General features: G+C 35.3%; 9 protein-coding genes and 1 non-coding gene across 14 annotated transcripts; 4 read left to right on the top strand and 6 right to left on the bottom strand.

Moving 5' to 3' along the window:
* Window positions 1–2097: 2097 nt before the first annotated feature.
* On the top strand, window positions 2098–4245 carry LOC21411755 (chalcone synthase). Its single transcript, XM_024162058.1, has 2 exons — window positions 2098–2398; window positions 2991–4245. Exons 1-2 carry the CDS (start codon window positions 2212–2214, stop codon window positions 3983–3985), a joined length of 1182 nt encoding a protein of 393 aa, XP_024017826.1. The 5' UTR covers window positions 2098–2211; the 3' UTR covers window positions 3986–4245.
* Window positions 4246–8082: 3837 nt separating this feature from the next.
* Window positions 8083–11105, top strand: LOC21390960 (putative serine/threonine-protein kinase). The gene is made up of 8 exons (XM_024162059.1): window positions 8083–8276; window positions 8556–8790; window positions 8917–9125; window positions 9318–9444; window positions 9669–9740; window positions 9959–10145; window positions 10226–10358; window positions 10608–11105. Exons 2-8 carry the CDS (start codon window positions 8640–8642, stop codon window positions 10869–10871), a joined length of 1143 nt encoding a protein of 380 aa, XP_024017827.1. The 5' UTR covers window positions 8083–8276; window positions 8556–8639; the 3' UTR covers window positions 10872–11105.
* An 821-nt stretch (window positions 11106–11926) lies between these two features.
* On the bottom strand, window positions 11927–15216 carry LOC21390959 (UPF0496 protein At3g19330). Of its 3 annotated transcripts, none has more exons than XM_010092627.2 (5): window positions 14965–15216; window positions 14154–14750; window positions 13639–14058; window positions 12872–13066; window positions 11927–12317 (listed from the first exon to the last, which is right to left on the bottom strand). In XM_010092627.2, exons 1-4 carry the CDS (start codon window positions 15062–15064, stop codon window positions 12984–12986), a joined length of 1200 nt encoding a protein of 399 aa, XP_010090929.2. In that variant the 5' UTR covers window positions 15065–15216; the 3' UTR covers window positions 11927–12317; window positions 12872–12983. The 3 variants fall into 3 exon arrangements, with proteins under 3 accessions (XP_010090929.2, XP_024017819.1, XP_024017820.1); XM_024162051.1 differs by having other exon boundaries at window positions 11927–12276; XM_024162052.1 differs by having other exon boundaries at window positions 12872–13063.
* A 4381-nt stretch (window positions 15217–19597) lies between these two features.
* LOC21390958 (LRR receptor-like serine/threonine-protein kinase RPK2) lies at window positions 19598–23327 on the top strand. Its single transcript, XM_010092626.2, has 3 exons — window positions 19598–22807; window positions 22939–22999; window positions 23089–23327. The coding sequence occupies exon 1, from the start codon at window positions 19736–19738 to the stop codon at window positions 22757–22759; it is 3024 nt and encodes a 1007-aa protein (XP_010090928.1). The 5' UTR covers window positions 19598–19735; the 3' UTR covers window positions 22760–22807; window positions 22939–22999; window positions 23089–23327.
* A 201-nt stretch (window positions 23328–23528) lies between these two features.
* LOC21390957 lies at window positions 23529–27315 on the bottom strand. Its single transcript, XM_024162050.1, has 15 exons — window positions 27216–27315; window positions 26901–26995; window positions 26690–26803; window positions 26493–26597; window positions 26274–26345; window positions 26050–26162; window positions 25752–25892; window positions 25580–25648; window positions 25172–25259; window positions 24968–25039; window positions 24733–24833; window positions 24241–24358; window positions 23966–24025; window positions 23790–23900; window positions 23529–23667 (listed from the first exon to the last, which is right to left on the bottom strand). The coding sequence occupies exons 1-15, from the start codon at window positions 27313–27315 to the stop codon at window positions 23530–23532; spliced, it is 1497 nt and encodes a 498-aa protein (XP_024017818.1). The 3' UTR covers window position 23529.
* Window positions 27316–28638: 1323 nt separating this feature from the next.
* LOC21390956 lies at window positions 28639–34960 on the bottom strand. 2 transcript variants are annotated; one of them, XM_010092624.2, is made up of 15 exons: window positions 34599–34960; window positions 34413–34507; window positions 34186–34299; window positions 33522–33626; window positions 33311–33382; window positions 32984–33096; window positions 32590–32721; window positions 32224–32292; window positions 31737–31824; window positions 31522–31593; window positions 31304–31404; window positions 30482–30599; window positions 30022–30081; window positions 29798–29908; window positions 28639–29010 (listed from the first exon to the last, which is right to left on the bottom strand). In XM_010092624.2, exons 1-15 carry the CDS (start codon window positions 34738–34740, stop codon window positions 28903–28905), a joined length of 1500 nt encoding a protein of 499 aa, XP_010090926.1. In that variant the 5' UTR covers window positions 34741–34960; the 3' UTR covers window positions 28639–28902. The 2 variants fall into 2 exon arrangements, with proteins under 2 accessions (XP_010090926.1, XP_024017822.1); XM_024162054.1 differs by lacking the exon at window positions 32224–32292.
* Window positions 34961–35902: 942 nt separating this feature from the next.
* Window positions 35903–41638, bottom strand: LOC21390955. Its single transcript, XM_024162041.1, has 9 exons — window positions 41098–41638; window positions 40884–41020; window positions 40330–40443; window positions 40139–40222; window positions 39552–39728; window positions 38423–38579; window positions 38179–38333; window positions 37959–38085; window positions 35903–37754 (listed from the first exon to the last, which is right to left on the bottom strand). The coding sequence occupies exons 1-9, from the start codon at window positions 41413–41415 to the stop codon at window positions 36447–36449; spliced, it is 2577 nt and encodes an 858-aa protein (XP_024017809.1). The 5' UTR covers window positions 41416–41638; the 3' UTR covers window positions 35903–36446.
* A 10937-nt stretch (window positions 41639–52575) lies between these two features.
* On the bottom strand, window positions 52576–52648 carry TRNAK-UUU. Its single transcript has one exon. It is a non-coding gene; the product is annotated as a tRNA-Lys (tRNA).
* A 2320-nt stretch (window positions 52649–54968) lies between these two features.
* Window positions 54969–57045, top strand: LOC21390954 (cytochrome b-c1 complex subunit Rieske-4, mitochondrial). The gene is made up of 2 exons (XM_010092622.2): window positions 54969–55312; window positions 56190–57045. Exons 1-2 carry the CDS (start codon window positions 55111–55113, stop codon window positions 56831–56833), a joined length of 846 nt encoding a protein of 281 aa, XP_010090924.1. The 5' UTR covers window positions 54969–55110; the 3' UTR covers window positions 56834–57045.
* Window positions 57046–57287: 242 nt separating this feature from the next.
* LOC21390953 (protein COFACTOR ASSEMBLY OF COMPLEX C SUBUNIT B CCB1, chloroplastic) lies at window positions 57288–60698 on the bottom strand. Of its 2 annotated transcripts, XM_024162043.1 has the most exons (5): window positions 60355–60698; window positions 60131–60273; window positions 59883–60007; window positions 57851–58003; window positions 57288–57755 (listed from the first exon to the last, which is right to left on the bottom strand). In XM_024162043.1, the coding sequence occupies exons 1-5, from the start codon at window positions 60560–60562 to the stop codon at window positions 57569–57571; spliced, it is 816 nt and encodes a 271-aa protein (XP_024017811.1). In that variant the 5' UTR covers window positions 60563–60698; the 3' UTR covers window positions 57288–57568. The 2 variants fall into 2 exon arrangements, with proteins under 2 accessions (XP_024017811.1, XP_010090923.1); XM_010092621.2 differs by having other exon boundaries at window positions 60131–60698.
* Window positions 60699–61979: the final 1281 nt, after the last annotated feature.

Here is a 61979-nt window from a genome sequence, read left to right as displayed (position 1 = left end):
TTGAAATAAAATTGGACTACAGGATAAAGGATGATTTTCTCTTCCTTCCCTATCCAGTATTGGCGCCACACACAGGGATGGGAATCCCTAGCATGGCCGGCCACAAGGGATAAGGGATAGAGGAGAATTTTGGTTCGAAATTCAAATTGGAGATAGAGATTGGATTCCTTCTAGAAGTTTGACTTCTACTCTATAAATACTATTTTTGAGACAATTTTCGGAATGGTTTTTTGCCCTAATTTTAGAGGTAGCCAAAATTTCTCTATAGAAATTTTGGAAACAATTTTTCAGCCCTAAGAGTTAAGGTTGGCCGAAATTCTCAAGAGAAAGAGGAAGGAAAAAAAATTTTCTCTAAAAATTCCACATCGTGCATGCATTGGTGTTTGTGAAAATTCGAGTGTTTATTGTAACCCGTTTTGTCTCATGTGTGCCCACACACACGTCTTCGTGGATTCTAGGAATTGATGTGGAAGACATTGGTTTTCTAAACACAAAGATTGGAGCAAGGACTATTCGTGGTCAAAGAACTCAAGTTATCATCCGAGTCGGCTTCCAGGTATTTTTCCTGATTGAGTTCTTCATATATATAAGTTAATGAGATTAATTTATTCGTGTATAAATTAATATAATCTATAGAGTATCTCAAAAGTTTTATGAAAATTTTTGTTATACACGATCCGCCTCTTCCCCGCACCACCACGCTTCCGCATCCGGATTCGATCCGGAGACCAACAGTTGCTACCACCCGATCAAGTGAGGATTGTGTCCATCATCCTTGTGTACAAATGTAGGGATTGTAAATTCTAAGACTCTAAACTTTAAGGTTCTAGACTGTGGTTGATGTCTGTAATGTTATTTACATGTTCATGTATGTACAATATTGTATATCCTATGGGTGAACCCTGAATGATGTCAGATGCTCAGTTTTTAAACCTCTTTTATTAGAAAGTGTGAAAGTCCCCATCACTTTCTTGTAATTTAATTTCAATAAAATGTGAGGCTTGTTTAGAAATTTTTTTAATATTTTACTTTTGTTTTTTATTATTATATTTCTAAATGTTTAATTACTTTCTTAATTATGTTTAACTCCTAAACGAGCCTCCACGTCACTAACCCCTGTTTTGGGCCATGACACAGTGACTTCTGATGACTGAGATTTTGGCTAGTTTGCCTGATTTTCCCAACCGACTTCACCAATAACTCTGCATGCATTGAATGCCTATCAAATCTATGAGCAACTATCACATCTTGGCTGACGTGGATGGGATCGGCTACGTCTTCAAATGATGATGCGGTCGACTTCGTATTGGGATATACTCCTCAATACGGTCGTCCTTAGGGCTTTATTTTCATATTATGATCGTTGCCTACGGTCGGCGTCTATTGAATAGTCGGATTCTTTGTTCGCAGCTGGCGCGGTCATCAATCATCCAATTATACTACGTGGCGATTATCTAGTGGTTCACGTGGATCGTGGGATTTTTCCCTATAACAATTATTATTATTTCTTTTTTGGCTTGGCAACGTCACACGATAGTTCAAATTGGGATCAAAATTTCTACATCCAAAAAATGACTAGAATGGACTCATTGTTTAAATTATGTCAACTCGTGAGCCAAAACAACACTTATATATATATATTGTTTTTTTGAAAATAACACCTATATGTTTTTTATAGTATTATAGTAATTATACTATTGTTTTGAAACTCCAAATTCGAATTTTTTACACCCTTTTAATTTCCTTTTTCTAGTATGCTAATTCTGTTTTTTTTTTTTTTTCAAGTTTATGTTTTGACTACGTATTATGTATTTTTTTTTTTTTTTATCATCACAAAATACCGATCATAAATTTAAAATTAATTAACACTTTGGTTAAAAGGTGTGGATGGTATAACATCAAATAGACAAAGGCCGTGTGGCCATATCTACCACCGGTTGAACTGCCTAACCCTAAACACTAACGTGGCAAACTCAGTTGCCGTTTATCCAACCTAACCAGTACTAGACGTACCTCCCCCAAAAGCATTGATACAGTACCATCTGTGCTTGTCTATATAACTATCTTCTGTTTCTTTCAATGCAAAGTGCACTCGTTATATCTAAGGCTCAAAGCTATATACATATATATATAAGTATCATTTTTATATATAATCCCTGAATTACGCATCTAGCAAAGTCCAATTACATAAATTATTAATTATAATAATTAATGAGCATGACGCCCTCCGTCCATGAAATCCGAAAGGCGCAGCGGTCTGAGGGTCCGGCCACTGTGCTCTCCATCGGCACCGCCACTCCGACCAACTTCGTCTCACAGGCTGATTATCCTGACTACTACTTCCGCATCACCAACAGCGATCACATGACTGACCTCAAGGACAAGTTCAAACGCATGTGTATGTATGCACTTATTATTCATCTCATTATGTGCATTCATCTAATTCGTAGCATGTTGTTTATGATAATTCATGCTTTTTCGATCGTAATATATATATATATATACATACACACATATGTAGAGTAGCAATATCACTACCCAATCAATTTCCATATATATCATGTAGGTTTAAAAATAAATTAAGGGTACGAGGTACGTAGTGCACAATATCCATCAATATATGTATCCTCTCTCATCATGATCAATCATCCATGCATGAAGATTATACACCTATGTACACACGGCCATATAATGATAGAAAGAATATGACAAAATTAAAACTGATTGTAAATCATCAATTAATTTCCATATCATGAAATGATCCATATATATGTGTTGGATAAATCATACATATACACATAGCCATATGTGCTAATTAAGATTATCAAGTAATTAATTTCGTTTTTTTTTTTTTGCTGGGAATTAATTTCGTATTTACATGTGTACTAATTTGTTTTAATTTTTAATAGAGGTTTAACATATATATATATATATGTGCGTATATATATTTATATATACACACACATGTGAATTGAATTAATATTTTACAGGTGAGAAATCAATGATAACGAAGCGTCATATGTACTTGACGGAAGAAATCCTAAAGGAAAATCCAAAAATGTGCGAGTACATGGCTCCGTCGTTAGACGCACGTCAAGACATAGTGGTGGTGGAAGTTCCAAAGCTAGGGAAGGAGGCGGCGGCAAAAGCCATAAAGGAGTGGGGGCAGCCTAAGTCAAAGATCACCCACCTCATCTTCTGCACAACCTCCGGCGTCGACATGCCCGGCGCCGACTACCAGCTAACCAAGCTCCTCGGCCTCCGTCCCTCCGTCAAGCGCTTCATGATGTACCAGCAGGGCTGCTTCGCCGGCGGCACGGTCCTCCGCCTCGCCAAGGACCTGGCCGAGAACAACAAGGGCGCACGCGTTCTTGTCGTCTGCTCTGAGATCACCGCTGTCACATTCCGCGGGCCCTCCCACACCCACCTGGACTCCTTGGTAGGGCAGGCTCTGTTTGGTGACGGCGCCGCCGCAGTGATCGTAGGCGCAGACCCCGACACGTCGGTGGAAAGGCCGATCTTCGAGCTGGTGTCGGCGGCACAGACGATTCTTCCAGACTCGGAGGGCGCTATAGACGGGCATTTGAGGGAAGTGGGGCTGACGTTTCATCTCCTTAAAGACGTACCTGGGCTGATATCAAAGAACATAGAGAAGAGTCTGGTGGAGGCATTCACTCCGATCGGCATCAGCGACTGGAATTCGATATTCTGGATAGCGCACCCGGGAGGGCCAGCGATTCTTGATCAGGTGGAGACAAAGCTGGGGCTGAAGCAGGAGAAGCTGAGTGCGACACGCCATGTTCTGAGTGAGTACGGGAACATGTCCAGCGCCTGCGTCCTCTTCATATTAGATGAGATGAGGAAGAAATCGGTGGAGGAAGGAAAGGCCACCACCGGCGAAGGCCTCGAGTGGGGCGTCCTTTTCGGCTTCGGTCCCGGCTTGACCGTCGAGACGGTCGTGCTGCACAGCCTTCCCGCTGTCTAAATCAAAATTAATATATATGTATGTATGTGACATGAGATGTCGCGCGCTTTAATTAAGAGGATGTGGGATCGGCCGGACCATTCGTTGCTGTTGTTTTTTCCTTTTTTTTTTTTTGTTTGAACCATGGGTGCTGTCGTTTTCTGTCTCCCAAAGAATACCCCAAGAAATCTAGTATATACTAAAATATGTGATCACCTCTCTCAGCTGTTTGTTTAAATATGATCAATTTATTATGCTATATATGTGTAATGCATTTGTCTTGATCGTGTTTGATATTAAGTATAGTGCACATTTCACTGATTTAATTTCTCGATCGCCCGATCATGCCAAATCTAATTCACATGTGATGATCTGCATTCTGCTTCTCAAACTCAGTACATGCCATAAAGCAATATTAATGATACATATTATTGTGAACCGAAAGAGCAGTTACTTTAGTGTTGATCCCGAAAGAAAAAATGATCATGTGAGATAGGGGGAGTGGTTTCGTGATCAATAATGACCCACGCAACGCATTCAATTAACACTTAATTCAAAAAACGACTCTCTGTACCTGTCAAAGCTTCTGTATACATAGACAAATTCGGTCACCATTAGGGACTAGGGAGGATTGGTAGACCAATAGGGACGGAAGTGCACAAATATTATAATTACGTGCAGAAGAAGAAATTATAAACAATAAATATAGAGAGAGAGACTTGTGTACTTGGAGATGAAAAAAGGGGTATATCTACTTAGTTGGATCCATTAGTTTTTCCACGGTTGTATACTTGAATTTGCAGTATCCGCAGTTATATGTGTTGCTAGCTGTATGTTTTTAATGTCCCTTTAAAATTCAACGGTTAAATTAACAGTTTCTATTAGTGGATCAAAATAGTCTTTTCGACCGTAACAATTTCCCATTGAGTTTCTTATCTTGAATCATTTATTTATTTTCCTTTGCGTAAATACCTCTTTCAATTCATTATCCACTGGGGAAACTCTCTTGAGAAAGACATTAAGTACGAAATCCAACACTAGGGATTTGTTTTAGGGAGAAAGAGGGAAATAGGCTAAAACTTGAGATGAATTAAAATTAATAAGCCAATAGTTTACGTAAGTTAATAAATAGGTCAAATTACTATTTTCGTCCATAACTTGGTTACGAACCATAACTTGACAAGTTATTGTCCATAACTTATCTGGTTATGAACCATAACTTGACAAATTTATCTATAACTTATTTAATTATAAATCATAACTTGACAAATTATAACTTATTAATTTTTATAACTAAAAATTGACACGTATACTTTTCTTAAGCCTATTTCCTACTATTTCCGTTTGTTTTATTCCCTTTATAGATTCCTTTTTTGGTGGATCCAGTCGTGTACATGATTGAGCTGTGTGGGCAGGCCCACTATGAACGGGGTGGGTTGGGTTGATTGGATTTTGCCTTCTAAATTGGGCTTCAAGTTGTGCTCTATTATAACATAACCTCTCAACATTGACATTTGACAGCAGAATGAAATTTAAGGGCAAAAAAAAAAAAAATGAAAAGAGTGAATACATCAAGCACAATAAATAGCAATTAAATGCTAAAATTAGTATACGCTATACTTGTTATTAATTTAACATCAAACATAGCATATGACAAAATTTGATATCAAAAATAGCATTGCTTTTGAAGGGTAATTTTCCCACTCAAATGCTCAAATTTACATTGACATACTAACTCGGCAGTGCATTAAAGGTGTTCTAATACAAAAATTTTATTCTTTTGTTTTTTTCTTAAAAGAAAAAAAGAAAAAGAAAAAGAAAAGGCAAATGAAAAAGAAAAAGGACACCTCAAACTGTGACAAACTGCGGCAACTTCTTAAATCATGCTAATGATGATTGGTGATAATCATGATCCTAAGATAATAGGCTAAAAGTTAAGGAGAATCCTAAGAATTCATGTGAAAATTGGAAGTGGGGAATTAAAAATGAAAAGAAGAAGAGAGGGGGGAGAGAGAATGAGAAAGTAGCCGTTACATATGATATACTCCATGCTTTGGAGTATAATTAAATTAAATTTATATGTATATGGTGTTTGATTGAGTTGTGGTCAATAGTTGTATAAATAGGACACCTTAACTGTTAAAATTATTTATAAATAAATAAACAAACTAAGAAATGTATTTTTTTTTATAAAAAAAAATTAAATATATAGAGGCAGCCCAGATGAGTAGGAGGAATGTCAACATAGCTGGCTGGTGGGGGATGGCAACCCCACAAAAAGCCCACACCTTTCACCTTTGAATCTCTCTCTCTCTCATCTCATCTCATCTCCTTCCTTTGTCCATTTCTAGTTTATTTTATTTTATAATTACTCTCTTCTTTCTTTTCACATGATTACCTACATTTTATATTATATATTTTACAGTGTAGTGTATAAAAACACACATATATAATATATATGTATGTGTGTATATATATATAATAAGCGGCCAAGCTGGCTGTGTGCGGGTGTTGTTGGAGTTGGAGGTGGATTGGGACTGCTGCTCTCCGCACAACTCTTTGAATCTCTTACAGCGAAGATGCCCTGTACACCACACACACCCCCTCACCTAGTTAATTTACTTACTTATAATAATTATATTTGTTGACGGTTGGATTTCGTCAACAATAAACCTGCTGAATTATCTTGGAGTTACCCTTTGAATTACCGGCTTGTAGGTTTAATAAAAGTGTGGATTCTAGTTTGATTTAAGTATTTTTGTGTTTGAATGAACTGTATGTAAATGAACAAGAAGAATTTTATAGTGGTTCACTCTATAAAATTAGAGCTACATCCACTGTGTATATTGTATTTCTTTTGTGGAGATTATAATTTACAATAAATGCTATCTCTCTCTCTTGTTCTTTCTCCTCTGGAATCTCTGGACCTCTTCCATATTGGGGGTCCTTCTTCTTTTATACTCGGGCTTCCTTCACTGGATGGGTTTCCTTCGTAGGTAGGAACACTCAAGTGCTCTCCCTCTCTAGGCCCAGACATAGCCCACTAATTAGTATTGTTCACTCAACCAATTAGTCTTCTATTACGGCTCTGTGACTCTCCGTAATACTTTTCTGTCCTCTGGGGGGGCGGTTTGTAAACTTGCAATTAATACTGTCAGACTTCTCTTACTTTTGCATGTAACCCATCGTGTCTTAAAGGGACGTTCCCCTCGTCGTCAGCGCTGTTTAGTCTTTCTCGCCCTTTTTAGCGATCTTTTCTGCAGTCGAGGGATCTTGTCGTGTCAACCCCGGCAGAGTCAACCGTCGACGCCTCATGGGGTCGTCGCCCTAATCATGGACTTCATCTTCGGGCTCTACGGCTGATCTTGAGGGAAACGAAGCGTCGAGGGTTGAGTGCTTGGCGGAAAGCAAATATAGCCACGTGTCGTAATACCGTTGATCCAGGTGTCCATCATATTTTCCCACACAATAATATTGTTATTAATAAAAGTAATAATAATATTTTCCCTTTTGTTTTTCCGCTCTAATTCCCCCCTCAACTAGCGGTACTAATTCTAATTCTACTGCTTTACGCCCCCACGAAAAACAATACTCTACTGATTATTTTACTTGTTTTTTATTTAAAAATGTATATATTTAAATATCAAAATAACAACTCACACTCTACGCTTTTTATCTTCCCCTTCTTCAATTCCTCTTCTGCTTCTCCCTCAATTCAACTTTTTTTTTTTTTCCTTTTATGGGCTTGCTTGTTTTTTATTATACATAACTAAATTTCGAAGCAAGCAAAGAGAGGAAAAAAAAAAAAAACAAGAGGAGATAAAAAGTTTGATAAGTTTATTTATAGGGATGAATTTGAAAAGGAAGAATCAAATTGAAATTGAAATTCAATAGAAGATAGTTGTAATAAACCCCTGATTCTGAAGAAGGGCTGAAACAAAGTGTTTTTGTCGGCGTAAGGTCACTTTTCTTGTCGGCATTCTCCTCACTCCTCTCTCTCTCTCTCTCTCTCTATTGCATTTGTATTTGTATTTGTATATATCCACTTCTTCTTCTTCTTCTTCTTTCTTAGCTATTATCTATCAAATCAAATTATCAATCAACATTTTCAATCCTAATCCAATTCCCAAATATTGCTTCATTTCTCTTTACCCATTTTTTATTCTTTCTTCGGTAATTGCTTCAATGTGGGAATGTGGGTGACAACATTAAATATAGATATAGAAAGTCGAATCTTTTGATCAAATTCTTGAGTGGCAAATGAAGCTTACTTTTCTAGTGATCTGGCTGCGTTTCTTCTCCGGTAATACAGGTCTGCTTTCTATCTCTGTTTTTTTTTTTTTTTTTTGTCCATTTATTTTCCTTTTCTATTTGATATTCCTAATGAGCTGTAAAGTTTCCTAATAAGGGAAGCTTTGAGTTTCAATCAAAATTTTTTTATTTATGTAAACTGATGATTCTAAAATTAGCCCAATTCAGTCAGTTTACTTGGAAGAAAAATTAACTTGTTCTGCCATTTATTCATGAATAAATGAAGATGTCATTATTTTTTTTTTAATTTTTAATTTTTAATTTTTTTTTGTATTGGCAGGGTCAATGTATGGTAATTGGTGTTACAATAACAATAACAAAAACAGAAACAAAAAATAATAGGTGAAAGGCATCCCAATACCAAATGTCAGCGACTCTTGCAGCAATACTAGGAGGTGCTGCAGGAGCCGTGGTATTGGTGGTTATAATTGTTCTCCTCATATGCTTCTGCCTTTCTCACCATAGGAGTCTTTCTAGAACTTCCGAGACCGGTTCTTCTGATCCTTCCATTCAAGGTAATCGTTCGCTTTCCCTAAATGATTTTCGTCGTCATCATTAGAGCCACTAGCTAATGCAAGAGCATACTATATGAGTCTATTATAACTATTCACGCTTGTTGTTACTCTGATCATAACTTGCAGCTGGAAGACATGCTGGGGTTGAGTTGTTGATACGAGAAACAAGGCGTTTTCAGATGGAAGAACTGTCTCACGCTACGAAAAATTTCAGCGACAAGAATTTGATCGGCCAAGGAAAGTTTGGGGAGGTATACAAGGGTTTGCTTCATGATGGGATGCTAGTTGCCATCAAGAAGAGATCTGGAGCGCCTACTCAAGAATTCATCGACGAGGTAATCATCATGTTCTGCACGACTCCACAGTTTTTACGTGATTCTAACTACACACACACGTGTGAAATTCGATTTCTTCCTTGGCTTGCTGTATCTTCCATGGAATAAATAGTTTACATTTCCGGAGCATTTGTATCTGTACCTTCTGATCACTACCAATCCTTGTGTTGTTTTGACCTATTGAATAATCAGGTACACTATCTCTCACCTATACAGCATCGGAATCTCGTTACTCTTTTGGGATACTGCCAGGAAAATAACCTACAGTTTCTTGTGTACGAATATATTCCTAATGGAAGTGTTTCCAGTCACTTGTACGGTAACTCTCTACCCAGTCAACGGTTTTGCTTTATCAGCTCATGAACATACTAATATCTTGCTTAAAACTTTCCTACTTCTCTAGTTCTTTAACTTGATTCGTGCAATATCAAGCCAGCTTATTTGTGCTGCTTCAATGTTCTTCTTATTTTACAATTTAGTTAAAGCCCATCTTCATAGTATCACTTCCAGCCCTTTTAAGATCCTCTAAATTTGTTTCCACAGGCGCAGGTCAACATTCACGCGAGAGGCTAGAATTCAAGCATAGACTTTCAATAGCTCTAGGGGCAGCTAAAGGTGATGCTCTGCAAAATCAGTGAGCATTTGTGGCTTTCCTGGTATCAGTTTTTCTTCTCTTTAGTTAAAAACACCCAAAATACCAGAATTGGTCCCACCAAATTCTTTTGTAAGCTTCCGCAAGAGTTTCAGTTGTTTTGTTTTGTAGACTTGTCTCCGTGTTATATGAAGGCTGCCCTCCTCATTTGTCTCAGATCATTCCTATTGTCGTCGCGCAGGTTTGGCCTTTCTTCATTCTCAGAGTCCCCGCTTGCTACATAAGGATTTCAAAACAGCCAACGTTCTTGTAGACGAAAATTTCATCGCCAAGGTTGCAGATGCTGGACTCAGGAATTTCCTAGGAAGAGTCAGTATTGCTGGTCCTTCTTCTCAAGTGACAGCCGATGAAATCTTTCTTGCCCCAGAGTATTATTCTTTCTTATTGTAGTCTCTGTCTTTCCAATAACCATGTGGTCTATTTACAGTTCTGAATTTCCCTCATGCAGGGTGAAAGAGTTCAGACGATTTTCCGAGAAAAGTGATGTCTATAGTTTTGGAGTATTCCTTCTTGAGCTAGTGAGCGGGCAAGAAGCAACAGAAGCTGCATTGTCCAATTCGAGTCAGAACCTGGTTGAGTGGGTATGTGATATGCACGGTATTAATAAATTTGACCCTGCAGGTGCAATATGCAGCTGCATATCGTTTTGAGCATGGCTATTTATCACCACTAGTAATGCGTCACCGAAGAGACTCACATAGAAAAAAGTAAAAGAATTGAGTTCAACTTTGTTACGTGACAATTATATGTGGTGATTGCTTCACAAATATGTTTAGGCTAACATACGTTGATTGTTCAATGAAAACGTTTGTTGAAACTTGTTTTGAAAGGTGCAAAATGTGGAAGATAATAGCAACATGTCAAGCATAATAGATGAGAGAATGGGGAATAGCTTCACAGCAGAAGGGATGGAAGAGGTGATAGAGTTGATAATCCAATGCGTTCAACCTTCAAGCGAGAGGCTTCCAGTGATGAGTTATGTGGTGATGCAAATTGACAAGATTCTTGAGAAAGAGATGAGCTTGACCACTGTCATGGGTGAAGCCACCCCAACTGTCATCCTTGGAAGTCAGTTATTTAAAGCCTCCAAATAAAATCTTTATATATATATATATATATACACGCGCACACACACATATATATATATATAAAAGAAATCATCATTGTTTGCGTTCCAAGAGTTAAATAAAACTGTTAAGAGTGCCATATTTGTGAAATACTCGTGTTATTATTCTTTTTTTTCCTAATTACCTTTTACACCAGATTTGAAGAGATCCAGCTGTAAGATAAGTGTATAAAGAACAGCTGCATTTTTTTTTTCTTTTTTTTCCCCCACAGTTTTGATAAATCTTATTGTAAAAATAAAACCATTATTTGCTAATATTAAAGTGGAAGCCGGTGTGATTTTTGCCTATTATGGTCTGTTTCTCCTTTCAATGACCGTCTCTATGGGTCACCTTTTTTTTTTTCTGGCTGAATATTTCTGCAAGAGGAACCATTTTATAGACTACCATTACCATAAAAATTAAATCAAGGCCCTTCTTTGTTCATGATAATAATCTAGGTGAGAAGAATAATGAAGGGAAAGAACCTTTGCTTCGTGATGATTCCTATGAGAGAAAAAATGAATTAAGTAAATATCACTTTTCTTGTTTCGTATAGAGATGCAAGGAAAGAGAAAGGAATGATTTTGATTTTATTTGTAGTTTGTACAGTTAGTTCGTTACTTTCATTCAATATTAAGTGGATTACGAACTATTTATTTTGATTCTTGAGCCAATTAAGTGGAAGCTATCAATTGTTAACATATTTATGAAGAATTTCAGTCCCTCATTCAATCCACCGTCTTATCTGATGTAATATCCATCCTTTTTTTTTTTAAATAAAAAAAAAAATCCTTCCACTTCCACTGATCTACTCATCCCTATCCTTGCTTTCACTTTTTATCTCCTACCAAACAAGTCCTAACAAAATGGTGTCTCTCCTCCCTTTCGTGTGCACAAGAAGTTTAAGGAAAGACTTGTCGCCCCAAAGCAAAGCTGAATTAAATGCGATTCTGGTGGTTGGTTCATCCATCCAAAAGGCTTTTTTATTCTGAGAACTCTCGAGTCCTGAGGCTGAGCCGTGTTCATACCTCACGTTAGAATCCCTATCCCCTCAATCTGGTGGCACTTCACTTTTATACTTGACAAAAACAAAACTATGAACATCATCTCTTCGTACGTTATTAAAATCTACCCAAATTATAATAATAATATTGTTCTTTATACCCTTGCCAAATAGTGAAACTATAACCAAAAGAAAAATTTACATTTCATTTCTTCTTTTGCTTAATAAGGAAACAAAAAACTTTAAAAATAATTATGAAATTCACATATTGGTGTAAAACATCTTCAGGGATAATCACAAGAGTGTTTCCTCCAAAAAGTGACGTTGTGAACCCTGTCGTCAGGACATCTCTTTCTACTCCACAAGGTGAGCTCTGAATTCCTTTCCTCCCTGATCCATAATCATCCCAGAATCAATGACAGTTTTCCTACCTTCATTGAAACAACGAAACGCATTAATTGGTCCAATTCAAAAACTTAAAAAAGAGAAAAAGAAGACAATGCCACTTCCTCTTAGCCTCCACATACCACAAATCAAAGCGACAGAAGAATGGTTTATTACTTAACACGACATGGTTACTAGGATGGCAACACAAATTTTTACCGTATGTGGTTACAAACTTCTCATGTTGACATAATTATCAACCTAGTTTAACGCCTTGTTTGGTAGGAGGGAAAAGTTAAGGGAGTGAGAGGGTGGGAGGATTAGTAAATGGATTGGAGAATGGAAACCATACTAAACACAAAATGAAAAAAGTCCTCACCTTTCTCTATATTTCTTCTAGGTTATTAGTTATATACCTGTTCTTCCTTCCTATTTTTTCCCTCTTACCAAACACTGCATCATGGACCATTCTAAGAAAGTGAAATAATGGTACCACAAAGGAATGCAGTTTTGAACATTGCCGTGCAACTGGAAAATTGTTAGACTAAACCTTTACGCAAATACTGCACCAAAAGAATTCAGGAAATCTACTTACACATACCATAACCAACAAGTCATCAATGCCTTCCCTTCATATCTTGAAAATCTTTTGGAATCTGATGGATTGTGAGGACTTTTGTGTTGAAGAAAACCTTTCCCCGTGGGTTAAAGCTTCATCCTGGACTGTTAATGAAATTTTGGTGAGAATCAGCAGCTATCTCATCTCTCTGCCTCTGTCTGTGGTCTACTAGCACTACTGCCAACAGAATACGTAAGAAATAAACACAGGGTTATTGACGGATCAATAAGCAGTAAACGCGTCATTCCCATCATCTCAAGTAAATGTGAAATAAAAAATTGGAAGAAATTATCCACAAGCACCTCTATAAGCGCAGCAGAGAAGTTACCGTTTATAGTAAGACTACTATCAAGTTAATGGGGAGATAAAGATAAATTAAATGAGCCATTCTGGTTAATTTGATGCGTCCAGGTTTTAGCCAAATTTTATGACTTGTACAAATTGAAATATCTAATAACAAAAAGTGATAATAATTAAAAGGTTGGCACGACAACTGGGGACGATGTTCCAAGAACAACAGAGGAATTTGGATAAATCGGTTCCTCAAAAGTCAATAGTAACATTTTTTATGACTTTCAGATATCTACGGGAAGTTGGTAATATTAACGTTTCTCTTCCTTGTGCTGAGAAAAGCACATGCCGACACGTTAAATCTCATCATAAGAAGAGAGGCAAAAAAAGCTTTAAAAAAATATATGTATATCACGCAATTTGATTTGAACCAGTGAAACAAGTGGTGAAGAAATTACAAGTTTGACGGAGGAGCGTAGCTCTGGCCCTGTTGACGGTGTTAAAGCAAAGGCATATGTATTCCTCAAGATCCTTGAGCTGATGGAGAAAACTTTGATGGTTCTTGCGCAGCTGTTTGAGCACCTCCTGGATGGGATGCCTATCTTTGCCACTCTCCAAAACTAGGCGAACAAGAAGCTTGTCTCCGTCGACGGCTGCATGCAGGCGGGCCACGAGGCGTTCGATTGTGTGGAGGTCACTGTTGAGGACGTAAGTGCCCTTGGCAGCTGCATCCAGCTGCGCCATTTGGGCAACCTCTTTGTGAACCAACCTGGGAGGAGGAGGCGGCAATGCGGCGCAGGAGGGACCAGCAACAAGAGCAGCGAGAGTACGGACAGAGACGGTAATCGCAGTTATGGCAATTGAACAAACATAAGAGCCTGCAGATAGCAGTGTTGGAAAGATCAAGCAAACTGCAAAAACCGTACAAACTAAACCAATGGGCTTTTATTTTTAATTGGTTTGATATTCGAACCTGCAGAGGCACGGCAAAAGAGGCGGACTGCAGAGCGTGAATTGCGAAGGCGGTGATCGAGCTGTTGCTTGAGTTGAGAAAAGCATCCGTGTATGTGGTCGAAGTTTTGGGAGTCGGGGGAAGGGAAGGGGTTTTCAGCAGTGTCGAATTGGAGGAAGACGTTGAAGGCCCGATCACATTGGGATTGGCTGAGGCTGGGGGAATCGTCAGATGGTAGAAGGCCGAGGAGGGCGTGTAAGGGGGCGTAGAGGGCGCGGGCTTGGAAGAGGCAGCGGTGGAGGAGGAGGTAAAGATGGGTGGTGTTCTCACTGTGGTCGAAGTAGGCGGAGACGAGGCGCGTGAGGGCGTTGGGCTTGGCGTGACGGAGGGCCGCTTCCACACATTCCCTGTTGGGTTGAAGCACCCGTTCCAACAGCAATACTTGACCCTCCTGCTGCTGCTGGTGATGGTGGTGGTCATCAACGTGGTGCTCCCGAATGGTAGTCCAAATCTCATTGTATGAGTTTGATTGCAGAGCGAGGCTGTACTCTCGACGAGCGAGATTCACAGCCGGTGAGGAGTGTGCACTTGATGCGGGTGTGTTGTCGGTGGAATCACCTGATTCAAAGAACCAACTTAGTTTAGGCATTTTCGCAAACAGGTCGTGGGCATATCATATATAGAAGCTAGAAAGAATAATTTTCAACACCAAGTTCACCGAGGCATTTATTTTTCACAAGAGGTCGTGGGCATAGATAGAAGCAATAGCAATACTATAGGAAAAGAAGCATTGTTTGGAAAGAAAGAAGGAAAGAAGGAAGAAGAATCGTACCTTGGGGTTGGGGTTGGGAGGAGGGAAGAGAATAAGAATGGAAATCGGAAAGTGACGGAGAGGCGGCGGATGATGAGTTGAGGGTGAGACACTTGAGCATCTGATCTTGGATCTGGTGATCGTCAAGTCAATCAATAATTAATAATTACTAAATAATTGTTTGATTGACCCCTCTCTTAGTCACTGCTCTGCACCCCACACCATGACCAAGCAACTCACCACTCAACGGTTCAACTGTCAATCCACCCAAATTATTCCCTCAAAAAAAAAAAAAAAAAAACAATAAGTTAAGTTTTTTATTTATTAAATTTACATAAAATTACGTAAAAATTAAAAAATATATAAATTTATTAATTAAAAAAATTTGACATACTTGTATTCCAGACATATTAAAAAATTTCCTAAAAAATTATATTATTTTGATGTGGTATAAGCATGGACAAAAATTTCGTCGAAATTTCTGAAACTTCAGCGGAAATTTCATATTTTTTTGGGTCTCGAAATTTTTTTCCATTATAATATCGATATCGACAAAATATCAATAAATATCAATCAAAATGTTAATATCAGTTTGCATGTAGAGTAATTGGAGCAGAATATCAAGAAATTTGAGAAAATTTCAGTGATTTTGGAAACGGAAATTTTAGGTTTTTTTTTAAATTTGCTTTATAATATCTATTTTTTTATATTATTTCTTTTGTTATCTAATAAGGAGAGCGAAAAATATCAACAATACAATCATCTGATGAAACAATTGATGAATTTATGTTCTAATTATTACAGCTCTTCTAAAAGACTCCTAACATTCATTATCCATATAATCATAATTTTAGAAACTATGATAGATATGGAATTTTCAACTATCCTCAGCCGAACATACCACCATCATCTTAAGCAAACGATTGGGCCCGTTTAGTTCGCTGATTCGAGTTTTTAATTCGAGTTGAGATGTGATTTTATGTGAGAGCTTTTTACTGTAGCAAAAAAGTTAGATGTGATTGTTTGTGAGAGCTTTTTACTGTAGCAAAACTCGAATTCTAAACTCGAATCAGCGAAATGAACAGGGCTTGGTGGGAATGGCTTAACAAACCTTCATGTGGCACGTTCATAACTTTGTTCGACGTTATTCAAATAACATGTCATAATACTAATATTATTTGAATCAAGATGGGATCCTGATCACATTGAGTCTCATGGAACTTCCTCTTGGTATTAAGAAATGTAATATGTATGAGATTTTTTATATAAAACTTGTTTATTTATGTATCTTTTTAATGTTGATGCTATCAGAAAGTATTAAAAATATGTTATAATGTAAATTTTCGTCATTTCTATAAATTTTTTTGATATTTTCACCGATATCGATATTTCTCCGATATTTTTGTAAAATTGGAATATCGATATTTCTACCGACATCTTTTCTTTCTTCTTTTTTTAAAAAAAAAGGGGTTGTCATTTGAGTAGCTAATAGAGAAATGAATGATTTTAATTTCATCTCCAATATTAAACATGTTGTGCACCAATGTCTGTATAATGTTGTTTCAAATATTAAATCTTATTTTTTTTATTATAATCATTAAATTTTGAAAGTTTTAAAAATACACTTGTAATTTATAAAATTAAAATGTTGCAATTATTAAAGAGAAATAACAAATAAACACGGTCTCGTTTATTATGGTGGAGTGGCTGCTTTTTAATCAAACTAAATAAAATAACAATAAAACTAAACGAAATATTCGATACAATTACAAAAGCACATTATTGATATGCTTTTACAGCCCATTGTTAAAATAATTTATTTACGAGTAAGGGTGACAATTTAGGTTAGTAATTTGTATTTATGTCAACTCATTTATTAATCGTATAAAAAAATATGAATATAAATACGATCTGTTTATTAAACATGTTAAAAATGTCAATTCAAACACGACCTATTTATTAATTTTGTTAATCGTGTGAATTCATATAATCCGTTTAAATTAATATATTAAATAAATAATATAATATAATAATAATTTATTTAACACGATCAAGACAGGTTTAACATGTTTATTGGTTAATTTATATTTTTTTTAAGAAAAATAAATGAATTTTACCTACAAATATTAAAATTCACATTATTTGAATTTAATATGTCATATAAACTTTCACGTTATATCACATAAGATTAGATTGCATATGACACATATAGTTAATCGTGTCATTTCGTGAGGCTAACCCTAACCCAACTCATTTATTAATCGTGTCAACCTGATTATGACCCAAACTCATTTATAGTAAACTAAAACCCACTAATTTTGTGCGAATTTCGAGTTGTGTCGTCGTGTCACTACTCAGATTGGCAGCCCTATTTGCGAGAGATCATAGACGTGCATGTACCATCCATGCCACATGCATTTACATGTGTGGTCCTTTTGCTCAACTGACATGAATGATTTTTTAAAATTAAATTGGGTACGTTTCTGCTGTCTATAGATTGCTATGCTCAAATAATTATTTATTTGTATTCGATCGGTTATATAATACTTTGCTTGAGATCGGATTTATTTTTAAAGTTCTCAAATTTATTGAAGCAAATGGAGAGGATCGAGATGATTATACATGTCGAATATCCGCAATATTGTCATGCCTATACCTAAAGTCATTTGACATAGTTACATAATTAAGGTTTTATTTATTTCACTGATTCGAGTTTTGTTATAATAAAAAATTCTTATAAATAATTATATCTAACTTTTTTACTACAGTAAAAAATCCTCATATAAAATTACATTTCAACTGAAATAAGTGGACTAAATAAGCTCCTCATTTCAAGACTATAAAATGACCAGCTAACCTGCAATTTGCAAACTTAATGGAATCTAACGTTGGAATATAACATTGTTTTCCTCGTCCCTTTTGGAATCTAACATTATTTAATCATCTAACTATTATTTTGTTTCACACAAAAAAAAAAAAAAAAAAAAAACTTGTTTTCTTTTTTTGAGCAGTTTCCAAGTGAAGAAACAAAGAAAAACAGAAAAATCAGACACCTGACAGACATTCAACTCGATTCCTGGGTCATGGTTTCTCGTGTCCCTCAGGATGTGCTTACCATCACACGTGGACATGGCTTTTCGTATTACAATAACCATTATCACAATCCCCTTCTTTTCATTTATTCAAATTTTATTAAAGTAAATATTTTTAAAAAATAGTTATATTTAATTTTTTTATTATAATAAAAAATTTTTATGTAATGTCACATCTCAACTCGAATTAAAAATTCAAATCAGTGAACTAAACGAGCCAAATATTTCATGCTCTACTCATAATTTTGGCTTTACCTGCATTATGTACTGTGTAGTATTTAGGCCTTCAAGTTATAACAAAAGGCAATAGCTTCTTAAAAAAAAAAATTAATTTCAAAAATTATCTCTGAATTATGATTTCTTTTGCGAATTCTGTTAGTTATTGTAACAGAAAGAGAAAACTTATTAACCGAATAAAATTAAGAAAAAGTGAATGTTATTTTTTAAAATTTAAAAAATAAAGTGTTAAAGGGGTGGAAGAATTTTTAAAATTAATTAAAATAAAATTAAGGGCAATAACTTATAAACATACCAATTGTTGTTAAGTCGTACAATTTTATATTTGATATGTCCATTCATTTCAGAAGTTCGAGTATTTAATTTTAATTTTATTACAGTTAAAAATTTTTATAAATAATCACATATATGAAAAAAAAAATAGTAGGAAAAAAAAAAGATTGGTTTGCAGTTTGGTGTAAAGTGGATGGACTCTCTCTTTCAGTTGCAATGTTTGCTTTAACAATTTGAGGAAGAATGAGGAGTAATTAAGGACAGCTTGTCTGATATCTTGTCGTTTTAAGAAGATGTGAATACATTATTATCAAAAGCGAGTGGATATTATGTGCACTGCATATGAAGCTTCCCACTGTTATTTATTTATTTATTTTGCTTGAAATATGAAGCTTCCCGCTTCCCAGCGAAAAAAGAAATCCCTACAAAAATGTAAAAATTTAATAAAAATAAAAATAAAAATAAGCAAAATTCAACAAGGTCTTCTGTGTCCACAAAAAGTCAGAAACGGAAACCAAATGCAAAAGTGATAGAGCATGGACATGATTAGTTGTAGGTGGCTGAGTTTACAATTAAAATGTTTTATTTAGGCTAAACCAATTATAGCAAACGACAATTAAACATATGATAATAATTATAGTACTACTACTACAGTACTACCGCAATGCAAGATAGGAATAGGAACTTGCAAACTTTTTATCTGGTTATTAGCATTTAAACCTATTAGTCAGTGGTCCCCCCTAAAAGGTTTAATTTAAGATAATTAGGCGTAAAACAAATTAAACAAATTAAACAAACTTTGAGAAATAAAATAATAATAAATATTGAACTAAAGAGAAAGGGAAGAAGAAGAAGAAGAAGACATGCATGTGACTACTGTGTGAGGTGAGACAAAAAGAAAAGAAAAGAAAAACGGATGAAAATTAATAAAGGGAATAAAATAATGAAGTAATAGCGTTGCTTACGCCGGCTCTTTTTGTCTTTGCTGCCTTATGACCTTTTTCTACTTTGGAGTTTGAACTTGGGAGCTTTACTTGCCATTTTGTGTTTGTTGTTGTTGCACTTGCACACTTATTTCAGACTCTCTCTCTCTCTCTCTCTCTCGTCGTGTCTCTCCAATGGCTTCTCCAACATTTCAATTTTGAAATCAAAAACCTTTTCCTTTATTTTATTTCACCAAAGAAAGAAACATGGAGTACTGGCCGGTGCCATGGCTTTTGAGCATCATCATCATCCTCCCAATATTGATATCAGCTGTCTCTTCATCATCATCCGATGCAGCGTCTCTTCTGAGCTTCAAGAACTCCATCACAGCCGACCCTTCCGGTATCTTCTCCTCATGGAATAATACTTCTTCGTCCTCCGACACCGCTGACCACTTCTGCCACTGGCGCGGCGTCACCTGCCACCCACATTCTCGCCGAGTCTTCTCTCTCGACCTCTCCTCCGCCGCCCTCGCCGGCACCTTGTCTTTGTCTTGGCCTAATTCACTCGCCAACCTCACACACCTCCGCCTCCTCAATCTCTCCTCCAACCGCTTCTCAGGTCCCGTCCCCGACAACCTCATCGGCTTCGGAAAATTATCATCTATCGACTTGTCCAACAACCAGTTCTCCGGAAGAATCCCGGTGGACTCGGATTCTCCCTGCGAGAACTTAAGGCATTTGAAGCTCTCCACTAACTTCTTGACGCATGAAATCCCCGCCGCCATCGGAAAATGCAGGACGCTGAGGACACTCTTACTCGACGCCAACATTTTAGAAGGCCAGATCCCGCCCCAACTTGGACTCTTGTCGGAGCTTCGTGTTCTAGACGTTTCTAGAAACAGCCTCACCGGTAGGATTCCTCAAGACTTAGCCAACTGTCGTCAATTACGTGCTCTGGTGCTCACCAATCTGGCTCAAGATTACTACTCCAATGGCTCCCTCGACACCGCTCGAGGAGAATTCAATGCGTTTGTGGGATCCATTCCTTCTGAGCTGCTGTCACTTCCCAGCTTGCGGATTGTGTGGGCCCCCAGGGCCAATCTCGCCGGCAGACTCCCCACCAATTGGACCAATTCCTGCTCCCTCAGAGTTGTCAATCTGGGACAGAATTACATCACTGGATTTCTACCGGACAGCCTCAACATGTGTAGAAATCTCAGTTTCTTAGATCTGAGTTCCAACAACTTGCGGGCTTCTCTCCCACTGCAACTCCGAATCCCATGTATGCTCTACTTCAACATCAGCTGGAACCAGATGTCCGGTGTTCTTCCGAAAGACGGTCAGCGCGGTTGCGATGCCAATTCGGGATTGGATTTGGAATCAGAAGACTTTCTGAATGCCTACTCCAGCCAATTCGGATTTGACAATGCTACTGTAGTGCATGATTTTAGTTGGAACAGATTCGTGGGTCCATTACCTTTGTTCTCAGTATCCGCGACAAAGATTAATGGGGGCTTGTCATACAGATTGTTGCTGAATAGTAACAAGTTCAGTGGGTCAGTACCTGCCGGGATGGTTCCGCAGTGTAACGATTTCAAGAGCTTATCAATAAACCTGACTTCCAACGAATTATCAGGTGAGATTTATCACTCCTCGCTGGTTAACTGTGTTAAGCTAACAGCTTTAGAAGCAGCTCACAATCAGATTAGCGGCTCACTTGGTCCTTCCATTGCTAACTTGATGATGCTTCAACGTATTGACTTGAGAGGGAACAGGTTATCTGACTCTCTGCCTGGTGAGTTTGGCAGCTTGAAAAGCCTTAAGTGGTTGCTTTTAGGAGGAAACAATTTCACGGGAAGAATTCCTTCTACACTTGGTCACTTGACTTCTCTTTTGGTTTTGGATCTATCCCACAATGTTTTAACTGGATCTGTACCTGCAACCTTGGCTGAATCCTCCGCAGTCGAAACGGTTTTGCTTGATCACAACCGCCTATATGGAGAGCTACCATCTTCTTTCTCAAATCTCTCCAAGCTTACTAAACTCGATGTTTCCTTTAACAACCTTTCTGGTTTTGTCCCCCATCTTCAACACATTACTGATTGTGATTCCTTCGAGGGAAATAGGTATCTGAACTGTTGCTCCTCTCCACCTACGAAACTCCCTGTTCCACTAGAAATTCACAAACGGCGTAAAAAGCACAACAAGGCTTTGATAATTGCTGCAGTAACTTGCTCCTCAGTCATTGTGTTTGCGCTTGCGGTGCTGGTTTTGTCCCTAGTTTTTGGAACAAGAAAGCTTGTGGCACTCAATAGCATCAGCATGAGGAGGAAAGTAGTAGTGACCTTTGCCAATTCTCCAAGCGACTTGACTTATGACAATGTGGTTAGAGCAACTGGGAGTTTCAGCATTCAGAATCTAATTGGCACTGGTGGCTTCGGATCGACTTACAAGGCTGAGTTGGCCCCAGGCTTCCTAGTCGCCGTGAAGAGGCTTTCGATAGGGAGGTTCCAAGGCGTCCAACAATTTGACGCGGAGATAAGAACATTAGGTAGGATTCGCCACAAGAATCTTGTGACCCTCATTGGATATTATGTTGGAGAGAGTGAGATGTTGTTGATATACAATTACCTATCTGGTGGGAATCTTGACACCTTCATACATGACATTGGCTATAGGTCAGGCAAAAGGGTAACCTGGCGGGTGATCCACAAAATAGCTACGGACGTTGCGCAGGCTATCGCCTACCTTCACTACTCTTGTGTCCCATGGATTGTGCATCGTGATATTAAGCCTAGCAACATCTTACTGGATGAGCAGCTCAATGCCTACCTCTCCGACTTCGGCTTAGCCAGGCTTCTTGAGGTTTCAGAAACGCACGCGACCACTGATGTGGCCGGAACGTTTGGATATGTGGCGCCAGAGTATGCCACGACTTGCCGGGTGTCGGACAAGGCAGATGTTTATAGTTTTGGAGTTGTGCTGTTGGAGCTGATGTCAGGGAAAAAGTCGCTTGATCCGTCGTTTTCGGAGTATGGAAATGGATTCAACATAGTTGCTTGGGCCAAGTTACTAATAAAGGAAGGGCGTTGCTCTGAGGTATTTTGTCTGGAGTTGCGGGAATCCGAAGAAGAGGAGAAGGAGAAGTTGTTGGAGCTACTGCGGCTTGCGTCGACCTGCACGGTGGAGTCGCCGCTTTCTGTTAGGCCATCGATGAAGCAGGTCCTTGACAAGTTGAAACAGTTGAAAAACTTGAGAGAAGGAGAAAAGCCATCGACTCCCAATTGAATGATTGGAGTGGAAGGGTGAAGCTGCTCACTTCTACATGGTTCTGAGGTGTGAATGCCATTCTATTTTTATCAATTGTGTTTAAGGTTTCTACTTTCTGTTTGCTTACTTGATATGCAAGAATAAAAGAAAATCTGACGACACGAGTATTAAGTCTAACTTTTCTTCTTCATTTTCAGGTGAAATTTCCAGTGGTGAGTTTGCATCCTGGTTTGCCGTTCTCCGTTCTCGCAACTAAAGGTTTGCTTATATTTTCTTCTCAAAACACGCAAATGCAAACTCAATGCAAATCTTGCTAACAAAAGTTCACATCTTTAATTTGCTTTCAGGTTGTTGCAGACCAAACTAATAGTTAACTACATGGGATCAATGGAAACAAATGAAGCAGAATGTGGTACTGGCTCTTTCTTTCTGGTGCTTTTTGAGCACTCACATCTTTATAACTGACAACATACAAAAATCATTCTATGCAGCAATGTTCATCCTAAAATCTGCTATTGTATTTACGGACCTTATATATCCTATGCTAAATTTCTTCTTTATTGCTAACATCATTGAACAAGTTTGATCGTTGCAGTTCCATGATTTTTTCCCTGATTATGTCGATGTAGTCTTGTGCTGATTCCTCTTCTTCTTCTAAACTCTGAGCCCTGAAGCATTTGAAATAGTAAGATCTTAGATTCAACATGGGCATGGTAGAGGCTGATATTAAGCTGAACCTTATTTACAAAATTTTGACCAAAAAAAAAAAAAAAAAAAACTAAATTTACTCACTCAGTTGGGGGACAAGGCAAATTTTTTGCAAATCTCGCTCCTTCTGTGGCATTGAGGACAACCTCCTCCGTGGTAACACCAATTATCTCGTTCGCTTTCTTCAAATCAACGCATGAATACCTTCCAGTACTATCCTGAGAGTGAGAGGTACCTTGCAATTGCATTAATATCCTCCCTCGGAAAGAAAGAGGGAAATTCAATTCATAACAGAGAGCGTGAAAATGAAGAAACGGAAAAAAATGGAGGTAAATCTCACCCGAGAAACGATTCCCAACTTCTCCAACTTTTGAACTGCATCATCGACATCAAAATTACAGCGCTCGCCAAATTCTTCTTTGATAAGTTGCTCGCACCGCGTATCAAGATCCTATTCCACAGCGTCACAAAGTTATGAAACAAACAATTTCTCTAAAAGGGACTCACGATGAATACCTGTCTGGCAGATCTTCCGTGCTTCCTTAGTATGAAGAATGAGATGATAACCTCTTTTACCTGAAAATTCACACAGTTACCTACTTTTAGCAAATAATCAGGCATGCAACGATATTAGCATCAAGTTTGAGAACTTAACAATATATCAAGAGGCCTAATGATCTCTCATTACACCTTAACAACAAAAAAAAAAAAAAAAAAAAAACCCTGAAATTGAATAAAAAGTGTAGTAAAAGCAAACTAATTAACTTCTGGGGGGTGATAGTGGTACTTACTTCCTGTTGAATGACTTCATCACACAGGTGAAGAAGAGTGCCCCTTCCACTATCCAACTGTTTGTCGTAGACGGACTGCATGATTAAGCTCTGATATGCAACCAAGTTCTTCTGAAACCTATGGACTTGAAGATTAAACATTAGTCATGTCAGGAACAAGAAAGTCGCCTACCCCTAGTTACGTAAATAGCATTTTAATTGTATCACTAGCAGACATTTAGACCAGGATCCCCAGTCTTTGAGATAATTATGATCTATTTCTCTTGTAAGGACATTAAGAAAAGCCCTTGTTCTTTTTTTGTCATAAATTAGCATATAGCCTGTGGTAATACACAAACACAAACGCGAAAGAAGAGGAAGGAGAATGCTTGCAAGCTTAGCCTAACAGTAAATCCATACACATCTTAATATATTGAGGTCCAGTGTTCAAACCTCCCCACCTCCAAGTTCAAGAAAAAAATAATAATAATATTAAGAAGGAGAAGACATTACGAGAAATATGTTTTGATGCAGTAACCAAACACAGCTGAGAGGACAGCAAAGATAACCCGGATATCGACTTTAGGAATGCTAATTGAACTAATAACGGTCGCCTGAACAGAGAAAAAAAAAAAAAAAAAAAAAGAAGAAGAAAATTGACTCAGAAATGATTAATCACGTCAAAAAAAAAAAAAAAAAAAGGACTGTTTGTTTAATACATTGATTTCCAACCCTTAGAAAAACTAACCAGCCCTACAGCAGCAGAAACAAGAAATTTGACCCAGTCCATTGGAGTTAAACTAGGATTTTTCTTTTCTGGCTGTCAAAAAGGGAAAAAAGAAATATTGCATTACCAGTCAATAGTCGAATTTGAGCTCTGATAAGCAGTTGCATAGTAATTTAAATATCCTTAAGCCATTGACACAGGCATTTAGAGTAATTACAAACTCACAAGTACTATCTCCAAATCAGCCATTGGAATGTTCTTGAAATGCTTCACGTATATGCCCCTTTCATTTTCCTTTCTGGTTTTTGCACGCCTGCATAATTGGCTTTCTCGTCAGAAATCAACATTTATTATCACATTGATCACAAACAATAACTTGTGACAGTTTATAAAGAATATGCCCCTGTAGCCCTTAGATTAGCACCTATGCTATTGTAAAAACTCCCTTTTAGAAGTACCCTTGTGTAATTAGTAATGTCAATTGTCAGTGCTGTTTCACATCCACCCTTTTGTGGTCAACCATGTAAGAACAAAAGTCAACTAGGTTCTTAGACGTATAAGATATATTTTTCCTGTGCAAACACCAAAAGCGTTACTTAAAAAGAAAAGGGAAGAAAAGAGGAGAAAGGCTACCTGTACACAACAATTATTCTATCAAATGTAGGTTCTTGGATGGTGATTCTCCTCAACAGCTTAGTTATACTGGAGGATAATTAAGAGCAAGAATGCATGAAAAACAGGTAATTAGAGAACTGAATTTTTGAAAACCATGAACATGATCAATCAAAAAGTTTCCACTTAAAACCTCATGAGTTTCATTTTCTCTATACGAATCCTTTCCACATATAAGCCCTCTCGCTCATCTTCAATGCTAATCTCTATGGTTTTTGACGCATCCTTTGTAGAGTTCTTGCCACCTGACTTTCCAAAGAAAAGTCTTTTTAGCCTGCAAGTTGGACAGGAAGATATATAGGAAGAGCTCATTGCTTTACTGTAGCTCAAAGATCAAAAGCTGATATATATATATATATATATATCTAGTTTCCTACGGTTAACTTATAGAAATATCGAGTTTCAGAACATGAATGAAGTGGTGCACTTACCCTGTCACCGTGAGAAAAAATCTCCATATTCGCAGAATGATTGTATTCACTTTGGCTTGAAAAAAGAAAGCGGTTGTGTGGTCAATCCCAATGCCTCGTCGGAAGATTATGTACTGCAAATGAATTTGTGTGAGTCTTCATACAAGGGACTAAAATGGCAATCACAGATCTTCCCCTTTACTTCTAAACCATGAAAAGGACTTAATTCTAAAGTGAGTGAATACCTTGTCAGCAAAATGTGGAAGATCGTCTTTGGGATACTTCATGAAATACCTTGTTAGGAGCCTCTTATCCAGCTACAATTAACTCATCCAAAAATAAAACTTATAAATATAAATCACCACCCGAGAGATGCTTGCTAGATGATTTCTACTATAATTTATATTTCATATGTATAGGCCAAAGCTGCAGGTATTCAACAGGACCAGTTTCTCAGTGCATACCTTGGATTCATCAACGACGATAGGGAGATTTAGACGATATTGTGCGGAAAGTGCCACCTCAATTTCACCATCTGTTGTTATCTTGAAGTTGCTCTTCTCCATTATCTTCATGGAATGGAAATTATTAGCATGCATGTTGAACAACAAGTTCTATGATCCGAGTTAAATAAATCATAATTAAGGAGTTGTCGAAGAACCTTCATTAAGTGAGAAAGGAAACTCTGCTCAAAATCATCAATTTCTTCAGGAGATAAGTTGTGTTGCTCCAATTTCCGAGCCCCATGGATGGGGTCAAATAGAGCATACAGTTGCTGACAATCACAATAGTCACATATACATGTATATAATATATATGCTCCTAACAGAACCAAAGAAATAAAGGAGATGTATAGTATATAACAATAGTACCATCAAATCCTCAAATTGTAGGAGATACCAAGCTCTAATGGTGCATTCAACTCTCTGGCAAAACTTTGCAAACTCAGCCCTCTCAGAAGTATTTTCTGCATATATATATATATATATATATATGTATATATATATATATATATATGTATATATATATATATATATGTATGTATGTATATATCAATGTTGTGCGTCAATATCTCAAAGTGGGATTTTCATGTTAACATAAAATGATCAGCAAAAGCTAATTCCTGAAATACAATACGTATATGAATTATATATGTTTGTAATTTGCATGTATATCATGGTACGTACCAAAGTTGTAGGACAACGTATTGATGAGCCTGGACTTAAGGATTGGTACGACCGACTCGCTCTCCAATCGAATCATATCTTTCTTCTTCTTTTTCCCCATTGTTTGTTTGCCTTTTCTTTTTTTTTTTTACCTGAAACTATTTCTTCTTAATCTGATCTGGTCTCTATAGGTATATATGTGACCCTACATTTTTAACATTACCACCTTACTTTATATTCCTGTTCATCAGGCAAATTCTTCTCTCCCTCCCCCGCTCTCTCTCTCTCTCTCTCTCTCAGATGGCAAATTCACCGTTTTTCTCAAAACGTTCAGTCCACGTGTTGCACAGTACTAGGTCATGATTTCTTATGTTGAATATTTGTCAGCCATGCAAAAGCTTAGATAATAGACGTACTTGGATACATACATACCAGCCGTATACAAGCTACAGTTAAACCAATTTAATGATTTTCATTTATTTGACAAATAGAAAGTAGATCATGTGCATTAATCTCACGTCGAGAGTGAGAGCCCACTTATCCACTAAGGTCATATTTGGTAGCTTATATTGTGTCGTGTTATATAAAGTGTATTGTATTGTGTTATATTGTCATAATATAATACAATATTTGGTATGATAATGTATTGTATAATGGGGTTAAAATATAAAATTTTAATAATTTTGGAGTCAAAATGTAATTTTTGTAAAATGTTGGGGTCAAAATATAATTTTTCAAAAATTTTGGAGTCAAAATGAAATTTTATAAAAAATTTAAGGTCAAAGTGTAATTTTGAAAAAGTATTGGGGTCAAAATATAATTTTATAAAAGTTTTGAGGTAAAAATATAATTTTTTAAAAAATATATAAAATTGCATTGTGCCCCAAAGTTTTCAATAATTATAAGCTCCGGTATTACTCTATGTCAGCCCGACCCCGACCCAGATCCTTAGTCATGCCCCACCCTAACATGAATCTTTGAACCACTATAAAATAATACAATACAATACGTTAAAAATGAGTTGTATTCAATAATACGATATATACTATATTAAGTTACCATCCGTATTAATTTATACAATACAATAGCTACACCAAATATTACAGTATTATATTATTAAACAATATAGTGTTCTAATAGGGTCAAACTAATCAAACATATGTTTCCTCTAGTTTCCAATACCTTCACTTATTTTCTTCAAATATGAATTAAAGAAAATGAATATATATGTGTCTATATATATATATATATGTGAGCAAAAGTTTTGAGATAAAATCTTAGAGCTCGTTTAGTTCATTGATTCGAGTTTTTAATTCGAATTGAGATGTAACTTTATGTGAACTTTTTATTATAGTAAAAAAGTTAAATGTGATTATTTCTTAGAGCTTTTTACTATAACAAAACTTGAATCGGTGAAATGAACGGGACCTTAATTACTGCCCTTTTCGCCGGTAGGTCCTCCTCTCTCAATATTCCATATAACAGAAGTCAAGTTGCAGAGAAAGATAACCATCGATTGCAATTACATACATTAATGCAATTGCATAGGAGAAAAATTAAAGTATATATGCATAAAATAATGATAAAAATAACAATAAGAATCCGCAGAACTATTTAAATGAGTAAAAAACTAAGAACTTGTGTTGGATCTGTTGGAAAGCATAAATTCTCTCATATAAGATTTGTACAAAAAGAAAGCAGACGGGCTTCATGTACTACCACCCTGTTTCACCTTTAGGACAAGCTCCTCGGTGGTGGTTCCTATAATCTCATTAGCACGTTTCAAACCCACGCAGTAATACCGTCCAACAGAATCCTGAATTCAAGTCGAGTATCGAATCAGGAAAAAAAATTCAATAATATCAAACAAGAAAAAAACTTTACCCAGATTAGTAGATCAGGTGACAAGATACCATAACACGTGTAACAGCAATATTGCTAATTGGTAATGGCCAGAAAGAGCATTAAGCATTCAACAGCAAAACTTTTACCAAAAACGACAGTTTTGTGATTCTCCCATTCCACATTAAGGGCATGTTTACTTTGCATTAAAAAGAAAGGGAAAATGATGAGTGATTCCCTTTCCCATTTAATAATGTGTTGTTTACTTACAAAATCAATAATGAAAATTTAGTGGGCTCCACACAATATAAGGAACGAGAAAAGAGAATATCAATCCTTGCACCCCCCTGTTATCGATTCCTTGTCAAAGGGAATGAATGCTAAATTCACTTATCTAACCTTAATGAATTATTATATAGTCAATGACTATTTAATTGTGTAAAAGAACATTTTAGTGATTACATTCATAATATTGTTATTCCTAATTTTAGTAAACATAAGAAAGAAAATGAGGTTGTTTCCTATTGCACCATCTAATAGTCAAACAAACACATGAAAGGGAATGAATGACCTTTAATCTTATTACTTTACTTTCATTTCCAATCCCATTACCTTTCCCATTACATTCCTTTACGGTTTGGTAAACGCGCCCTTATTAATGAAATCACCTAACAGATATGTCAATTAAAGTCATCTACAAAATACAACACTCAGTTTTACATTCATCACTATGATTGAGCAAGGGGAGTGCGAAGACTAACCCGAGCTACGATTCCCAATTTCTCCAACTTCTGGACTGCATCATCCACATCGAAATTACAACTTTCGTTGAACTCTTCTTTAATTAGGTCCTCACACCACCTATCCAGATCCTATTTCAAATGAGCTCGCATGTTATGCCTTTCAAATGCCACTCAAAAGTCCCAATAGATAATCAGAGAATCAATAAAAACACAAGTAGAAAAGAGCTCTAAGAAATGCAGACCTGTCTAGTAGCTTTGCCTTGTTCCATCAAAATAAAGAATGAAATGATCACCTCCTTGACCTGCAAATTGAATGATGGGATGCTGAGGGAATTTTGCAGCATGAGATTCGATCAAATGTATTCAAAGTGGACAATCAGAACGTGAAAGATAGAAATAACAGTTTCATACATAAACAAATGTCCATTGGAAATATTAATGAAATATCCAAGTAGGAGTCCATCTTAAGCTTCAAAAAGGTGGACAATTTGCAGGAAACCCATCAAAACAAAATATAAAACTTGCAGTTTCTTTACGATAGTCTATTTGACTCTCAATGGAGCAAAAATGCATGTATTTAGTTGAAGAGTACGTGCATCACTATAGATAAGCCACTTAACTAAATCATATAAGATAGAACCGGTATACATGAATTCCACCAAGAAAGTTAAACCAAAAAATAGCATAAAGCTTGCAGCTTACTTCCTGTTGAATGACATCGTCACACAGATGGAGAAGAGTACCCTTTCCACTATCCAGTTGTTTGTCGTACATGGACTGCGTTATTAAATTCTGATAAGCAGCCATGTTTTGCTGAAAACTACAGGAAGTTGAATAGATGGTAGCCAAATTAGTAAACCAGTAGGGACACAATAAGAACTTAACTATCAATATTGAAATCAGGACGCTGGAAAGAGGTCCTCAAGAAATCAAAACAAAACAGAAGTGAAAAAGAACAAAAGCTGAGAAAATTAATGATAAAAATCCATCAAGAAGCCCCAAAATAAAGCATAATATCATGGCAGTGATGATACACAAAGATGTAATCATGGACTGCGTTATTAAATTCTGATACGCGGCCATGTTTTGCTGAAAACTACAGGAAGTTGAATAGATGGTAGCCAAATTAGTATATTGAAATCAGGACGATGGAAAGAGGTCCTCAAGAAATCAAAACAAAAACAGAAGCGAAAAAGAACAAAAACTGAGAAAATTAATGATAAAAATCCATCAAGAAGCCCCAAAATAAAGCATAATATCATGGCAGTGATGATACACAAAGATGTAATCACAGCCTAAGACCCAAATGGACATCACTAGTAAATCTAAATAGAGAAACCTCTAATCATAGTTGCACTAATCTGAAATAACCTACCCTAAGCATAAAAGAAGAGAAAGACCATATACCAATAAAATTGATTGGTACAAATGGTTAACCACATTCTAAAATGGATCCACCACATGACAATAACATATTCCCCAACCATCCAGTTCATAAAACGACTATCTCAAGAAAACACTTACGTGAAATATGTCTTAGCGCAGTAACCAATGACAGTGGAAAGAATAGCAATAATGACCCAGAGATCAGCTTTAGGCATTTCAACTGAAGTAACAACAGCAACCTGTAAAGGAAGACATAGCAGGCATATTTGAACAAAATGGGAAAATAAATTTGAAGAAAAAGAGAGAGACAATAAGCGTTCAGCAAACTTCATTGTCATCCAAAGTGAAATACTGACCAGCCCAACTACAGCAGATATAAGGAACTTGACCCAGTCCATCGGAGTTAATCCTGGATTTTTCTTCTCTGGCTGTAGAAGGAAAAATTCCCAACACCATGTTGTCATCAATCATATACTGTAGTTCGTTTCAAGACAATAGATAGAGCCCCTTAAGGAGTTTAGACTTAAGAGAAGGGGACGAGTGAGAGAAATAAGCAGTAGAAGTGACTTACAAGAACTATTTCCATATCAGCCATTGGAATGTTTTTAAAATGCTTCACAAATATTCCTCGCTCTGTTTTTTCCTTGGCACTTGCTCGCCTGAAGAATCATCATTCTTATCAAGCTATCTTTTCGTGGTTGTTTCAAACCACTTTCAGATTACACCATCTCGGAAATAAGAATTCAAACCCAGAAGTGTATCATCCATTGAACTTCCTTATACACAGTATTTTCTTTATATGTCCCAAAAATTCACAAAAAAAAGAAAATAAAAGAAAAGGATAATTTCCTTAATTAAGAAACAAGTACTGATTTTACGGGTAAATTTATGTTTTAACACTGTATGCCCAACATTCTGACAATAGAACCTACTAAATTGGTTTTGAAAGCAAGAAAAGCATGCATATCAATTCAATTGTCGAAAGCTTTGTTCGCGAGAACTTTTTGGTAAAAAAAAATAAAAACTAAAAAGAAAAAGAAAAAAGGAATAGGCAGTACCTATAAACAACAATTATCCTATCAAATGTTGGCTCTTGGATTGTTATCTTGCTCAACAAATTGCGTAGACTGCAGGACAATTACACAAAAGAGTTATGGCCATAACCACAGCCATCCGAAGTTTAACACGAGCAAACCAAATTCAAAACAAAGACACTCTCAGATTTGATTATATCCTGTTCAACGCATAGACAAATATCTTTTGACTCTTGAGATTTGATTTCTGTTGTATCCAAGTAATCAAGACTAAGGCAGGCATGATTCAACTTTTTAGAACAGCAACATTCACCCTAGCACAGTACATAAATATATCACCACACTTAGACTGTCAGCTTCAAAACTACAATATGAGGAGTAATGTAAAACCTCAATTCCAGATTTTCGAGCCTCTTCCTTTCAACATATAGGTCTTCCTGATCTGCATCTGGAATAATCTCATCATCCTTCTTTGGATCTTTCTTTTTCTTGCCTGACCTTCTGGACAAAAGTTTATCCAACCTGAAAAAAATTATACCGCAAGGAGCTCAAAAGGCTTAAAAAATAAATGAAGTTCCTTTTGTTAATAGATACCGGCATCTTTTATCTGAAAATAACATACTAGGCATTGCATATATCTATCTATTTGCACGAAGTAGTGATTCGTAAAAAGTAATCTAGAAAGATCTTTTCAAGTTTCCTAAAACGTGTTTAGACGAAAACATTTTGGCAAAGAGAAATTAATTACACATACAGTAATGAATTTGAAATAACCAACAATTACCTTGTTAATCGTAGAAGATATGACCAAAAACGTCCAATAAGCATGTCCATTTTTTCCATGAAAAAGTAATCGGTTGTTTTGTCGAGTCCAATGCCACGTCTAAATATAACGTACTGAAACAAAAACATGATACAAGATCATATCTTCATAAACAAGATTTTTCATTTCTAGTCCACAACTGAAAATAAAACAAAGAAGAAACATGAACACCCAAAAGGGATGCCAGAGTTCAGAGGATCACTATCAAAGTCTGGAAGGAACACATGCTCCCTTCAAACAAAAGGCTTCACAAGAGCGTGAATTGTCATAGAAATATAAAGTTAATACCTTGTCAGAAAAATCTGGAAGGTTTGGGCAAGGATGATCCTCAAAGTATTTCCTTAAAAGCTTCTTGTCAAGCTAAATTCATCACCAAGAAGAACAAAAAAGCAACATTGTAAGTATATTATTCATGAAATGAAGCACACATGAAAAATCATATGTTCCGTAAAAAAAAAAAAAAAAAAAGGTACTTGAATTCTCGTGGGAAAGCACAAACCTTAGAATCATCGACAGTAATAGGAAGATTTAAAAGATACTGCCCTGAAAGCGCCACCTCAATCTCATCATCAGTGGCAATCTTGAAATTACTCTTCTCCATCACCTGCACCAAAAATTTTAGCTACTCTAAAATATGAAACACCTTAAAAACCTCATACAAAGTTGATAAATTGCCACAACTTTATGGATGACTTTTCATATGAGAATCATCTACACAACTTTGCAAAGCAATCTATACGGTATTTTCTTCTCCTGAAATTCTCTATCCAAGTCACCTAAAGTATTCATCCAGGAAAGGAAAAATTACAAAATCCTCCCCTGTGCTTCAGGTGAAATGAAATATCCTAATCCAACCTTAAATTCTACATAAATTGCCCTTTAAAACTCCTATTACCAATTTCTTGAAACTTCCACCATCGGCACGATGTGAGATTTTGTTAAATTTTGAATAGGATTAAGGATAGATGTAAAGAAAAAATAATGGATGGAATTTTACATAGATATTTGAATGACGTTGTCAATTAGAACAGGAAATAAATATTTGTAGAAATCTTGAAAATTTAACGTTGAACATGGAAATTCTAGTATAACCAACCGAACACAGGATTTTTGTTATTTTTACGGAATATATTTGATTAATATGAGAAGAAGAAGTAGGTTACCTGAAACAAGTAAGTGAGGAAATTCTGTTCAAGCACATCAATTTCTTCCGGGGAGAGAGACTGCTGCTCCAATTTCTGAGCCCCATGGACAGGGTCAAACAGCGAGTACAATTGCTGCAAAGAAAATTAAAAAAAAAAAAAAAAAAAAAAAAAAGGTAGCGAATGTTTGTGTATAATAATACTAATAATAATACATTAGGATGAGGAGAAGAAGAAGAGAGAAATACCATCAAATCCTCGAATTGGAGAAGGTACCAAGCACGAATGGTGTACTCAACCCTCTTGCAGAGCTTCAGAAACTCTGCCCGATCAGAACTATGTTCTGCAAGCAACAATGTCGCAAACTCACCCAGTCATGATTTCATTCATTTACAATACAGGGAGAAAAAAAGAAGAAGAAGAAGAAGAAGAACCGATGAGGTTGGCCAAGGTCATGATGAGCTTGGGCTTGAGAATTGGGATGACGGACTCTCTCTCAATTCGAATCACCTCCTTCTTGTGATTGTGACTCTCTTTGGGATTGGGATTGGGATTGGGACTGTGATTATTCTCCATGATTTTGATTCTGGTTCTTCTTTCTTTCGAATTCAAATGAGCTTCTCTCTCCTCTCCTCTCCTCTTCTCTTCACTTCTTAGGTTTCAGAATGGAATATTATATATAATATAGAAATGGTGTGGGGTGGGATGATAGCTGATAGATAGAAGAAACGAAGATATGAAATATGAAAATTTTATTCTTCTCCGCTGCAATGCTTTTTGGTTTTGGAATATCTCTTTCTCCTCTTTCATTCATTCATTCTAATTCTTCCAAGGCAAGGCAGGTTTATCTGAGATTTCGCATTATTATTATTATTATTGTTATTTTGTTGATATCTTCATATCTTTCAGAGCAAAAAAAAAATTAAAATTAAAATCATATCATACGCGAATTAATTTTTATTTATTACGTTTGGGAAAAAGAAATTATTTTTATTTTGGAATATGTATAAAGAAGTGGATTTAGATGCATTCTAATTACATGAAAGAAATTACCGTAAATGATAAATAATTATTAATGTGATTAGGGAGGATAGGAAACTGAAACGTTTTCCTTCTCTCTTCCTCCCTAGATTAGAAAGTTGTAACCCCCTTAACTTAAGCTTATGATACTTGATCCGATTAAATTAACTGCTCTTTATGGTATTATTCTTTCTTTCTTTTTTTCTTTTCAATGTAACTGGCTCCGTTTTCTTGTACGACGCTTTGAAAGAGCAGTGTGTTTGGGTGAAGAGTTGATTGTGTTATTTCGAATCGAATATAGATATCCTTTTCTTCGATTTTAATGAATCATAAAACTTAAAAGATGAACACCAAAGTTCGACAATCAAATTGAACATACTTTGGGTACTTTTGGTGGTGACTTGAGTCATAGTTTAAATTTTTTTAATTAGTGGCCCACTTTTTAGTTTCAATTTGTGCTTGGAGTTTCATGCAATAATAAATAGGATAAGATAACAAGAACCCCACAAAGTCAAAGTAACAAGCAAGCCTGACGATGTGACAATTCAGACCCCACCATGACCAGTGACAATGTCAGTTGTCGGCACAGTTTAGTTTTTTTTTTTTTTTTTTTTTCATTATGTAAAAAAGAAAAGAAAAGAAAAAAACACACACACAAAAGGAACTGAAGAAAAACATGTTAAGAGCAGACTCGCTTATGTTGTTAATGTGTGGTGACGTTGCCATCTTAAATAGAGAAATGGCATTCAAAAGGCATTTTAATGGAATGGGATAAAAATGCATTTGCCTGTGCGTGCAACAACTTATAGCCTCCAAAGCTCTACAAGAAAAAGAGAATTTCTCAAAAATAACAGAGAAACAGAGAACAAAAATTTGAGATTGATCAAATCAAAATCTAAACAAAACCTAACAAATAAAGAGCTAACCATCTAAGTCTAGTCTAGTCTAGTCTAGATAAATATATATACAACATACAATATGTCACTTCCCACTTGGCTCAGGCTCATGCTCATGCTCATGCTTATGTATAGGTATGTACAAAAACCTATCTCCCGCTCTGTATTTCCAGCTGTTTTTTTACGTCTCCAACTACCTCAAAATCTTTCTTCTTCCTATCATTATCAACTCCCTAAACTCACTCTTACATTAAAATTCATAATAGTGCTTCCTTTAAAATCTTTCTGCCGTCTTTGGACCAAGTTCATAAATGAAAACCTCACCCCAAATATTGTTTCTTTTTACGTCTTTGAAAGAAACCATCTTCATTGGTTCCATGGTCTCAAGTATGGTTTCCCCATCGGATCACGTAAACCTGAGTTCTGATGTGGCAACCCCATCCATCCCATGTCATCTGGGACAGGCATCAATGAAGGGGCTGCTTCACGCCCGCTCATATAGTCAAGTGAATGAGTCGGTTGCGGAAGAACATTGCTGATACTGGGGGTAGCTCCCCCACCCATCATCCCATAGTTCCTTGATGAAATGAATTGCTCTGTAGAGGCCGCTGACTGGTAAGGGCTGCTTGCACGTAATTGGTTACACTGTGATAGAACACTGTATAAGCTCTGATCTCCGCCATTTCTACTCCCAATGCTCCGACTGGGGACACTAGCACCACCTGACCCAACCCATCCACCACGAACTTGATGTTCACTGGAGAACCAGTTTTGCATGTCTCCATTTAAATGAGGTTGGATAGGTGGTGGTGCCATCGGGACACTATTAACGACCCAATCTGGCGCGTCAACAGGCGCCAAGGTCTCCTGCCTCGGAATTAAGAATCTACCACCATCAGAGTAAATGTTCTCCGATACACGTTGTTGCAGATAAACATCATTCTCTCTTTTCTGTCCCTGCTCCATTGGCAGTGACGGATGTGATTGCTCCTGGAAATGCCCATGAAACCTCCCCTCTTCGATGAGCATATCGTTCGGTGACTGGAAATCCAACGTAGTTTGTTTCTGCTCGTGATGATACATCATTCCCTGGCCCTTAAAAAGAGATTGAAACAACTCATTTCGATCTTGGTCAGAGTAAGAACCAAAGGAACCATCATCCGATCGTCTGAATGAAGTATCCTCCGGTTGTCTATGCACTATATCTTTTTCAGCATCTTCAACTTGCAAGTTGGATTCCAGGTCAATTAAGTGCGTTTGTTGCTCCTCATTTGCTTTCGGATGCGCAATTGACAGCCCATCATCAGATGTGTATTCATGGCTTGCGGCAGAGTCATAATACGAATGTGAGATGTTACCTGCAGGCCAGACATCACCGCTACAAGATAGGTCTACTCCCTGACTGATGGCAACATCAGCAGTGTTCGCATCTCCTGAATACTCAGGTGCATTCAAAGTACCGTGATCTGATTCCGTGATAATACATTTTCCAGTATCTACATCCATGCCGTCAAACTCTTCATCAGATTGCAGGTGCTGCTGAGACTCTCTACCTGGGGAGTCAGATATAGACTTCTCATCATCAACGAGTGTGAGAGTGTTGTCTTTAACTCCATCTTCAATATGATCTTGATGAATGGATTTATCGCTCTCACTGTCCTCATCATCCTTGACCTGAACTTCCCATTACATATGAACATGTTAAGATGGCAATGCCAATATAAACACACAGACGCTTAGCAAAATAAAACCGGGCAAGAACACAGGTTCAACGATAAATCAACAGGATATCAAACAAGTTCAAATTACTCGTGCATTTCCATTCAAACAGAGAGAAGGGAAAAAGTAAAACATAAAGAACAGAAGCTAATCACAAACCTCTGTCGTCATCTTCAATTTTTCATTCAACTCCTGCTCCAAAGACTCTCTCATTTGCTGTCTTTGAGAATGCAAGTCTCTCCAATTTGCATATGCTGCTGGAAGAGCTTTGTTTGCCAAATGTATCCTATACAAACACGAGTAATCTTTGAGGAAGGAATTCAAAGATTTGCCATTTTGTTTTTTTCTTGAGGGAGAGAAAATTGTAAAGCACACTAACCAGTATTCACGCAACTTCTTCTGTTCTTCTTTGATAAATAACTCGTATGGTTGTACATTAATACTTTCGATGTTCCCTAAAACTCGGTTAAGAGACTTCGATTGGATGCTTTTGCCCTTCATATTCTTAACAATATCATGCTGCTTCTTGCTAACCTGAAATATATAAAGGCATACATTTGAACTGAGGAAGGATACCGTTTAGCCTGAAGACTAACTACTTAGATTTCCCAGAAACCACTAACCTTAAAATATGACATATATTTAGCACCATCACTACAAGTGATATTTTGCAGGTGCCGTTTGTCTCCTTTTCTCGATTTTAGTCCTACATTGAGCACATCATCTGAAACAACTGATGGGTTTCCACTCTTGCCCTTTAGAGAACCTTTCTCACGTTTCCTGACACCAGTAGCAACTAATAAGATTACTTCACCGCTGATTGAGACAAAATATATGCAGATATACACACTACCATTACTACCTATTCATTGCATTGGCTTATTTTATTTTTTGACAAGTAACAAAACACACACACATAGAGACAAACACAGACACAACATAACATAACATACATACTGTAACATAACTTACATAAATATCCTTTACTTCGGGCATCCATAAAGAACTCCCGACACTCAATTCTATCCTACTGTAAGCATAACTCTCTTCTGTTCTCTAAAAAACACCCGTACTCCTTTCAAGCCAAATAATCCAAACCAGAGCCAAAATTATCTTCATCGTTTTTGCTCATGAGCCAAGCAAACCCTTAACAAACATCAAATAGCATTACTACTGACCCTCCCAGAGGGATCTGTGTGGGCCATAATTCACATGGAATACTTGAACTTACATTTTACTTCAACAATGAAAAAGCAACCTTAGTGACACTCATTTGGAAGGCTGCAGAAAGTGCTTAAACTATTCAGTATAATGGAATCAAAGAATAGAAGACTTTTCCCCCATCAAATACAAAAAATTATTTTCAAATAGGAAGAGACTTAAATGAAACATGTGAACAGTCATGACCACCATATCTCCGATGTTTTAAAGACTTCTAAGGGGCTCTAAAGGGGGTTTCATATTTAACTCCTATTTGAAAGGTCGATAATGTTGATAGACAGTCACTTTGCATCTTAGAGAAATACAGAGAAACAGGAAAACTAGAAAATACTGCTCTATAGAGTCTTTGATTTATAAATCTTGCAAACAATGAAGAAACTTCATAATCTCACTACTTCTCTTTTTTTTTTCTTTTTTTTTTCTTTGAAGGAAACAGAACTTTATTAGGAAAAACAGTTATGACTTCATAATCTCACTACTAAGTTAGGTACATAAATTGACATGCCCACTGTAAGGAAGCAAAATACCTACCTATTCTGAAGTTCTCCACCTTTAAGCATCGAAGAATTCTGGTTGTCACTGCTACATGCTTTCTCATCAGCAACCCAAGAGCAAGATTCAGATGAAGCTGCGATATTGTCCTCAGGAACGCAAAATCTGGAATCATTTGCAGATGAGGAAATTCTTTTGTCCGTATCATTCCTTGACCTGCTTATGATTCACTTAGATGAGACTGAAAACAAAAACAAAGAACAAAGCACCCAAAAAAAAAAAAACTGCCAACTGGAGAAATGGGACTTTGGATGTGCCACATACAAAGTTTTATGATAATCTCAAAGAACACGAACACCATCAACTAAACAAAATCACCATAATGACATTAATCCTCCAAAGCACTAGCTAATTCAAATCCAGGTATTCTCTTTCCTCACTTTTTTTTTTTTTTTGGGCCTAGAATTTACACATCTAATTTACATAATAAACGAAGAATGCCTCAATATTCAGTTAGCAACTTAGTATTAACCTCATTGTGCTAGCAATGTTATGTGCTGAAGGGAAATGCTCAACCTCATTGACCTTGTGAACAAAACAAAAGGCAAAAATCATTTAGTATTAACCTCCATATCTTCTGCACAATTTCCTTTTCCGGATCTTTACAGTTTTCAAATCTCTCCTTCAGCTTCAGTAAGTATCCAATCATACTGCCAGAACAAGCACAGAAACATTATAATCCTCTAATAAGGGAACAAGAACCACTTAGGACAACATAAAATTCAGGATAAAAGTGCAAAACATTTGGCATACATACTTATTATGATATTTATGCAGCTCTGCATTATATGCTTTCTTTTCAGTCTTTAAACACTGTTCTTTCTGAAAAATTGCATCAGGGTGAAGATCGCCTGCGCAAAGTGAAGCACTCCTGCAGTCAAACAATGCAAATGGATTTGTTAAATTAACTATATGTGTCCTTGAATCATCCATTCCAAGAAGAAGAAGTCTTTCAACCGACCACAAAAACTTAGACAAGGTTATAATGAAATTTAAAGCAATAGTAACAGTTCAACAGTCAGAGTCTTAGGAATAGTAAAATGATTTTAATATTCTATACTATAAAATTCTTAATTTAGATTAACGAGTATGATGTAATAGAGAAAAAAAAAAAAAACAAGCGGTGTACAGATAAGTAACAACATAGCTCAATCAACAGCATTGACTAGTGAGTACAGTTGCACATATCATAAAAATGTCTTCCTTTTATGGCAGCCTAATTTCGGTAGGCATGATAACAATGCATAATAAGGGAATTTCAAAAGTGAGAAATTTGTACCCACAGTATAACTATCATGTAACAATACTTGCCAGTTGAGAAAAGGGCTTCCAAAATGAAAATTATCGCCCGCTAGCAATGCTTCCAAGACTTCCTCAGCCTCTGGACCCCTAGGAAGAAACTGCATAAGATGGTTTCTCTCACTTTCAGATAGGTATGTCTCCCAGACCTACAATTTTCATGAGTTGAGCAAACAGCATAATCCGTATAAGATGAATTTTGTGTAAAATAAGAATCAACAGCTACCTCATACGAGAGCACATCGTTAAGATTCTCCAACGTGTAAATCTCCTGAGGAACAGAAAAAACGTCAGCTATTGGATTGTTGACAGAAGGAGAGGAGCGCATAAATGGCCACATGTCTCTCCGACTTATGCTGATTTGATCCCTTCTGGCAACGACTCTTTTCTGATTTCCATCCCACTCAAGAGAAATATGGGACTTCATATTCGGATCATATTGGGGTAACCCTGTATTCTTCCGTTTCGCTCTATACTGCTCCCTTCCATGGAAACCAACAACACCGGCACTATTCAATCGTTTTCTCCACTGATCAGCTGCCATTGAAACAAGCTCCTAAAAAAGTCCCCCGCAGAAGATGAAATCAATATTGTGGTACGAGCTCGACCGTGTTCAGCAAGCAACCTGACAACGCTATTCAAAAAGCATAATATAATTATCTAATTAGAAGGATAATTTACCAAAAAGTTTGCCCTAGAATTTTACGAGAGGACAAGAGAAAGAGAAGAAGAAGAAGAAGAAGAAGAAGAAGAAGGAGCCTCGTTATCCAATTGGCTTAGAGAGAGAAAGAAGAGAGAGACTCGCACGCATACCATAGAAATTAGAAATTGAAAAAAATGAAAATTAGAAAGAAAGAAAGTCAGAGAGAGAGAGAGGGAGAGAGAGGATTTTTTTTATTATTATTATTTATTTTTGCAAGAGGAGGAGGTGATTCTTGGGTTTTGATTCTTGGGCTCGGCTTGGCTTTGGAGGCGTGGGCTCCAAAGTTCTAACAAGGCCTTCTTAGTTCCTCTAGATGCGAACAAGACTGGTTTTTTTTTTTTTGGAACGAGACCACACGGGTTGTGTTGTGTTGTGATTGTCTCACCCGCCACACGACCAAACTTCATTCAACACACATTGTAGATTGTACTCTACTTCCTCTTCTCCTGTTTTGATTTTTCACGTTGACTTTGACCTTGAAATAAAATATTTGCTTTATTTAAGAGAAAATATTATAATTTTATTTGAATGGTTAGTTTGAATTTTGTTAATTTGAACCTTTTTACTTTAATATAAACATTTGAATTGTGTTATTTAAATTGTAATTTGACTTGATTTTTGAGTATACAATTAAAACTTTAATATGAACATAGAATAAAATTTAAATTTATGTTTAGTAAGTGTGAAAAACAAAGAGAATGAACATCTTTTTACTGTTTAAAAATAGTTTGCACACTCGTCTTCCACGCAAGTAGTCATGGGTTTGAGCTGGGACCATCAGTGCCAATCCACTTCGAGAGGGGTCTATATGCCACGTGAAAATAATGTCTTTTCATAAGATTATTTGGGTACGTCATCTTTATCCCAACAACTTTTTAAATTCTTATGTCACGTTCATTTCACCGATCTGAGTTTTCAATTTCAGTTTTGTTATAATTAAAAGCTCTTATAAAAAGTCACATTTAACTTTTTAATACAGTTAAAAGCTCTCACATAAAGTCACGTCTTCACTCGAATTGAAAATTCGAATCGACAAACGCCAAAAAAAAACTGTACAACTACAAATCAACCATGAAGATATTTTTTTGGTGTAGTTATTCTCAAATCAAATATCATTAAGGCTTAGTTTGGTAGTGTTGTAAATTTTGAAAAAATTACTTTTAGTTATGCTGAAAAAAGAAACAGTTGTTATAAAAAACAGCTGAGTGTTTTGTATACTGTAATTATACTAGTTGTGCTGGTTTTAAAATCAGTGTAATAGCGTTTGGTAAATTATGAGATTGAATTGATGTGTGTAGTTAAAATGATCAAAATAGACATGATATGAAACTTAAATATATATATATAATTGTTTTTGGTAGTTAAAATGATCAAAATAGACATGATATGAAACTTAAATATATATATAATTATTTTTGATATTTATAAATAATTGTTTAATTTAAAAAAATAAAAACATAATGCTATGATTCTGAGTTTTCTAATAATAAATTTATAATAATTAATATTTTTTTTTTATTTCTTCATTCACAATACATTACAACTAAAAGTAGCATTAGTGAATAATCAACATATACAATAAAAATGAACATTTCATGTTCAACTGGAAGAGGCATGAAAAGAATCAAAGATGCATTCCTCAGCTCAAATAAACCATTGTAGAACCATTTTCCATGAGTTGTTTCAACCATTGTAAACCAACATACAGATGTTCACAAGCAGCTTTTACCAAATTGTTGCATTGATGTTATAAACCGTAGTTCATCAACAACTGAAATCAGGAAAGAAATTAGAGTCAAACATTTACAAGTCCCTCAAGCAATGGACAATATCACAAAAATAAATTAGAGTCAAACTTTTACAACTGAAATCATTGATGTTATAAACCGCCAATGGAGCTACATTTTTCGCCTCTTTCGACGTGGATAGGCTCCACAACTACAGCAACTGTTTTTCCTAGTTGGATGGCTTTTCTCGCCTCGTCAATAACTCCATCTTCTGCCAATCTCACTCTATCTTCACCACCCCTTGCATTCAAAGCACCAAGAGCTTTTCCTTTTCCTGCTCCAAATGGGTGGGTAAAAGACACAAAATGAACCAGTCTCTCACCGCGGGAAAACCTCTAGAATTCCAAAGCAAAATCTATAGCACTATCATTAGCTAGCCACAAGGAAGAATGAGTATATTTAATGATAACAGATTGTAGCAATTGAGAACATACTGCCAACTTGAATCGCGATTCTAACGCAATTTATCCCATTCCCCAACACCAAGATGGAATTTTCCAAAACTAACTTGGAATAGAAACATTGTTTGAGAGATTTGGAAAAAATCTAACTAGCAGTTGATTCAAAAGAGGTCTACTGATGCAAACTCAATATTTGATAGGCTAAGGTTTTCATTAGTTCTTTTCAATTTCTTAAGGAAGTAAAGACAAACAGATCTCACAATTTCAGACTAATTAAAAGGTGATAAGAATTTCTCAAAGGTGTTGCTGATGGAGCATGTATGTTCCCTAAACTAAAAATGAAAAATGTTTACGCAGCTCAAGAGCAACAGACAATCTTAGAATTCCACAATGACCAATACTAGTAATGCGAAACACAATGGAACTTTAAGCACCTACCACTATAAATTCTCTTCAGAATCAAAGTACCTAATGAACGTTAGATAACTTAGATCCTTGTCCAAACGCCAAACACACAGCGAATGTCATTGTAAACAAAGTAACTATTCCAATATAACAACTACAATTTACTAATTCAAACTTATAGGATATTTGGTTAAATTGTTACCCAAACAACCCCCGATAGAAAACAGAATAAGATAATTGCAGTTATTAACAAGTTTCAAATTGAAGCAAGTACACTAAAATATCTAGAATTCTAAGAAAACCACCAATTCAGACTCTTTTCATACAAAGTTCAAAGAAGTGAAAAGGCCTATGATAGCAAATCCAATGAGAAAACCCTATTAAGAAAAAGAATAATGGAAATATCTCATAATTGTATTTGCATTACAAAGAAAACGCACTTCATAGCCAAATATATATAAACGCAAGAATAAATGGGCAAATACCCATGAAATTAAACCTAATATCAACTAAATTAAAACCCAATGGCTCAACAAAAATTCGTGAAATTTAAATTTATTTCAACCAAAAACACTAAGGAGACGTTTGGTTCATGGACCATCATGTAATTATAACCATTTTCGATTTACGTGTATTTTTGTGAGAGAAAATATTGTAGCGAACCATGAATCATGATTCAAATCATGGTTTAAATCCTCCAACCAAACATCTCCTAAATTCGGTTTTAAAATGAATCTAATAAAATATATTCATTAATAAAATTAATCCTCTCACGGCACAAAATTACCCAAAAATAACCCACCAAAATTTCATTGGGCCAATTAGCGACGCTTAAATCAAACGGTTTCAAACTAATCCAATAAAAAAAACAACGAATAAATCAATGCAAATCTCAATCGCCTAGTCATCAAATTACTATTAGACATTAGGAAAAATTAACAATAACATGAATCAGAAGTTTCTTTTCCGTTTTTTTTTTTGCGAATATGAAAACGCTGAAATTGATGAAAGTAGGGATTTTATTTCTTAGAAAAGAATTGTGATTCTGAAACTTTCATTTCCTAAGGTTTCTTAGAAATCAAAGAGAAGAAATAACACATTAAGTGAGAGAATGTGTAGAGAGATATCCCAACTATGACTGATCAGCCAGACGTACCTCTGTTCCAAATTGAGTACTTACAGAGGCTATTGATCTGATGACTCCAATCGGATATTCCACAATCCAATGATGAAATCTAAAAACCCTAACGATAACAAACCCACAAACACCGAAAGAACAGAAAGAGAGGAGAGACTCTGCATGACTGACAATCTCAGAAGCAACTTGGGAATGGAGAGAGGGAGTCTGAGAAAACAAAGAGAGAGAATCAAAGAGAGAGAGCTTTGGCTAAGAAAGAACGAGAAGAGCACAATTGAGAGAGGATAGCACCAGCAAAGGAGCAGAAAGAAATTTAAGAACGAGATTTCTTTAATTCAGCGAGGTTAATTTGGGAAAAAGGAAAATATCATTAATGAGGGATAATAGATTGCCGCACAATCTACAATCAGATGCAGCTTTAAATTCCTCACAAATTATCTAAGGATCACTTCATGAGGTTTTTACCAAACACATAAGCTATGTAGAAAATTGATTTTAGGCTCCCAAAATATCTACCAAACTAAGCAAAATCCTCTTATTTCCGAAGTGAATGTACTCTTTGATTTCAACCTCATCACCACTATTGCCTAACTTAGTTTGGTATTACTTTTCGCTCCCAAAATCAGCTTCTGCTTGTAGCAAAAGTTAATTTTAATGTTTGATAAATCTCCTTAATGCTATGTTTGGTAGGAAGGAAAGAAAATATGATAGAAAGGAAATATGAAAGTGATGGAAAATAGCAATGATGGAAAGGAAATTGATTTTCTTTTATGTTGTTTGGTATGCGAAGATGGAAAGAAAATGAGCTTACCTTCACTTGTTTGGTATTGGAAGTTAAATTGGGAGGAAAGAAAAAATCTTACTCGTAAATTTTTTTTTTTTGCGAATATGAAAACGCTGAAATTGATGAAAGGAGGGATTTTATTTCTTAGAAAAGAATTGTGATTCTGAAACTTTCATTTCCTAAGGTTTCTTAGAAATCAAAGAGAAGAAATAACACATTAAGTGAGAGAATGTGTAGAGAGATATCCCAACTATGACTGATCAGCCAGACGTACCTCTGTTCCAAATTGAGTACTTACAGAGGCTATTGATCTGATGACTCCAATCGGATATTCCACAATCCAATGATGAAATCTAAAAACCCTAACGATAACAAACCCACAAACACCGAAAGAACAGAAAGAGAGGAGAGACTCTGCATGACTGACAATCTCAGAAGCAACTTGGGAATGGAGAGAGGGAGTCTGAGAAAACAAAGAGAGAGAATCAAAGAGAGAGAGCTTTGGCTAAGAAAGAACGAGAAGAGCACAATTGAGAGAGGATAGCACCAGCAAAGGAGCAGAAAGAAATTTAAGAACGAGATTTCTTTAATTCAGCGAGGTTAATTTGGGAAAAAGGAAAATATCATTAATGAGGGATAATAGATTGCCGCACAATCTACAATCAGATGCAGCTTTAAATTCCTCACAAATTATCTAAGGATCACTTCATGAGGTTTTTACCAAACACATAAGCTATGTAGAAAATTGATTTTAGGCTCCCAAAATATCTACCAAACTAAGCAAAATCCTCTTATTTCCGAAGTGAATGTACTCTTTGATTTCAACCTCATCACCACTATTGCCTAACTTAGTTTGGTATTACTTTTCGCTCCCAAAATCAGCTTCTGCTTGTAGCAAAAGTTAATTTTAATGTTTGATAAATCTCCTTAATGCTATGTTTGGTAGGAAGGAAAGAAAATATGATAGAAAGGAAATATGAAAGTGATGGAAAATAGCAATGATGGAAAGGAAATTGATTTTCTTTTATGTTGTTTGGTATGCGAAGATGGAAAGAAAATGAGCTTACCTTCACTTGTTTGGTATTGGAAGTTAAATTGGGAGGAAAGAAAAAATCTTACTCGTAAATTACTTTTATACCCTTAAATTTTTTGCTTAGATGTTGATGGAGAAAATAGTAGTTTAGTAACTTTGCTCACTTTAATGAGTTGTCTCTATTTTCCATCTCATTTTCTGCCCACTTGTGGAAGGAAAAAAATGGTGGGGCCCACATATATTATTTTCCACCATATTTTCTCTTCCCTTTTCTTTTCTCTCCTACCAAACAACCTATATTTTCATTTTCCCTCCCAAAATCCCTCCACCTTCTTCTTTCCTTCTACTTTTCTTTCCTACCAAACATACTCTAAAAGTACTTTTTAAAGAATTTTTGAAGAATCTACAGCCAAAATTAGAAGCAGTCCAAAGGCAACTTTAACTTTTAGATTGTACAGGAATCATCATAGTACAATTAATAAAACTTTCATAATACTTCTAATAAAATTTAAAATTTACAATATTCTCAATCTAAAATTTAAACTCGTAATATAATATAATATAATGTAATAGTAATATTGTAACAAATAATATTATAATTATATTAATAACTCTAATGTTATTATTTTGTCATATAATATGATATTATAATTATATTAATAATATTATATATTATATTGTATTGAAATAATTATATTTATTATATTAATAATAATATAATAATTACATATTTATATAATTTTATAATTCAAATATTATTATCTATTACTAGTTATATAATATATTAATTATAGTATATTTATTTAATATTATATAAGAATAATTATATATTATATAATAATATAATCTAATTGTAATTTTTAATTATATTATAACTAATATATTTTTATTTTTTAGAGTTAAAAATAATTTTTTTAAAATCCTATGGTCTTCGCATGCGTCATTTTGGGGTCGACAATTAGCTTATTAACAAAAGATTCATCAATAAGATAATCACGTTTATAATATGCCAAGCCATTTGAAATTAAATTAAAAAAAAAAAAGGGAAAAAAAGACCCAAAAATAACCCACCAAAATTTCATTGGGCCAATTAGCGACGCTTAAATCAAACGGTTTCAAACTAATCCAATAAAAAAAACAACGAATAAATCAATGCAAATCTCAATCGCCTAGTCATCAAATTACTATTAGACATTAGGAAAAATTAACAATAACATGAATCAGAAGTTTCTTTTCCGTTTTTTTTTTGCGAATATGAAAACGCTGAAATTGATGAAAGTAGGGATTTTATTTCTTAGAAAAGAATTGTGATTCTGAAACTTTCATTTCCTAAGGTTTCTTAGAAATCAAAGAGAAGAAATAACACATTAAGTGAGAGAATGTGTAGAGAGATATCCCAACTATGACTGATCAGCCAGACGTACCTCTGTTCCAAATTGAGTACTTACAGAGGCTATTGATCTGATGACTCCAATCGGATATTCCACAATCCAATGATGAAATCTAAAAACCCTAACGATAACAAACCCACAAACACCGAAAGAACAGAAAGAGAGGAGAGACTCTGCATGACTGACAATCTCAGAAGCAACTTGGGAATGGAGAGAGGGAGTCTGAGAAAACAAAGAGAGAGAATCAAAGAGAGAGAGCTTTGGCTAAGAAAGAACGAGAAGAGCACAATTGAGAGAGGATAGCACCAGCAAAGGAGCAGAAAGAAATTTAAGAACGAGATTTCTTTAATTCAGCGAGGTTAATTTGGGAAAAAGGAAAATATCATTAATGAGGGATAATAGATTGCCGCACAATCTACAATCAGATGCAGCTTTAAATTCCTCACAAATTATCTAAGGATCACTTCATGAGGTTTTTACCAAACACATAAGCTATGTAGAAAATTGATTTTAGGCTCCCAAAATATCTACCAAACTAAGCAAAATCCTCTTATTTCCGAAGTGAATGTACTCTTTGATTTCAACCTCATCACCACTATTGCCTAACTTAGTTTGGTATTACTTTTCGCTCCCAAAATCAGCTTCTGCTTGTAGCAAAAGTTAATTTTAATGTTTGATAAATCTCCTTAATGCTATGTTTGGTAGGAAGGAAAGAAAATATGATAGAAAGGAAATATGAAAGTGATGGAAAATAGCAATGATGGAAAGGAAATTGATTTTCTTTTATGTTGTTTGGTATGCGAAGATGGAAAGAAAATGAGCTTACCTTCACTTGTTTGGTATTGGAAGTTAAATTGGGAGGAAAGAAAAAATCTTACTCGTAAATTACTTTTATACCCTTAAATTTTTTGCTTAGATGTTGATGGAGAAAATAGTAGTTTAGTAACTTTGCTCACTTTAATGAGTTGTCTCTATTTTCCATCTCATTTTCTGCCCACTTGTGGAAGGAAAAAAATGGTGGGGCCCACATATATTATTTTCCACCATATTTTCTCTTCCCTTTTCTTTTCTCTCCTACCAAACAACCTATATTTTCATTTTCCCTCCCAAAATCCCTCCACCTTCTTCTTTCCTTCTACTTTTCTTTCCTACCAAACATACTCTAAAAGTACTTTTTAAAGAATTTTTGAAGAATCTACAGCCAAAATTAGAAGCAGTCCAAAGGCAACTTTAACTTTTAGATTGTACAGGAATCATCATAGTACAATTAATAAAACTTTCATAATACTTCTAATAAAATTTAAAATTTACAATATTCTCAATCTAAAATTTAAACTCGTAATATAATATAATATAATGTAATAGTAATATTGTAACAAATAATATTATAATTATATTAATAACTCTAATGTTATTATTTTGTCATATAATATGATATTATAATTATATTAATAATATTATATATTATATTGTATTGAAATAATTATATTTATTATATTAATAATAATATAATAATTACATATTTATATAATTTTATAATTCAAATATTATTATCTATTACTAGTTATATAATATATTAATTATAGTATATTTATTTAATATTATATAAGAATAATTATATATTATATAATAATATAATCTAATTGTAATTTTTAATTATATTATAACTAATATATTTTTATTTTTTAGAGTTAAAAATAATTTTTTTAAAATCCTATGGTCTTCGCATGCGTCATTTTGGGGTCGACAATTAGCTTATTAACAAAAGATTCATCAATAAGATAATCACGTTTATAATATGCCAAGCCATTTGAAATTAAATTAAAAAAAAAAAAGGGAAAAAAAGACCCAAAAATAACCCACCAAAATTTCATTGGGCCAATTAGCGACGCTTAAATCAAACGGTTTCAAACTAATCCAATAAAAAAAACAACGAATAAATCAATGCAAATCTCAATCGCCTAGTCATCAAATTACTATTAGACATTAGGAAAAATTAACAATAACATGAATCAGAAGTTTCTTTTCCTTTTTTTTTTGCGAATATGAAAACGCTGAAATTGATGAAAGGAGGGATTTTATTTCTTAGAAAAGAATTGTGATTCTGAAACTTTCATTTCCTAAGGTTTCTTAGAAATCAAAGAGAAGAAATAACACATTAAGTGAGAGAATGTGTAGAGAGATATCCCAACTATGACTGATCAGCCAGACGTACCTCTGTTCCAAATTGAGTACTTACAGAGGCTATTGATCTGATGACTCCAATCGGATATTCCACAATCCAATGATGAAATCTAAAAACCCTAACGATAACAAACCCACAAACACCGAAAGAACAGAAAGAGAGGAGAGACTCTGCATGACTGACAATCTCAGAAGCAACTTGGGAATGGAGAGAGGGAGTCTGAGAAAACAAAGAGAGAGAATCAAAGAGAGAGAGCTTTGGCTAAGAAAGAACGAGAAGAGCACAATTGAGAGAGGATAGCACCAGCAAAGGAGCAGAAAGAAATTTAAGAACGAGATTTCTTTAATTCAGCGAGGTTAATTTGGGAAAAAGGAAAATATCATTAATGAGGGATAATAGATTGCCGCACAATCTACAATCAGATGCAGCTTTAAATTCCTCACAAATTATCTAAGGATCACTTCATGAGGTTTTTACCAAACACATAAGCTATGTAGAAAATTGATTTTAGGCTCCCAAAATATCTACCAAACTAAGCAAAATCCTCTTATTTCCGAAGTGAATGTACTCTTTGATTTCAACCTCATCACCACTATTGCCTAACTTAGTTTGGTATTACTTTTCGCTCCCAAAATCAGCTTCTGCTTGTAGCAAAAGTTAATTTTAATGTTTGATAAATCTCCTTAATGCTATGTTTGGTAGGAAGGAAAGAAAATATGATAGAAAGGAAATATGAAAGTGATGGAAAATAGCAATGATGGAAAGGAAATTGATTTTCTTTTATGTTGTTTGGTATGCGAAGATGGAAAGAAAATGAGCTTACCTTCACTTGTTTGGTATTGGAAGTTAAATTGGGAGGAAAGAAAAAATCTTACTCGTAAATTACTTTTATACCCTTAAATTTTTTGCTTAGATGTTGATGGAGAAAATAGTAGTTTAGTAACTTTGCTCACTTTAATGAGTTGTCTCTATTTTCCATCTCATTTTCTGCCCACTTGTGGAAGGAAAAAAATGGTGGGGCCCACATATATTATTTTCCACCATATTTTCTCTTCCCTTTTCTTTTCTCTCCTACCAAACAACCTATATTTTCATTTTCCCTCCCAAAATCCCTCCACCTTCTTCTTTCCTTCTACTTTTCTTTCCTACCAAACATACTCTAAAAGTACTTTTTAAAGAATTTTTGAAGAATCTACAGCCAAAATTAGAAGCAGTCCAAAGGCAACTTTAACTTTTAGATTGTACAGGAATCATCATAGTACAATTAATAAAACTTTCATAATACTTCTAATAAAATTTAAAATTTACAATATTCTCAATCTAAAATTTAAACTCGTAATATAATATAATATAATGTAATAGTAATATTGTAACAAATAATATTATAATTATATTAATAACTCTAATGTTATTATTTTGTCATATAATATGATATTATAATTATATTAATAATATTATATATTATATTGTATTGAAATAATTATATTTATTATATTAATAATAATATAATAATTACATATTTATATAATTTTATAATTCAAATATTATTATCTATTACTAGTTATATAATATATTAATTATAGTATATTTATTTAATATTATATAAGAATAATTATATATTATATAATAATATAATCTAATTGTAATTTTTAATTATATTATAACTAATATATTTTTATTTTTTAGAGTTAAAAATAATTTTTTTAAAATCCTATGGTCTTCGCATGCGTCATTTTGGGGTCGACAATTAGCTTATTAACAAAAGATTCATCAATAAGATAATCACGTTTATAATATGCCAAGCCATTTGAAATTAAATTAAAAAAAAAAAAAGGGAAAAAAAGACGAATATTGTTTGGATAAAAAGGGGGATAAATCGCCGTCTGTGGGAATCGAACCCACGACCACATGGTTAAAAGCCATGCGCTCTACCGGCTGAGCTAAGACGGCTACAGTCTGGAATAATTTAACAATAATTATATATTGAAGTCGTTTGATGAAAACATAGACCCAGTCTGGATCATGACTACTCGGAAAACCTTGAAGAGGTTGAGGAAAAAAAAGAGATTTGTTTGAAATGGGGATTCGTACCATGATTTGAATCATAGTTCGTTGCTCATAAAAAATACACGTAAAACGAGAATAATTTTGAATCATAGTTCTGAATCTATGAACTAAATGTATTTGTGAGAGAAAATACTAGCAATAGAACTTGATTTGTAAAAAAAAAACAAGACGCTTCTCTTTGGACTTTTTTTGGGCTTAACTTAAATGAGTCCACAACAATTTGGGTCCAAACTTCCTTATTTGTTGAAACATTTAGGGGATGTGCCATATAAATAAAGTAAGGATGGATTGACTTCTACCAAATGACTTAAACTCTCAATTGTTTTGCCATGTGCCAGACTAAGATTTGAATTTAAAGGTCTAAAATATTCCTAGATGATTTGAGTAGGGTTTTTAATTCATGTTCTCTTCTTTCTTTTCTCTCGTATCTCTTACCCACACAACAGCCGCCGCCACCATCCTTTCTCAGTGGAGCTCGACACCTATGAGCTCTCTCGAATCTCCCCACCATCCTCGAGGATCTCTCCGACACCAGTAATGACCATCGTCACCATGGAAATCTCTGGCGACCTCTCGTTGTCCTCACCATCATTGAGGAGTTCTCCACCACCAAGCAGTGAGTCATTGTCGTTGCGAAGAGCTCTGCCAGTACATATGAAGCACGGCGACCAATCGTTCTCAACGTTATACTCGATCTAGCACGCTGCCTTGTAGCGCCGATTGATGTGCCTTCATCCAGCTATTTGTGCCCAGATGTTGTCCGAGTTGACAAAGGAAATGAGGCTTAGTGGCCATGGAGGATCTTGAGCCTTGCACCGCCTATCATACATGCGACCTTGCAGCCCTAATATGATGTGCCTTTGTCGAGCTTATCTGCTAGATGTTGTCAGAGTCGACGAAGAAAGGGAGTCATGGCGGCCATGGAGGATCGTGGGCCTTGCTGCACAGATCTAAACGCAGTCTTATAACACCAGGACGAGGACGACGGTGATTTTTTGTGAATATTTGATGATTTTTAATAATTTGTTGGATTTTATGAATTTTTTGATGATTTCTAGTGGTTTGTGGACTTGTAATTTCTTTCGTGATCCTTTATATATATATTTTTTATGGGTTTTTTAATATCTTGATGGTGGTGATGGTTGTATAACTTGTATTGCCGCCAACAATGGCAATTTTCGATACCAGTCTTAACTTGGTGGATTTCAAATGAGATATCGTCACGTATCTTGGTTGGATGTCGGATGTGTGGCCTGATATCACCCGATATCTCATCAGATGCTGGTATTGTGGTTAAATAATGACCGATATCCTAAGAGTATATTTGGCATTCTATATATAGTATGATGACATGGTTGTAATATTCTTTACAATAGTTTATATCCCATGCGTATGTCAATCCAAACCTAAAAGTTGTAACAATTCCATTTATAGCCCTCATTTGTCTCTAGATGAGTTCCCCTCCATTTTTTTTTAGTAAATAGCTGATTTTTGAAACTAAATTAAATAATTAACTAATTTTAAAATTATTTAAAGTTAATACAGTTTATCATGTATCTGCATAATTTATTATTGGTAAAATCCCGCTATTTATGTGAAAAATTATTTTAATAGTCGCAAAAAAATTATGTGAAAAAATCTTTTAATTAGTCGTAACAAAATTTACGCGATATACTGCTATAAAATATGTTTATAAATCAATTGGGTGCGTTTAGAACTTGTTCCAAAATGGTTTTATTTTTTGTATGAAGATGGAAATAAAAACGTTTTCAATCTGAGACAGAAATTATTTTTAAAAATGGGTTTGGTAGTTTTATCAAGATATTATTTTCGGTATAAAAAACTCATTAATGTCCATCTCTCTCTGCTCGAGAGAGGAGAAAACAAAAATAAAAAATAAAAAATAATTAAAAATTATTTTTTATTTCTCTCATTTTATACTAAATTAAAAAATCATTTTCATCTCTATTTTTTATCTTTAATTGTATCAAATACCGTTTTAAAATCATTTTTATTTTTTCGTTCTCAAAAATGTAAAAACCAAAAAAATAATAATTTTAAACACGACAATTATTTATTACACCCTTCTTTTTTTCCCCTTTATTTTCATGAATTAAAATTTTCTCCTTTTATTTTTCTGGAACAGTCAGCAGCTAAAAATTTTCGTCGCATTCTCGAAAAATATTCAAATCTCCTAAAAATAAAGGTAAAAAAAGCCTCTAATTTCCGTACCCATCATTCAGCAGCCCGCGGCATCTCTCCAGATTTCGCGTAGCCTCCTTTCCACCATTTCTAAGCGAAAAAGAAGAAAGAAGAAGAAAGAAGCAAACAATCAGCAGAAGAAGATGTTGAGAGTTGCGGCTCGGAGGCTCTCCTCTCTCTCATCCACCGATTCCCTCCGGAGGCCTAATTACTCCGCCGCCATATCCACCGCCTCTTCCCTTCTCTCTCCTCATCCTATCAATGCCTCCGCCGACTCTTCTTCCGATGATCTCCCTCTCCGATCCTTCCCCTCTCTTACTCCCCACTTTCATATCCCTTCCAGAGGTCAGCTCCTTCTCTTTCATTCTTAGGGTTTTATTTCTCTCTCTTTCTTCTTCCTCTTTCTAATCCTGTTTATACCTTCCGATTTCATTGTTTAATCTATTCCAAATATCAAGTTTCAGTTTTTGTTTTTGTTTTTGTTTTTTTTGGTTTCTCGACTATGTGTATTGATTTAGGGTTTTCAAATCATTATCTCAAGATTGAGTTTTTTCCCCCTTTCTCTTTGTTTAGTATAAAATAGAGTTTCTAATTTATTTGCTTTGAAATTTGTATAGTTTCCAGCTGCTTGAACTCCAAATGAACCTTCAATTCTCTCTCATTCATGTCTCTCTCTTCATGTGCATATATAATGAATCAAAGGGTTTTCAAATCGTTAGTTAAAATCTCGCAAGATTCCAGTTGCTTCTAATCACATTCTTATTGCGTATTGTATTTCTCTGAGCATATTTTGTATATGAGTACATCTATGGCTTGGCACGCATGTTTAAACAAGCTTAAAAATGCGAAAGAATATTTAAAGGATGCATAATCAAATCATCTGCTGCTACTTGTAAGGGTTTGCCAAACAATCTTGGTATAAATTTCTTAGAAACTAGCACGACACTCTGCGACTTTTAGTTAAATTATCGTGATGGTCTTTTGCTTTTTTGTGTTTTAGTAATGGGAACTTAAAATTGAATAATAAAGTTGAGATCTCTTGGAAGACGTTGAGTTTGATATTGTAATTATAATTTAGTCATCAATCTGTCTGGTATTAGTGAAATTGTAGCTTCTCTATCAAAATTGGGTCTTAAGATCGATGATGTTTGCCTTTACTTGTTTTTCATTTACGTTTGCAATAATTGTTGAATAAGCAGATGCATATTCTTGGGTTCTTCAGGTTTTGCTTCTGATTCTCTGACCCCATCAAAGGAACATAACCTTGTGCTGGATGTTCCGGCAACTGTGGCTGCTGTTAAGAACCCAACCTCAAAGATAGAATATGATGAGTACAATCATGAGAGATATCCACCTGGGGATCCTAGCAAAAGGGCATTTGCCTACTTTGTCCTTACAGGTGGTAGGTTTGTGTACGCTTCTCTGATTCGTCTGCTCATCCTTAAGTTTGTGCTGAGCATGTCGGCCAGTAAGGACGTTCTTGCAATGGCGTCTCTTGAGGCTGATCTCTCGAGCATCGAACCGGGCAGCACCGTGACTGTTAAGTGGCGAGGGAAGCCGGTATTCATCAGGCGTCGAACTGAGGATGATATCAAGCTAGCAAACAGCGTTGACTTAAATTCTCTCCGTGATCCTCAGCCAGATGCTGAGAGGGTTAAAAACCCAGAATGGCTTGTTGTCGTCGGGGTCTGTACCCATCTGGGTTGCATTCCCTTACCAAATGCTGGTGACTTTGGTGGATGGTTTTGTCCATGCCATGGCTCCCACTATGATATCTCTGGAAGAATTCGAAAGGGACCAGCTCCGTACAATTTGGAGGTACCCACATATACCTTCTTGGACGAGAACAAATTACTGATTGGTTGAGTGTCTGTTGGGGATCTGCTTTTGTAGAGGTTTATTGTTATTTTGCTTTCGGAATATTTTTCTTTCTTTTTATCCAATCAGATAATGTCGAAGATTTGCGAAGGACATCTTTGTTGTTGGCCATGTTACTATTCGGCTTAAGGTGGATGATGTAACCTTGCTCAAATTCTCAATAAGTTGCTTGGCTTTAGCTGAAGCATGAATTACGTTGATTTTTCCCCCAAGTATTACTACTTTTTAGTTCTGATCACGTCTCCTTGAGGTTATGGGAGTTCAAACAAGCTTGTAGGTGGATAGGAATTAGGATTCCATCATCACAAAACTTATTCAAGGATATGACTGTTTCTCTCGGTCGAATCTCTTTCAAAGTGTATATTGCTATTAATCTTCCTTCTATTCTTGTTTTATGATATATATCTGATTCCCCTATGTATTGAAGCGGATAAATAAGTGCATGCTGGTGCCAACGTAATAATGAGCCGTGACACCATAACAAGTATGCATGTAAAAGAAGATAAGTAGTTTTGGAGCTAAGTTGAAGAAGAGAGTTGAATTATTGCCCAAAATTTTCAAGTTAAACTCATGTAATCTAGGTTGTTTTAATACATCTCAACTCTTTTACAGGAATCAACTGATGAACAGCCTCGTTTGCTAATTCCCCTTTAGGCTTTAAGTAACAGTTGCAAAATTCAACATCTCTGGCCACTGCCTTAGTACCTTTTTCTCTCTTAGTTTTTATCTTTCGAATATGCCCTTGACATACACCATGCCTTTTTCGCTGAGCTGAAGCTCCTTCCTCATTTGCTCGACTTGTTGGTCATCACCTTGTACTATGATCTCCGATAGGATCCCGTCGTCTCCAACCATCATTTTGACCTTGATCTGCTCCTTCCGTGATGCTCTTTTCCAGTAATAGGCGCCCCTATGATCCGTCACCGATGCATTAGTACTTATCCGAATACGTGTGATGTGTTCAGTTTTCTGAATGGAATTATGCAACTTACAGTGACTACTTACGCTAATGGACTTAAGATGGTGAGCCAGAACCAATTGTTGCCGACATCCGGAAAAGTTATGGTAAGAACGAGGGCGACACTGGCAAGGCTGATGCAGGTGCAGAATATGAGCAAAGCTGCCTGCCCTCTGCTTGGTACCATCACGCCCTCAAACCTTCATTCAAGACATGGCAAATGTACATTTACTGGATCTTTCCTTTTGCTAAGACAAATGGCTTTTCTGTGTGGACACCTCAAAAGCAAATCGTCTCTCAAATTTTAATCCTAGTAACTCACTCCTTAAATTTTAAAATTCGTTTTAATAGTGGTCAAATTGAAAACAAAATTAAAAATTCGGACGGTTTATTCCGCATGAACGTTTACTGAGGCTGATTTTGGTCTTTATGCATCGGATTGTTCTGTATAGACATCGTGAGCGTACAATTTTTTGGACCTATTCGATGTAAAAAGATGAATTAGCCTCATAAAATGTTCGCATTGAAGAAATCGTCTAAATTTTTAATTTCGTTTTTAATTTGACCAACATTTGAACAAATTTTAAAATTTAAAGGAGTGAATTGTTAAGATTAAAATTTTAGGGACCAATTTACGAAACTTAAAATTGAGGGAGTTTCCATAAAAAATAAAAAAATAAAAAAAAAGCCAAGACAAAATATATATTCAACGGGTCACAAACAATAACTGGAAGAATATATATACAATGAGTCACTAAACAATACTTGAAAGAACCACCTTGTTCTTTAGTCCTGGAAACCTGAAGCTTGTGAAGTAAATTCTATGGTGCGTTTGGAATTGGTTCCAAAATAATTTTGTTTTCTGTATAAAAATGGAAATGAAAACGTTTTCATTTTCATTTTGGAATTATTTCTGAAAATGCGTTTGGTAGTTTTATTCAGAGATTGATTTCAGTTTAAAAAAAAAACTGAAACTGCGTTTGGTGGTTTAATTTTTAAAAATATGTAATAATATTTAAAATAATAATATATTAAATAAATAATATTATTAAATATATTAAATACATAATATTATTGCCACCGCCGCAAGCCCAATGCTCTCCGGTGCTCGGCGTTGTCGTTCTCCGAGCGGCACTACGCTGGCTCACCGAAGTCAGACGACGTCGTCAAGCTCTTGCTTTTTCCCCTCCCTCTCGTCCTCTTCCCCGGAGCGATCCTTCCATTGTAGATCTTCGAGTTCCGGTACCAGATGATGGGGGGGGGGGGGGGGGGAGGAAGGGCAGAAAAAAACTGAGACAGGGGAGGCTGAAGAGAAAACGGGAGAGAAAAAGAAAATGAAAACGAAAATGGAGAAAATGAAAACAGCTTTTTTTTTGTTTTCTGATTTCCACAAAACGACAAAAACGATTTTGTTTTTGTTTTTTAAAAAAATTTACACCAAACGCGTTTTTAAAACCCGTTTTCAATTTTTTACTTCGAAAAACATGAAAAATGAAAATGGAAATAGAAACAAAGGCTCCTAGTGTTGGGGGTGTGATACCGATGCTAATGAGACATGAGTATGTAGAGGAAGTACGAAAGCCAATTATGTCTCAATTATTAAGTAGAAAAAGTATGCATATTAAGAGCTAAAACTCCAATCATTCTAAAAAATGGTTAAATGTTTTTCCAGAAAAGAAATATTAAATAAATGTGGAGGAAAATTGAGCAAAATTATTTGGATAAGCTGCATTTACTAATAAATTGGTACACCAAACGCAAAGTTAAATTGAGGAAGTATTCTTGACACCTTTCTAAACTTAAAAGGAGCTACTCTATCATTGTAAATAAAAAAAAAAAATTTAAAAAAAATTGCAGCTATTTTCTAACAGAATGTACAAAATTCTAGGCTTCAAACGATTATAATCCTAATGCAAAGTGTTAAATTCCGTAGTAAATAATTTTTGACCCTAACATGATTTATGCTTGGCTATCAAGACTGTTGTAATTGCAGATGACAAAAAATTAAGGAAATTAAAATAAGAAAAGATGGTGGAAGATTAATTTAGATAAGATAACGATAAGATTAGGCTTACGTACGTAATGGTCTCTCCTCTATCAGCGACCGCAAAATTGTTGCGAGAGAAGAAAGAAAGAATCTCACCGGCCATCTGATTGGGTGGCTTCTTGGCTTCACCTTCTCCAATAAACGTCTTCTGAACTATCTATTATTTAATAAATCACCAAAAACAACACCACACTAATCAGTCTCAATTCACCCTTCTTCTTATGCCTGTATATAACAGGTGTATTCTACAAATAAATTAATTGAAAAAAAAAGAAAGAACCTTGGATTTAACAGAGCGTTTGATAAGGGACCAGAGGCCAGGGACAGAGATGACGAAGAGTCCCAAAGATGTGTAGTAGCTGGCCAAGGAATAGCCGGTGCTCTCTGCCGAGAGAAGAAAGAGGACGCTGTCGTACGAGGAAGCTGCAAACGACATGGATTCGTTGATAGAGGCCGCCACTACTACTACTGGTTTCCTGTAGGAGAATAAGGAGCTGGTTGTACCTGTACTTATACTTGTGGGGCCAAGCCGAAGCCGTGGATGGTGGTGGTGGTGGTGGCGGCGGAGAGAGATAGAATTAGTCTTTGTGAGGGAAGGAAAAGGGGAAGGAGAAGGAAATGGAGATAGAGAATTAATGAGATGGAGATGGTGTGGGGATTTTGACAATACTTGACCTCCTGCTGCTGCTGCTGCTACCAAAACCATTGGCATTTTTGTTTTGGTTTAACAGATGCAAAAAGCAAAGATCAGTCTCAAAATCGAGAGATTCTCAGATTTTCAGCTAAAGTGCCCCCAACCCCTGTAGTCACTTACCCGATAGTCTGTCCTTTCAAGTCCCAACCATTTTGAATGGTCCAAACTTTTAGACATGCTCTAGTTTTTTTTTCTTTTTTAATTATTATTTTACGAAACGGATTAACGGATGCATTCAATAAAAAAAAAAAAAAAAAGGGATAGAGAAGAAATTGGGAGGAAAATAGCTGATACATATATGTTAACATATCATTCTTAAAAGGAAAAAAAAAAATACTGGTATTTATTCGTTTTTAACCGTCATATTTATATTAATAATTTTCTATTCTACATATTTTTAAAAAATTTTGTATAATTTTGATTAAATTTAAAGTTCATAAATTAACCCTACCAATAAGAAAATCGTACCCGAAAAAATCTTAAAAAAATATATTCATGTATCCTTTCAACTTTGAAAAAAAGAAATAAATGAGAAAATGTTGCCCAAACAAAATTGTGTATAAAATAATTGTTTTGTTCCTTAATTATACCTTATTCACGCCTTTTTATAATAGTATGGTGATGTGCATTTGTGTCGACAACTTTTTTTCCCCTAACCATTGGACTAGCTTTAAAAAAAATGAAAAAAAAAAAAAAAAAACCTAGTGCCGCACGTCTATTAATGTAGGTAATTGGGGTGAAATTATACACTGTTCATTTAAGTAAAAGTGACAATGATTCTGTTAGACACGCAACAATTCCAAACTCACCTTTAGTGAATAAAATATGCAACCGCTATTGCATTAATTCACTATCTATTAATTTAAAAAGTTTTGAAGCTTAAAGGTGCTAATTAATTTGGGAATGTCGAAGCCTAAAAGTTATTATCTTATTGATAAAGCTCAAAAATCAGACATTTAAGGCATGTTTAAAATTTTTTCGTTTATTTTTTAAAACGTTTCTCCACATTTTTTGAGATTATAAAACGAAAATGATCTCTAAACTACATTTAGTTAGTAAATATTTCAAAAATGATAGTGAGAAAAATAGTAAATATAGTTTTGTTTTAAAAATATATAAAATAATTAAAAGTTATTTTTCTTTTTCATTTTCATTTTCAATGCTATAACTTAATATACATTTTTTTGAATGTGCCTACACATGATTTTACTTTATTTATACCTAAAACAATCTATAAAAAAATTAACCTCACGCAATATCAGAAACAATCTCAACATCATTCACAAAAAGATTTAATTTCCATTTTCATACTACAAATAAAAATATTTTGAAAACACTACAAAATAAGCCCTTAGTTTTGGGAATTTAAAAGTGTGAAAATCAATATTTACTTATGGGACTTTGTACGTTAAGCCTCTTTATCGGTAGTATTAGT

Source organism: Morus notabilis, unplaced genomic scaffold (assembly GCF_000414095.1).
Source record: "Morus notabilis unplaced genomic scaffold, ASM41409v2 Scaffold362, whole genome shotgun sequence".
Lineage (NCBI taxonomy): Eukaryota > Viridiplantae > Streptophyta > Magnoliopsida > Rosales > Moraceae > Morus > Morus notabilis.
Note: the sequence above shows the minus strand (reverse complement) of the source record. Positions and strands in the feature narration are given on the sequence as shown.

Bases quoted from the DNA above. Each gene is read 5' to 3' on its own strand.
- LOC21390954 (XM_010092622.2), top strand. From the start codon at position 55,111: ATGTTGAGAGTTGCGGCTCGGAGGCTCTCCTCTCTCTCATCCACCGAT. The intron at 55,313-56,189 runs GTCAGCTCCTTC...TGGGTTCTTCAG, and splicing joins CTTTCATATCCCTTCCAGAG to GTTTTGCTTCTGATTCTCTG.
- LOC21390959 (XM_010092627.2), bottom strand. From the start codon at position 15,064: ATGCTCAAGTGTCTCACCCTCAACTCATCATCCGCCGCCTCTCCGTCA. The intron at 14,059-14,153 runs GTTCGAATATCA...TGCTATCTGCAG, and splicing joins CTTTTGCCGTGCCTCTGCAG to GCTCTTATGTTTGTTCAATT. The intron at 13,067-13,638 runs GTAATTTCTTCA...TTCTGTTGGCAG, and splicing joins TACGCTCCTCCGTCAAACTT to TAGTGCTAGTAGACCACAGA.
- LOC21390960 (XM_024162059.1), top strand. From the start codon at position 8,640: ATGTCAGCGACTCTTGCAGCAATACTAGGAGGTGCTGCAGGAGCCGTG. The intron at 9,445-9,668 runs GTAACTCTCTAC...TTGTTTCCACAG, and splicing joins TGTTTCCAGTCACTTGTACG to GCGCAGGTCAACATTCACGC. The intron at 9,741-9,958 runs GTGATGCTCTGC...GTCGTCGCGCAG, and splicing joins AGCTCTAGGGGCAGCTAAAG to GTTTGGCCTTTCTTCATTCT.
- LOC21390957 (XM_024162050.1), bottom strand. From the start codon at position 27,315: ATGGGGAAAAAGAAGAAGAAAGATATGATTCGATTGGAGAGCGAGTCG. The intron at 25,260-25,579 runs GTAGCCTTTCTC...CCAATTATGCAG, and splicing joins AGAATAATTGTTGTGTACAG to GCGTGCAAAAACCAGAAAGG. The intron at 24,834-24,967 runs GTTAGTTTTTCT...TTCTCTGTTCAG, and splicing joins TTTCTGCTGCTGTAGGGCTG to GCGACCGTTATTAGTTCAAT.
- LOC21390956 (XM_010092624.2), bottom strand. From the start codon at position 34,740: ATGGAGAATAATCACAGTCCCAATCCCAATCCCAATCCCAAAGAGAGT. The intron at 33,097-33,310 runs GTATTAACTTTA...TTTTTGTTTCAG, and splicing joins TTCCAGATTTTTCTGACAAG to TACGTTATATTTAGACGTGG. The intron at 31,594-31,736 runs GTAAGTCACTTC...TTCCTTCTACAG, and splicing joins CTGATATGGAAATAGTTCTT to CCAGAGAAGAAAAATCCAGG.
- LOC21390953 (XM_010092621.2), bottom strand. From the start codon at position 60,562: ATGCCAATGGTTTTGGTAGCAGCAGCAGCAGCAGGAGGTCAAGTATTG. The intron at 58,004-59,882 runs GTACGTAAGCCT...TCTTGAATGAAG, and splicing joins GATAGAGGAGAGACCATTAC to GTTTGAGGGCGTGATGGTAC. The intron at 57,756-57,850 runs GTAAGTAGTCAC...GACGGATCATAG, and splicing joins ACCATCTTAAGTCCATTAGC to GGGCGCCTATTACTGGAAAA.
- LOC21411755 (XM_024162058.1), top strand. From the start codon at position 2,212: ATGAGCATGACGCCCTCCGTCCATGAAATCCGAAAGGCGCAGCGGTCT. The intron at 2,399-2,990 runs GTATGTATGCAC...AATATTTTACAG, and splicing joins GGACAAGTTCAAACGCATGT to GTGAGAAATCAATGATAACG.
- LOC21390955 (XM_024162041.1), bottom strand. From the start codon at position 41,415: ATGGCAGCTGATCAGTGGAGAAAACGATTGAATAGTGCCGGTGTTGTT. The intron at 40,223-40,329 runs GTATGTATGCCA...TTGTTCTGGCAG, and splicing joins CTGCATAAATATCATAATAA to TATGATTGGATACTTACTGA. The intron at 38,086-38,178 runs GTTAGTGTGCTT...GTGTTTGTATAG, and splicing joins AAGAAGTTGCGTGAATACTG to GATACATTTGGCAAACAAAG.
- LOC21390958 (XM_010092626.2), top strand. From the start codon at position 19,736: ATGGAGTACTGGCCGGTGCCATGGCTTTTGAGCATCATCATCATCCTC.